At 39.8% G+C, this 72,089-nt stretch overlaps 1 protein-coding gene across 1 annotated transcript; it reads left to right on the top strand.

Moving 5' to 3' along the window:
* The first annotated feature begins 36,900 nt into the window (after positions 1-36,900).
* Positions 36,901-63,925, top strand: LOC121299131 (AN1-type zinc finger protein 5-like). Its single transcript, XM_041226700.1, has 6 exons — positions 36,901-37,079; positions 47,752-47,914; positions 49,128-49,236; positions 49,619-49,722; positions 57,811-57,939; positions 62,266-63,925. Exons 2-6 carry the CDS (start codon positions 47,770-47,772, stop codon positions 62,412-62,414), a joined length of 636 nt encoding a protein of 211 aa, XP_041082634.1. The 5' UTR covers positions 36,901-37,079; positions 47,752-47,769; the 3' UTR covers positions 62,415-63,925.
* Positions 63,926-72,089: the final 8,164 nt, after the last annotated feature.

The raw sequence follows: 72,089 nt of genomic DNA, 5'->3' as shown, positions 1-72,089 counted from the left end.
GTTGATAATGAAAATTGGCAGAAAGCGACAGATTACAGATGTAACCCCGGTTCCCTGAAAGAGAAGATGACTGCCAAATTGAATACTTTTGGGTTATGCCTGGTATTTGCTGAGCATTTTATGTCAAAGCTGCCAATAGGCCCCTCCGCAAAGTGATGTCTTCAGTTCCACTTCATCAAGTTAATAAATGGTCACTGAGCGGAGATCTCAGTCTGTTTTGCATTGAACCTGTGAATGTGAGTGATGCGACCTCACAAGGTGGCGGTCATCTTCTCTTTCAGGGAACTGGGGTTACATCCTTACCCTATCTTTCCCTTTCAATTCGAAGATGACCACAAAAACAATACTTTTGGGAAAGTCTACCAGAGCCATCTTGATGGAGAATGAGCAAACAGCATCTGAGGGACATTTTGCTACAGCCATCTAGTGTTGGTGGTGTGAGAATGCAACCTCAAGGACCCTAGTGCCTATTAAAGGACATTAAGTCGGTAGAACCTGGTAAACGTATGTGTGGTAGTCCAGATAGCCACAATACATATATCAGTCAACGTGGTGAAGAGGGCCCATGACATAAACACACCTCTAGTTGAGTGCGCGGCCACCCTCCCAGGTGGGGGTAGGCCAGCATTAGTATATGCAGTCAAAACCGTCCACAATCCAATGGGACAGTCACTGCTTAGAGAGGGCTTGACCTTGGATCTGTTCACCATGACCATTGAAGAGCTGGTCAGACTGACGCAGCGCTCATTCTATTCACATAGCATCTCAATGCCTGAACTGGGCAGAGAAAATGTAATTTCCTATCAGACTCCACCAAAAAGGGAGGGGCATGGAAATCCTCCAGTTCCACTAATTGATTCAAGTGAAATGCTATAATCACCTTAGGGAGGAAAACAGGGTTAGCGTGCAACGATACCCTGTTTACATTGTCCCAAACGTGCATACAAGAACTGTGCATGGACAGTGTCTGTAGCTCACTGACCTGCTTAGCGGAGGTGATAGCTAATAGAAAGGTTGTTTTCATAGAGAGATATTTCAGCTCTGTGGTATCTATGGGCTTGTGAAGGGGTGCTCATGTCACGTGTGTGGGTAGCCGCTGATTAAGCAATACAGAGACACAATGGAAGTGGAGTTGAAATGCCGATACAGCCGCGCAGGATTTATTCACAGAAACAGAAAGAAAATAAAGGTGGTCATGTGACATTACCAGCCAGAGGACAAATACAGCAAGCTGTAGAAATATACAAAATAAAACACAGTAAAAAAACTAGAAATAAAAGGTGTCACATAGGGCAAGCGCTAGCTTTATAAATGAGGCATCCTGCTCCAGGAACCAGATACACTACATAACCCTTGCTATACACATGGGATCACTATCCCTTAAACTAAACAACTGATGAGCCGGTATTCATACAACAACTCCTGCTGCTTCATACGACCTTGGCTGGGCATTGCCTTCACAAGCACCGCTTGCAGTTTCAGGGTTTCATTGCTGTCATTCCTGCAGAGGGGACCCTCTCCTCCTAAATACAAGCAGCTTGCCTGGCAAGGCGTTGCAATGGTGTCGAGCCATCTCCACTGGATATTTTTATGCCGACAGACACTCGGTCAAGACCCGCCTACCTGCCAATTGAGGACCAGATCAGCCAATCACTTGCTTCCCTTCCCCTCAACCAAGCCTAGCAGACAGCAAGTCTCAATCGAGTGCCCGTCTGTAAACAATAATTCAATCACACAAATCAACTCCAAAATGATACACAATAAATCTCCCTCCCGATCAGAAAGGGCGTTGTGTAAGAACAGTGGTACGCTGCCTCCTAGATGGACCGCCTTGATGGTAGGTGGAAACCAAAAGGTGACCATATTAGGGGGCGCACGTAGTTGCACGTACCTGGAACAACTCCATTGCGATCAGCTGCGGGACGGCCCTCTGTTGGAAAAACCATGGGGACAAGTTGATCACAGGGAGTAGGTCATGGGTACAAAGGGGAAGTAGCTACGTCAGTACGCCGCGTTGCGCTGAACAAGTGAAACCTGATGGCCGGATCCTGTAGTTTTTGTTGGTTTGTTACGTGTTGTTTGTTGTGCGTTGCAGAGGAGGAGTACGGAGCCAGCCCGCATCACCTGAGCACTACCCTCACTACACGACACCAGCACCACCCTGTAGATTAAAGAGCACACTTTCGTGCACAGACTGTTGGATGGTTATTATTTCTTTGTTTTGGTCTGTAAACCAGCCGTGTTCTTCCTGATACCTTTTTGGTTCTTTTTGGTTTTGTTTATTAAAAACACTGACATTTTTGGGAACATAACTGTCTGGACAATCATTTTATTCACCACACCACTTGCACCTTTCACAAATGCTCTTGATGAAGAAGCCCTAGTGTTCTGCAGTGTACTAACTACTGTGTCTGAGAGCCCTAGGGTAGACATACGGTCCCGTCAGGGGCCAGACCCATAGTTGGAGTCTGCCCGGTTCTAGGTGCCAGAGGGTGCCTTTTGCCTGGCTGTGCCATGCACAGCAGGATCTTCCAGGGCTGGCCCTGCAGCAGCTGGCAGAGGTTCGAAAACCAGGTTCTCCTGGGCCATCTGAGGGCCACCAGTAGAACTGTCGCTTCCTCTCTCCTGACCTTCTCAAGGAAGGCAGGGAGCAGCGGTATAGGCGGGAAAGCATGTAGAGGCACTTTGGGCCATTCTTGTGCTAGGGCGTCGATGCCTAGTGGAGCTGTGGAGGGAGAACTACAGGGGGCAATGGGTCGTCCACCGCCCAGTTCACCACTCCCGGGAGATGTATAGCGCGGAGGGACAGTTGGTGCCTCTTTGCCCAGATCAGTAGTCGAACGGCTATGCGTTGTAACCCCAGGGACCGAAGCCCTCTCTGGTGGTTCACGTATGCAACCACTGACACACTGTTCGTGCAGACAAGGACATGTTTGTTTTGGAGCACAGGGAGAAAATGTTGTAGCGCGAGGTGGACTGCTCTCAGCTCTAGTGCATATATGTATAGGGATGTCCAACGGTCCTGTCGGTTCTCACCACTTGACAGTTGTAAATAACTCCCATCCTTACGGCTTCACTCAGGTGAGGGGCTTGAATGGCAGCATGGAGAACTTGAAGATGCTTACCTGATATTTCCTGTGCACTGGACGGATAGGAACATGAAAATATGTGTCCTTCAGGTCCACCATTGTAAACCAGTCACCCAGCCGACCATCTGGAACCTCCTCTCCCTCAAGAACCAGTTGAGGTGTCTCAGATCTAGGATGGACAGAAGGCCGCCGTCCTTCTTTGGCACTAAGAGATACCTGGAGTAGAACTCCTCTCTTAGAGAGGTGTGATCTACAAGACGGGTGACTTGTTTTTGAAGTAGTGTTTCTACCTCTTGTTTGAGGCCCAAGACCTGCAGTGGGTCGTACACGGGTGTGAGTTATCCCTCAAAAGAGAGGATGTCCCGAGTGGAATTGCAGTGCTTAGCCAGTGTATACTGTGGTGAGCACCCAAGAGTCTGAGGTGCAATTGCGCCAGTAGTGCAGATGGTGTTGTGGCTAAGGGTTGGTCTGAGGCCGCAAGCCTCTGGGGCCCCTGCCGGGGCTGCTAAGGCTTGGGCGAATGCTGCCAGGGGAGTTTCCGGCATATCCCATACTTGTTGCTGGCTCCTTGCCACGGTGGCCTGGAGGCGGTGTCTCAGGTCACCCCGTGGTGCCGTAGGGATCAGGATAATCTGGGTTACCGTGGTAACTGCAGGACGTCATTGCCTCTCCTTTCCCCGTGCTGAGGCATGGGAGAGGAGCAGCACTGCCACCTGTCAGGATGCCTATCGCTCTTTGTGAGAGTGTTGCAAGACCTCCTCTACCGCTGGTCCAAAAGTATGGCCAGGGGCAATAGGCGCGCCCAATAAGGCTGACTTGTCCTCATCCAGGACCCTCGCCTGAGACTGCCACAGCTGTCTACATGCCACCACTAAGCCTACCAGGCTTCTGCCAAGGGTTTGCACTTAGAACCCCGATATTTGAAATAAAGTGCCAGAAACTGCACATAGCTCTGAAGCTAGCGGCTCTGGAAGGGTAACAGAGCACAGCATGCTGTCCAGGTAGGCCGTCAAGAGGCCTCCTGATTTTGCAAGGCATGTCACCTGCACTTCAGCCGTGGAAGCTTTTTTCAGATAGGCTTCTGTGATCCTGCATCCGAAAACAGACCTATGCTGCTTGGAACTTGCCTTCCAGGGTACCTGGAGAAAGTTGGCGGCCCTTTCCATCAGTGCCTGAACCGAGTTCAAGAGCGCTGGAATCTCAGGCTCTGGAATACGAGTCCTTTCGGTCCACTGTGATACACCATTTACCCGGCAGGACAGTCTGGTAAGTTTGGCGGCGCCAGCATCTCATTCTCCCCTGTACCAGAGTACAGGAGGAGAGCATTGAGGCTACCTGCCGAGACGCCTTACGTTGTCATTAAGAACACTGCAGCAGTTCCTCAACCGCTGGTCCAAAGGAATGGTCAGGGGAGGTAGGGGCTGCTTCTGAAGGAAGGAGCTACCTTCCAATGAGGCAGTGATCGAAATCTCATCATGGTCCTCCCCAGCAATGCTGACATCAGCTTCTGTAATATCCAGGGTGACCACCAGTGCTGACGGGGTCAGAGGCTCTGTGTACGGCAGAGCCGTGCTAGCAGGGGACGTTGTGCAGGACGTGCAAGCGTGAGGAGAGCAGTACAGGTGAGAGCACAGTGCTGCAATACAGTGCAGAGTGGCAATAACCTGGTTCTGGACCACATGCAGTCACACAACGTGGCAGCGCGTAGCATATACCAGAGTGGAGCACAGCCTCAAGGAGCTGTGGCGTGTTAGGCAGGAAGAAAAATGTAATGTTTTTTTTTTTTTTTTAAACTACATGAGCAGTAATAGCAAAAAATAGAGGCTTACATACACAGCATTTCAGCTATGGGAGAAACACATTCACCATGCCAAGCACGCCAAATAGGCAGGCTGAAATAAACCTGCTGATTCAACCCAGTGGATATCAAACTGCTACTACTTTTTCTTTTTAAACTGGAAGTAAAGAAAAAACACATATACACACACACAACAGCACACAACAATTATTATATATATATATATATATATATATATATATATATATATATATATATATATATATATATATATATATATATATATATATATATATATATATATATATATATATATATATATATATTTTTTTTTTTTTTTTTTTTTAAACCAGGGCACAGAGTTGGTGGGCTGAAACAAGCCAGCAGAAGCCAATCAACAGCGGGGTGCAGCAGAGCTGGATCCAGGTGAAAGAATCACACTTGTATTATTTGTTATTTCTAAACTGCAAGGCAGTAAAGACATGAATACATACACACATATGACAGAGTGGTGTGTGAATAGAGGTGAGTGCTGTGCAAAGCGGTTACAAAACAGACAGACAAATTGATGTCAGGTGCAAGGGTTTATATTGGTTTTGATTTGCAATGTCCAGAGCCTTATGGCGAACAGCTGTATATAATAATGTTGCAGTGATACAGTGGCGTGTAACCAAAAATGTCCAGTTCTTGTACACCCACACTAAACACAAGACACAAACACAGTTTTTTGTGACAGTGAATATGTGCTAATGGTGCAAAACAATCCTCTGTGAACAAAGGGTGAACGTGCCGATGTCCGGATTCGTGCTGGCTTTCACTATAGCTCCGGAATGTGTTAGTGGTAGTCTATAAGAACAGACAAATAATTACTAACACAGATGAACACAAACAAAACACTCAAGGTTGCTGGAAAATTTAACCCTTTGTGGTCCTATGTCAAGCACAGGTCTCCAGTTGTTTTTTTCTATGGAAAAAGCAGAGAAAACCTTTCAATGGCCGAGTGAGACCGATAGGAGCCGAGAAGCCGAAAAAAAGGGGGCGTATCTGAACAATACACATAGCCCCTTCACCACAGAGATACCATGGGCACAAATAAAGAAGATAGCTGCTTCCGCGTCCAGCGCTCAAAGAATATCACGGACATTTGCAGAGCTTTTTGAGATGTTATAGTAATAAAATAATTACTTGGTTCGCATTATTGAGGAGTTTGGTGATAAAACAAGTGATCAGGAGAGGATTTAACAGTATGCACGACTATGAAGAGGTATGTGAAAACTACAGTGAACAAGGGGTGTGGGCTTGGTCTATTTTAACCATTTAAAAAGGAACAGGTTACTTTAATACCCCTATTTATACCCTATTATATTCATTGAGTTCGGGTGCCATAGCTCCACCCTTTTCTAGACGGCCAACTTCCACCTACCCATGGGAGTAAATTGTCATGCCTTTTAGTTCAGGGTACTCTGTTCCCTTTACACAGCGCACTCACAGATCAGGAGGGAGATCTAACACCAAGAATCATATGATCTCTGTCACAACACACCACAGCAAGCTGTGAGGGTAAAAATAACATTTACCACTGCAATGCGGGTAACTGATTTTGTTTTGTTTTTACCAGCCCACCAAGTAGGCAGTCTGAAACAAGCCGGTGTAACTCAACAGCGGGGCACAGCAGAGCTGGGTCCCAGTGGAGGAATCGTGCTTGTATATATATATATTTATATATATATAAATATATATATATATATATATTTTTTTTTTTTTTTTAACTGCAATAGCAGAGGAAAACACAAAACAACGAGCGCTGTCAGGTTAGAAAGCAGACGGCTGTTGAAAAGAAAAATAGTAAACACAGCACAGCTGTGCAGCGGTTATAACTTATGAATTCACAGAAGTGGGGTTTCTGGTTCTAGGGAAGTCCCAGCAATGAACTTACAGAGGAACTCGAGAAAACGAGAGAGAGAGAGAGAGAGAGAGAGAGAGAGAGAGAGAGCGAGAGAGAGATTTCACAGGGGGGTCTAGCCTGGACTATGTGCAGTCACATGACCAAGGCAGCACGTCGCCTACAGCAGAATGAAGCACCTTCTACAGGCTATGTAGCAGTGTACCAAGCAGCGTGTGCACTGCATGCACCAAGACCACTATGTGCACCGTGTACCATGCGGCGCTGTGTACGTGCACTGACGCTGTAGCAGTCACATACCTGGTCAATGCGTAGCATGCACCAGGGGGACACAAAGCCTGAAGCCGCGATGGGCGATTCAGAAATGGACAGAGAAAACCATAGAATAAATAGGGGAGAGCACACTGTTTGTTTACAAGTCCCGACTCACCAAGGTGGACGGGCTTACGCAGTCAGCGAGGTCTACTCGACAGCGGGCATGCGGCAAGGCCTAGCTCAGTGGAGGAACTGTGTACTCTCAAGAAAGAAAAAGACAACCACTCGCTGTTGACTGCACAGACAGTCGCTCACACACGACAGACAGATAACAAAGAGCGGCCTACCACGCAAGCGAAGAGGCCACTAAAAGACAGAAATGCAAAAGGCTTGATCTTTTCAAAGTCATTGATTCTGGGAAAGCAGCAAGCCAGCTTTCAGCATGAATGCAAGGGAAATACAATCTTCTTTTCTTTTCTTTTCTATCAATACGCTCAGTCTAGACATAGAGGTCTTACCTTACCACCTTGAGAGGGAAAAAGAGAAATGGCTTCCTCAGGATGACGGTTTTAATCCCTCGGTGGGCAGGACCAATTGCGTCATCCCAGGAAGGGGCCTTGTATAGGCTGGTATAGAGATCTCAGCAATTACCTACCCAATGGGCAGGCATATCCCATACATAATTCGTTGGTGGACGTATTCGAATTGAAAGGGAACGAAAGTTAGACTGAAAAGTTGTTTATAGTTTGAACAACACCGGTATTGTATTTACTGTAGAAATATTAGCCTAGAGCCTTATAGCGAGGGAGCACTGTAGTCCAATATATTCGAGAGGCTATACTGGACTATATGGCACCCAACTGTAACAGTACTTGCATCAGCTTGTACTTGTACTGCTGTATTCTACTACTGCTCTTAATTCTAACTACTTCTTGTATCTTGTATTTGACTTCACCCTTATAGGTATCCACATTCACTTTTTTGTAATTGCTCTTAAATCATTCTCGTCCATTCACCATACTTACTACTTGCTTATACTGGACTTGTTTAAGCAAATATTGTGCTGGATGTTTTGTTGTTGGACGCTGTGACAGGGTACTCCCCGCCCCTGTGTGTACTTTATGTTTAGTGTTATTTTGGATTTGTAGTATTAATATTTAAAGGTACTGTCTTTGTTTGAATGTTGTTTTGTTGTTAATTATTTTATGACAGCATGGATGGGGTTAAAATTCCCCATATAGCTAAAACATGTGCATAATGTGACCATCTCTAAATTAATGAAACAATTATCAATTTGGAGATGGTCAAGTATATATATATACTGGTATACAAAAAAACACAACACTCAGATCTAATGGATTTAATCAAATATTTTAAACAGAGAAAATGACAGAAAATGTGAACAAAAATACAGATCAAAGGATCATGATAATTTTTCAGTATGAAACGTGACAAACTGTCAAAATGAAAACATTACAAAGTTAGTATCAGGTATGACCTCCCTCAGCATTAACACAAACGCATAGATCTGATCAGCCTTTGGATAGACTGTTCTGCCACTCTTCCTGTGCAGCTGTAGCCAGCTGGTGAAGGGTGGCTGGTCGTTGTCTCCTGTGGATTGCACTGGTGATTTGGTCCCAAGTTGGTCAAGTTGTATTGGACTCAGGCATAGGTTAGTTCTTCCTGGAATTTCTCGTGCTGTAGCCACTGCAGTCTGAAAACGATTACGCAGATGGATCACTCGGATATGACTGCCCTGGGCCAGTGTGGTGACCCTCAATAATGCTGTTATGAACCTCTGAAACTATTTGAATTATATCTAAATAAATGAAATATACCAATCAATTTGTGCTTTACAGCAATTGTATGTGTCTTAATAGGATGGGATTTTCTACTTCCCCTTAATAAGTTTTGTTGCACATGCCTCTTCATTTAAGTTATTTATGCCACCATAGGGACATGAAAATGTATGTAATTTAAGAGGAGAGGGCTTAGGTTGGCCAGGGTGTTCTCGACTTACCGCACATCAGCGAACCCTGTAGTCTTGCCGGGCGCCTGCGGGCTTGCCTGTAAGCTGCCCAGAGCTGCGTTGTGCTCCAAAGCTGTAGCTCTGAGGTGGCTGCACGGTGAGTCTGCTTTGGGGGACAGCGTGTGTTCCTCTTCAGCGCTCCCAAGTCATTGCAAGGGTGGTAGCGGTGAGCCAAGCTTAAATAATAACTGGAAATTTTAAATTGTAAGAAAATAATAAACAAATAATAAACAAATAATTGGCGTCTAGTACACGAAAGCATAATTTCTGCATTCTCTGATTGATACCTTCACTATATCTCCATTACCTGTGATATGTATATACTGCAGGGGATAATATTTTATTTTAGCACAGTGGCGGCGGCAGGATTTAATTCCTGGCTGGGCCCCAAATTTTCATGGACGGGCCGTTTATGACTTAATGATGTAAACGTAATGACGTAATTAGTAATATGCGTACTGAGGACACTCTACTGTCAGAAATAGCACCATATTCTCAGACTGTTAATATTTTGACAGTCGGACATTGGATTTTCCACAAATTCCATAACATTAGCGAGCTACAAGTCACTACCACACATAAAGAAAAAAGCTCTAAAAAGCTCTAAAACGTGTATTTGACTTCCCAAAGTGAGCTTAAATTTAAAAAGCTCTCATACAGTGACTAAAAGAATGTCAATACTTCCCTTTGAGCTTTAGAAAAGTGTCAGATATATAGGAACAAAAACAAAACAGGAATAGAGGCATGAGCTGAGCATAACATACATCTCAGCTGCATCAGTCAACTGAATTCAAATTGATAAAATTAAATGTAGGTACTTACATTACTGGCGCATTTGTTGATCATCGGTTCGTTTTCTTTTTACAAAATGTGTCAGGACATAGCTAATACATAAAACACAAATGTAGCTCCGGTTTACTGCAAAGTTGGCTAAACGTGCTGTATTATTGTATTTCTTAGCAGACACCCTTATACAGGGCAACTTACAATTGTTACAAGATATCACATTATTTTTTACATACAATTACCCATTTATACAATATAAATAACTAAACAGCAGCTGCACAAACTGGTTGCTTGCGTGCCTTGCAATGAAAGAAAAGTTCCTGTATGTTTGCTGCAGACGTGTTTAATTTCAATACTATACTCTCGAAGACGCAAGATCTCATATCCCAGTTGTCCAATCACCAATCTTTTTTTTCATAACCATGACAATGGTACTGGGGTGGGTGGGACAGATATTTTTTTTTAACCACGGGGATGAGTTAGACTCACCGCAATAGATTACAGTCTGTTACGGTTTAGCATGAAATGTTTTAAATTGTCAATCGCTCCATAACTGGGTGGGCCCATGAGCAAAATAGGTGGACCCATGCAACTCAGGCCCAAGCGTGGTGCAGCCCCTGTTTTAGCACTTGTCAATAGACAAACATCAGCCATCCACTTAGTGGGTTACTTACTATAATGATAACCAATAATTATAATACAAAATATTGTGTTATTAGTCACACCAAAAAACCCATGATAAAATAGATTAATCCTCTGTTATAAATTATTAGAGTCTGACAGTTCAAAGGGGTTAAAAAGTATATTTAAAGAGTATTATTTATGCCAGTCCTACATGCAAGGGAAATATACAATATATTTCAAGTCTCTTGTTAGCTCTTGAATATTCATAGTTAAGGGATGTATAACAGCCTACTCTCAGTAGTTTTAAACTGTGCACTATTACAAAAAGATCACTTATACACTTGTATTTATAGTTTAATGATATATCAGCAAGTGGGGTATTGTATATAATTATCATAGTTGAATTACAGACAAGCAGCATGAAACTGAGTCCTTTCTAGAAGCACAAGTCACTGACTGGGTAACAGGCCATTAAACTGTCTTGGGCTATGAGAGCAACTGCATTTTACCAGGCAGTGAACATTAGTAGGCAATACTGGGGCAGGGGGGGATACATTCTGATAGCTTAAAGAAAATATACAATTTCACAAATCCAAGGGGTTGAAGTTCCTTTTATAAAGGATAAATGAAAAAAACGAGCACAGTCAGGGGGTTTTACCCTTCAAGAAATTTTTCTATTTAAAGTACAGTGCCCAGTTAGGTATTTCCACAAGGCTAGTCTGAAACCAAAACTGGCAATACAATGCCCAGTGTTTTACTTGTGAGCCCCTGGGCAAGATCAGCAACTCTGGTATTCAAACCAGCAGGCTCCTCCACTGAAGACCCTAAAGTGCATTTTTCTGTCCACCCACTCTGTCTCAGTGCCTAGGAAGCAAACCACTGTTGCTTTTCATAAGTTTTTATTTTGTAAAAACATATTTTCATAACTGAAGCTCCTGGGGTAAAATATATCAAATGTTTGTCTTGCAGTGAGCAACATTTAGTGCATTATCCACATTTGTCTAGCTTGAGAGGGAATGGAATTAAGGTAAAACCTCACACTTTGGGCCAGATCTATCAAGATATTGACACCAAAATGCAATTTAACCATTTTTGTGAAAACAAAATAAATCTGTTAAAAAACAATGCAGGCAGATTTCCTTAGATTAAACTTAAAAGTTGTTTATTACTTGTTTTGTAAGATAAACATGTTTTTAATTAAGCAAATTGCATTTTTGGTTTAACACTGTAAGGCCTCATACCTGTAATTATATTGTTCAAGAAGAACCACTGGATGTCGCTACTGAAACCAAAAAGAAAACAACCTTCCAGGATCCCAGGTCTGACCTGAAGTGATTTATAATTTATATAAAGGATCAAGACTTTGCAATCTACTACAATTAAATGTTCCCCTTCAGACTTGCAAAAAATTCTAAATAAAAATAAAATGCAATTAAATACTGACTGCTGATGCTTTATATTATATCTATCACACTAACTAGGAAGGGAGATACAGCTGATACATTTCAGCTTATGTAAGAATTATTTCTGCTGATAACACCACATGCAAATACACAGTTCAAAGCATCTAAATATGATATGTTAAATTATACTGTTCTTACTGCAAAGATCTCCAAATGCAATCTGCTTACGTGTGTGTGAACGATGCATCAGCTGTAGAGTCATTTACAACATCTCACTTGAAAGACAGAAGGTTAAATGACTTGGTCAGCGTCACACAATGAGTCAGTGGCTAAGCTGGGATTTGAACTGGAGATCTCCTAGTTACAAGCCTGTTTCTTGAATCACTGGACCACACAGCCTGGCATTACCAGATCCACTCGCATCACCAGAAATAAACATAAGTACAAGGAACTATTTAAATTACTTAAAGCTTAGCCCCTCCCATTGGACTCTCTGCACTTCTGGCTAATGTCCACTTGCATGATTATACCGCTTGTTTGAGTTAGCAATTACATTTTTTACAATGGCTTTGTTTTATACTCATTGCCTTCAAGTCTTAAGGCTGGTTTATACTTCAAACTGCAACCCAATTCTTTTGTCTCACAGTGGTCTCTGAGCGTCGGAATGACATCATCCACACTGCCGCAAGCTGCATCTTTTTCGAAAAGTCGCACAGCCTTTTCTTGTGCGTCTGTGACTGCAAAACACACAGGGTCGGGTGATGTTGAAAAAATCCAACATTGGTCTCATGGTCTCAAGCCAGTGAAGCGTGATAAGGCAAGTTTTTGAGGAACCCAACAGAACAGGATTTTAGATTTGCCTCTAAACTGAATGAAATCAAAGCGTAAATGAACCTTTGCTAAAATTAATATTGGTGCTTACATAGGCTACCATGCGCAGCAACCACGTGCATAATAATAACAATAGTAATGAATACAATGTATTTTTTTATTTGTAGTGTTGTTATTCTTTTTATATATTTGAGTTACTAATAAGTTAACGTCGCTGTTTATATTCTGTATGCAATTACTTTCCCATCAAATCAGTAATGTTACTCAGCTGGTCAGTACGTCTTATCGGAGGCAGTATGGAGAACAGCTGATCAGTTTTACTTATTTGCTGCTCATATATATTGTGACGAGCCAGCCGACTCAGTCACACATTGATTGAAACATTGGCAACCTTAATTGGACTGAGCATTGCGACCAATGACAGCATACTTGTTGTTATTGAATAATTAGAAACAAACTGGATAAAAGCAATGTACAGGATGGATTAAGAGAGCAGGGAAGGATTCGGTTGAAGTGGGATCTTATCAACCAATAGCATTAACGGCTAATATATGTAAAATTATGGAAAGGATGGTGTGTGAGAGAACGAGATATTTTTTGGAAACTAAAAAATTAATGAGTGATTATCAAAATGGCTTTTGTAAGAATAGATGGATGACAGATCATTTGGTAAGATTGTCTACTGAAGTCAAGGAGGCATTAAGTGAGAATAAGGTGGTTTGGGCAGTTTTTATTGACATAGAGAAAGCCTATGATTTGGTCTGGAAAGAAGGCTTAATATATAAAATAGCATCATTTGGGATAAAAGGGAGGACTTTGTGGTGGATCAGAAAGTTTCTGAAGGAAAGAGGATTTAAAGTAAAAATAAGGGGAAGTTCTCTGAAAGATTTGAGATGCAAAATGGAACTCCTCAAGGAAGTGTTATCAGCCCGCTGCTATTTAATATTATGATAAATGATTTAGCTGAGAATATTTTAGCAGGATTGAATGTATCGGTGGGTTTGTTTGCTGATGATGGGGTTATTTATAAAAGAAATAAACATATTGAAATAATTAGGAGGGAATTGCAGGAGGCATTGAATAGTCTGGAAAAATGGTCAAATAAATGGAGCTTTAAAATATCAAACAGAGGTGTTGTTATTTTCACAAAGGAGAAGAGAGCAGGAGAAGTTAAATTTATTATACCAAGATATGATTCTTAAAGAGGGGGAGGAATTTAAATACTTGGGAGTGTGGTTTGATAAACAATTAACATGGGGAAAACAAATAAATACTATAATAGATAAATGTAAAGGAAGGATAAATATTAGTTGGGGAGCAAATAAAACTAGTATGTTGATGTTATACAGAGGGTTAATTAGGAGTGTAATAGACTATAGAAGTTAGATTCTTGTGGGAACATGTAAAAGTAAGATGGAAAAACTGGATACTTTTCAAGCTAAAGCAATAAGGGTATGTATAGATGCTATGCAATCTGCTCCAATAAATGCTATGCAGGTTTTAATAAATGAGATGCCATTGGAATTAAGGAGAAAATGGCTAAGTATAAAATATATAGATGAAGACTAACTTTCTGCATACAGAATTTCTTCATAGGGAAAGTATGGAAGATAGGTGGATAAACCATTATAAAAAGGAGAGGTGAGAAACAGATGGGGGCACGTTGGGGTATTGGATGCAAAAATGGATAAAGGAATTGGGCATTGAAAAGCTGAAGTTGGTAGAGAATGTTAATATAAATGTGTTACCGGACAGTTGGTGGAAAAACCAATAGAATTGAATGAGAAAGTGAAGAAAGGAGGGGAAACAATGGAATTGAAAAGAAAGAGTCAAGCTTTTGTAGAAGAGAAGAGTGTGGAAGCACTATGTATATATACAGATTGATCCAAGGATCCAAAAACAGGAAGAGTGGCAATAGTGTATTATATCCCAGAATTTGATATTTGTATAATAGCAAGGATATCGTACCACGTATCAGTGTATGCTGCAGAAATGGTAGCTATACTATTTGCAATAGTTAAAATAGCTGAAATAAAGCTGTGGCAGGCTGGCGAGCGGATAAAGGCCCAGAGACAGTCTGTAGTTCAAAAAAATAATTTTATTATAAATATACAAAAATAAAAGAGCACAAGGGCCAAAACAAAGCAATTTAAACACAAAAAGAAAGACAAAAAGCAAAAATAACAAAAATAACAATTTCAAGGCTGGGCAATGCCTTCACTGGAATCAAACTTTCAAAAATACAAACAACAAAACACCAACCTGCTTCCTCAACTCCCTCCTCCTAAATGAGAAGCAGAGGCCTCCTTTCATGTCAGGTGGCTGGGTGCTGATTGATCGTTAATTAAGCTAATCAACTAATCAACCCCAGCCACCTGAACATAATAAACCCAGGCAGGTAGGGGAAATTAACCCCATCCCTGCCAATTTAAAAATGTGATCATATTTTCTGATTCATAAGAACATAAGAATGTTTACAAACGAGAGCAGGCCATTCAGCCCATCTTGCTCGTTTGGTTATTAGTAGCTTATTGATCCCAGAATCTCATCAAGCAGCTTCTTGAAGGATCCCAGGGTGTCAGCTTCAACAACATTACTGGGGAGTTGATTCCAGACCCTCATGATTCTCTGTGTAAAAAAGTGCCTCCTATTTTCTGTTCTGAATGCCCCTGTCTAATCTCCATTTGTGTCCCCTGGTCCTTGTTTCTTTTTTCAGATCAAATAAGTCCCTTGGGTTGACACTGTCAATACCTTTTAGATTCTGAATGCTTGAGTTAGGTTGCGGCGTAGTATTCTATGTTCAAGACTGAATAGATTCAATTCTTTTAGCCTGTCTGCATATGACATGCCTTTTAAACCTGGAATAATTCTGATCGCTCTTCTTTGCTCTCTTTCAAGAGCAGCAATATCCTTTTTGTAGCGAGGTGACCAGAACTGAACACAATATTCTAGATGAGGTCTTACTAATGCATTGTACAGTTTTAACATTACTTCCCTTGATTTAAATTCAACACTTTAAAGAACAGAACTATACAGGAAGCAAGTAGTCCGGTATACATTACTCCGGATGTCCACTGACATCAGCATATGCAAAGAGCACATATAATACAATAAGAAGAAACAACTCAACTATTGGCTTACAAATGACCCTATGTTCCTTAAATCCTGACTGGTGAAATTATCCATGGAGGTAAAATATTGAATCGAGCACATGAATCCACTACAGGTTACCAGTTACATAAAACTTATGATTGAAAACAGAAATCAGTACCTAGCCTGCAATAGGCAAGATAAACACATCTTAAATAAATAAGTCCACCCTGTATGCAGGTAGAATCACTACAAAATAATCTTCTGTGCTTTTGTGGTTGCAAAAGTATCAATCACATGTGAGAAGTTCACCTGCTTTGCAACTTCACTTTCAATAGACAACAGGACTAAAGCACTTACTGTCTCCTGAGACATTTTAGAGCGAGTGCTTTATGGTCAAACCTGTTAGTGAAAGTTTTACGACACAGAAAAAAAGAAAATCTAATTCAGGTGTTAACAAGGAAAGCGTGACTGTTTTAAACAAAGCAGCTTGTGCAGATATTTCAGTTTTACCAGCTCTCCTGCCCCAAACCACATTTTATTAAGTTACTTTTATCGGTTTAACATGCAAATATTCCAGCCAGTATTTTATATTTTATGTGACACATGCTACACAAAGGGCAAAATAAATATTTTAAGCTACATAGCCAAAAAATTAAACACCTTTCGCTACTATTAGTAGACTTTTAACTTTCAGATAATAAATGCCTATAATAATTACTGTTGATTGTGGCTTTAAAATCGGGTACATCGGTGTGGTGTTATTTTGTGGTATGCGTTAAAACGTGCTACAAGGAAGCGACCATCTGAAAAGGGTATGATGTACTGCATTTCACCCTTAATTTTAATGTATTTTTATTTTTTTTATTTTTTTTTTACAATTCAGCACATTTATGTGTCTTTAACTAATGAGCAATACATTTGGGTTATCTAAAATTGTAAACATATAGGATTTTGTGGGTAAACTACAGTTTCTCTTGTTCGTAGTGATTGGTGCAGTAAAATCACAGCATTGGAAGGGTACCATATTCTGACGCTAAACAGGTATGTGTACCACATTCTGACGATGTTCCACTTTCTGGCCCTACACCGGCAACAAATTAAAAAATTAAAACAAGGGGCTCTGAGCATTGGTTTAAGAAATTGCAGCATTGAGACTGGCGAAGAGCGATAGCATACCTGTGCCTCAAATATATTTTCAAAGTGAAACAAATACGTGCCTTTATACATCTATCGGCAGCAGGTAGTTAATCCTGCCTAGAGCTCAGCAGATCTTAACAGATATATAGCTGAATCTGAGCAGTTTACCACAATACTTCACACACGATCACAGTAAACATGACAGATAACTTAACATCCATGGTAGCCACTGCCCACTCAGGTTCCGATTAGCTAACTTTGATTTTACAGATGCAGTTTTATACATAACATTGATGAACACGGGGGGGGGGGGGGGTCCGTTTTGCTCCTCTGCTAGCAAGCTGTATTCATGTAAGCTATGTGAGAAGATTGTTAGGATCTCTGAATCGTTCCTTAAAACCAAAACTCTCTTACCATAAACGCAACCTTCATTTTTTCTTTTTCTATACAACTAAGAAACATAACCTTTAGTGGTGAAGGCTTCATTTGTATTTCAAAAACATAAATGTCGCTTACTGATCAATTGTGTGTTATAGTCGCATTGATTTCATCCATCAGTTAATGAGGTTGTGACAGTGACAAAGTGATTCTTGGTGATACATCTCCCTCCTGACCTGTGAGGGCACTGTGTAAAGGGAACAGAATGTCTAGGACTGGATGGCCAGATAATTCATTCCCAGGGTTAAGCGGAAGTTGGCCATCTAGAAAGGGGGTGGAGCTGCGGTACACTAAATCATCGACCCGGAAGGGAAACGATGTGGCAGCTTTGGATTAGAGGCGCTGTTGCACTTGTTAACCAAGGGGTCATGATAGACGGTACAAAAGGGGATGGAACAATGTGATCTGTTCCTTTGTAATGGTTAAAGCAAAACCAAAAAGAGACATGTGTTGTGAACCTTGAGTTTTGTTTTTTGTGTCTAAAGTGTACTTGTTTGTTATTTAGATGGCTATTATGATCTGGTTCTGTTGCCAAAGGCCAACATTAAACCCGGACAATACTTCACCTTGTTTGCACAATAAACTGTATTTGCATGACGAGCACTAGAGCATGCACTGCGTTTGTGTTAAGTGTGGGTGTAAAAGATTGGGACTGTTTATTATTTCGGGACCAAAAAGCACGCCACTGTATTGCTTATTGTTATTGTTTTCTGCTGTTTCGTCATCAGGCAATTGGATTATAAAATAAAACATCATTGCAACTGGATTATTATTGTCTGCCTGTTTATTGATCACCTGCACCTGCACACTGTTAACCACTTTGCCACAGAGGTAAATAAACATTTTTATAGTATGGACTTCAGATCATCAAACCTGTTTCCACTCAGTGTCAGAAGAGTACCTGTGGTAATGTCAAATGGAAACCAAATCTGAAAAATTGCCTTTTCATGTAATACACTTATAGAGGAAAATTCTGACTATTGCTGGTGGTGGTCAAGTGGTTAAAGAAAAGGGCTTGATACCACAAGGTCCCCGGTTCGAATCCCCACTAAGCCACTGACTAACTGTATGTGACCCTGACCAAGTCACTTAACCTCCTTGTGCTCCATCCTTTGGATGAGACATAAAACCAAGGTCCTATTGTAAGTGATTCTGCAGCAGTAGTTGCTGGTCCATAGTTCACTTAAGTTGCTTTGGATAAAAACGTTTGCTAAGTGACTAAATAATAATAATAATTAGAGTTGGCAGCAACTTTATGGCTTCCAGTAACAGTACAAAATACTTTAGCAAATAGTTTAGAGTGCAGTAGCAGTACCAAACACTTTAGCAAATAGTGCAGAATGGCATTTTTACATAGTAACCATGAACGTATGTGCACTTTATGAGGAAAATAAGGAGTTTTATATTTGACCTTTAGGAGAGGTCAAAGGTCCTAGGCAATTACATTTTTGATAGAGTATACATGGGTTACTATATGTGTTCCATAGTAACCATGGCCCTATCTGCACTCTTTAAGGAGTTATTAGCCAGTTATATATGTTGATGATGTTATCCAATGTAGCTGCCATGTTTTTTTTATTGTAGCAACTTCCCTTGAACAACCTTTAAAGACAACCACGCTAGGATCATGTGTGCCAACTTTTGGATGAATTGGACTAGCGATTACAGAGACAAAGGTTTTTGTAGCCAGTTTTGTATGTTGATGGTGTCATCCTACATGACCTGGAAGCATAATAATAATAATAATAATAATAATAATAATAATAATAATAATAATAATAATAATAAAAGGTTCTGATGATATTACAGACCAGGGGTGGCCAAACTTCCTGATTCTATGAACCGCTTGCCAACATTTTCATATGGCTGAGAGCTGAAAGACACATACTGTAAAACAATAAATAATAATAATAAAACATGTCTTTAATTCTCTCAAATATTATGATGGAGTCTTGCACTTGCACTGTGCATTATATCAGCTGTTATGTTATCTCTTGATGGGATCAAAATACACAAGAACAATGGAGAACATTGCAGACAACTGTAATTCAGTTTTGGGAAAAGGATGTTTATTTTTGTAATTCCCAGTCTGGCGTCCAAACAATAGGCTCCGGCTATACACATCAATATGTAAAGCACGGAGAACAAAAAGACAGGGATTTCAATTCAAATTCAATTCAAATCACTTAAAATTCAAGCACAAAATGTTTTGTTTTCAATCACTCTACAAAACCCACAGTGCAGAAATGTTCATTAATGATCAACAAAATAACATAAAGCTGGTATATTCGTATCTCAGAGAAACAAGAGGAACAGAAAATTAAAACAAGGTAAAAGCAATCATCCAAATAAAGCTGAAGCACTAATGGATAACAACATAGAATGTCGTACAGCATTGAAACACTACGTTAAAAAATGGGGAATCTCATCGTCTTTAATAATAGCATCACAAGGGTATCCATGTATTATAAAAAATAACAGATGGGCCTTTTCCGTGAGTTATAGGAAAACAATTATATCTCAGGTTTCTGTGACAGTTTATGAATTACTCGACCTTCAGTCTTGTAATTTATGACGTCACAAAAACCCTGGGTGAAATTATTTTCCTGTAACATATAATATCCAAAGGTGAAAAATAAAGTGTTCCGAAAGCATAACATAGTTGTGTTGTGTGGTATTTACAGAATATTTGATTCTCTCTGTTGTTCTGATGTACAGGCTTAATTTATTTTTTCCATTATGTGCACTGCTCTTCTATCTAGCTTTCTCCTACTCACCACGTCTGTTCAATTTACTTTGCCTATTCTACCTTTCATTCCCACCAGTGAATTGTTTGACATCCTGGAATGACGTAAAAACTGTCATTTGCTTCATTACCATATGAGTTTCTGTTTGCATACCAGGTTCGTTTCTCTGCCACTTTTTTTGTGGACAGTTATTTTTATTAATTTTTCCTTTCTTTTTCCTACCCCTTGGCAAGAGGGAAATGGGGGAGACAATACAGATAAAACAGATAAAAATATCAAGAAACAGCAAGTGGAAATGTGCAAACCTGATAGGTCACTGTCAATCATAAAAAAAGCAAAATGTTTCCACTTCCAATTGTAATCTGGAGCAAAATTAGTCCATTGACACTGACGTTCCATCTGGGCTAAGGGACGTGAATTGTAGATCCCTGAGCACAGATGGATCAACAGCCCCAGTTATATCCTGAAAATGTTGAGCAAAGAAAATAATCGACCTCTTCAGGAATGGAAGACAGATGCTCCTCTCTATGATTAATCTTCAAAACAGCTGGATACACCAAGAAATTCCCACTCCCTGGGAGCGAAGCTTCACTCTCACTTCACCAAAGGCCCTCCTTTTTGTGGTGGTAACAGCAGAGTAATCCATATAAAGAGAGAGTTTTTTTTTTCCCAACAGGATGATCAGAGCAGATTTTTGAGTAGCCTGGAAAAGTCGTTGTCGATCAATATATCGAAGTGTGACAGACAGCATGATTCTTGATGATAAATCTCCCTCCCGACCTGTGAGGACGAGGTGTAAAGGGAACAGAGTGCTCTGGACTGGATGGCCTGACAATTCATTCCCAGGGTTAGGTGGAAGTCGGCCATCTAGAAAGGGGACACAGCTGCGGTACATTAAGTCATCATTCAGAGGGTAAGCGATGTGGCAACCACGGATTGGAGAAACAACAGCTGCACTAGCTAACCAAGGGGGTGTGACTGAAGGTACAAATAGGGGACATGGCTAGATGATCTGTTCCTTTGTTTATGGCTAAGAGAACGCTGAAGGACGAGCGAACTATTACCATGAGTGTTTAGTGTTTGTTTGTTTTCTCGGTTCTAATTGTACTCTTTGTTATTTATTAGATGGCTAACACAATCCGGAGCTGTCATCACAGGCCAACACAAACCCAGACAACACTCCACTATTGTTCAGGGATAAATTGTATTTGCCCCACTAGCACTAATAGCACTTACCCTGGACATGGACTTATATTTGTCCATTGTGTGTGTTTAAATACTGTGGTTATTATTTCAGGACTGAACCGTGTGTTTATATAGGTGAGCAGTATACATTGTTGTGTACTGCCAGTCCTCCATTTATTGTTTGTTATTGTCATCAGACTATTGGATTACAAATTAAAACCACCATTTCACCAGTATTTGGTTGTCTATTGTTACCTTGAACACTGCATCACCTCTACACCTGCACACTGCAATGCACCTTGCCACACAAAGGCATTGAAATATCATGGTGCAGGTTTATTGGAATCCCAAGGGCCACCTGCATATACGTGATGCACGCCATTTAACTACAGAAAAGGGTGCTCATCATAGGAGTTTAGGGTTGGATACCAATGTAGAATTTTCTGCTGAAGAAAATGGATGGGGTCATCTCCTTCAGCCCCTTCAGGAAGTCCCGCTAGTCTGACGGTACAGCAACAATTTCTGTCCTCAAGGACCGCCATCTTATCCTGTATAGCATCAGTATGAGCGCTGCTCTGATTGACTTCATCTTTTTGTTGTCGAAGATAATCTCTGGTGATATTCTGCCTGGCAGTTAGTTGTTTCATACAGGAAGCAATATCAAAAATCTCCTGCTTAAGTGCGCGGAAGATAGTAGCTGTTTTGATTACATTTTGAACCACAGGCCGCAAAACTGCAGCAATTGCTTCCAGAACTGATCAATGGAAAGTGCGTGCAACAAAGACAACTCCATTATTCTTTGAAATGACATCTGAAAAGCATTTTGTTCAGAAAGGTTCGCTCGCCGATGCCGAGTCGCATGAAGAGCTTCATGCTCAGTGCAACGTACTGTAGACCCGCATAACCCAGTGTCTCAAGTGAAAGGCATCACTAAAATGTAACAATACAGAACTATATGTAATATTTAAAATGTATTATATAAAATTGACAATTATACTGTATACATTGTATCATTACCTTGTGATGTTGATACACAATATTAAGAAATTATACATTTTCTAGGTAGACTAGAATGTAGCCTTTAATTTAAATATGCTGCACCTTTTTCTTTTTTACTCGTTTATGTCCCTTATTAAAAAAAGTAGTATTATATGCTATTACTGCTTACTTTTAATATACCAATATTTTCATGAAGGTTGTCACATATTGCCCAGCATTTTATTTATTTATTTTTTTTTAATTTTCACGGTTGGCTGTGACATAGCCTGGATTCGGACCTGTAATCCCCAGGCTATAGGGCGCATCCTGCATGCCATGCAGATCCCAGTATTTATTTATTTATTTATTTTTTTTAAACCATATACAAGTTGAATAACGTGATCTAGAGCGTTTTCGAATGAGGTTTCAAGTCATGTGATCAGGCAAGTCGTATCTGATTCACTTAAAGCGGTTTCAGACCTTAAAAATAGTTTAGTTTGCTTTTGTAAAAAAAATGGTGAACACTTGTGTGGTTACTGACAGTTGCAGTAGGCACGGACGAGGCAATGTTTCATTTTATAGGATGCCGAAGGTCAAACAATTGCAGAGATAAAAAAGAAAAGACATAACGCGAAGAAAATTAGGCAAGTAGCTAGCAAAAGTCAAGGGCAGACCTGAAGGCGTGTAGCTACATGTCATCAATACTGTATTCACAACATTTCATTTTAGGTATGTTACTTTAACCTCATTACTGAATAGTATTTAATAGTAGTTATTTGAAATGTCCTGTTCCAGAAATATAATATAAATAATAATACGAATATGAATTGAGCAACATATATATTTTTAAATGATTAAATACCTCAATATATATGAATACCTCAATATATTAATAACTGTGTTTGATTTTGCAACATGTAGAATGCAGTGTTATCGCAGAAGATTATAAAAGACGATTCCTGTATTTAAAATTTTTGTATTGGTTTCATGTCTTAACAAAAGGTCAAAAGGGAATAGAAAAATTTGTAAACTTGCTATTTATTTTATTTTAGTGTTTGGGTCTTTTTAATTTGTTTGTAAATGTAACATGGTATCACCAATAAAGATAAAAAAAAAAAAAAAAAAAAAAAAAAAAAAAAAAACACTGGTAAAAGTTTTAATGACACAAAGGTTGTTTATGATGAACGTCTTCACCTCTGTAACCCGTCCACAGGCTAACTGGTTATATAATTCCTGTCCTTTGTGTATGGGCTAGGTGTACTAATCATATAATTTCTTATATCTGGAAAACAAACGCTTGGCAATAATTGCATGTCCTGGCTCCATCTTGGCTCAGAAATAGCGTACAGGTCTTGATTACCAATTGTATGTATCTTTTCATTGTATCTTTTCTTAGATCTAATTTCCAAAAATAATGAGAAAATGCTGCCGTTTCCGACGTTGTTCACTGATATGTATCGGTAAAATTCACACATGAGCCCACCAACATGGCCATCGTCTCTGTGAAGAACGGTTGCTAGGTGATTTATAATGTCATCGAAAAGATCTATAAACAATTTAATGTTCATTTGACTGGAAATGATGGACAGTGGTGGTTGGGCTTTTTTTTGGGGCTTCTTTTTCAAGTCCAGTTGTCTTCAGAATACCATTTCAGCGCTGTGGGGTTTTTTTTTTTTTTTTTTTTTTTTTTACGTCTTTGCTCCATTTATGCACCACAGAATCGGGGGCAAGCGTCATTTCCTCTTGCACTTGCATTTACGCTGTTATCAAAATACAGCCAAAGTGTATTCATAAAAGTAATCACCAGCACCATTTAGTGTACATTTATGTAAAGCCTTCATGTTTAGTATGTCACTTATCTCTGTTTGGCTTTGGATCTTACTTCTTTAAAGCTGTGTAGTACCACAACATAGTAATTAATGAAAGATGCAGATCTCTAGGAAGTTAAGATTTCTAGGTTTTATTTTATGGTAATAAATTGAAAAACCTCTACAATGCTTCCAAAAAAGCATTTCTTGTTGTAACATGCAAGTGCGTATAGCTGGCAATTTCCACTTGAGGTTTTTTTTTTTTCATTTCCAGTTTTACACACAGTTGCCTAACCAAATTCGTTCAAAATACTGAGCTGTTAACTAGGATAAGCACAGTGTTCCCCAGCTGGAATTCATGTCATAGCACAGTCAGTATTAATCAATAGGTACAGGTTACTGCAAGTAAGGGCTAGCTATTGCTAGTTTTTCGAAATTTACGATTATGCTGTAAATTTACAGTATAATCGTAAATCTCGAAAAACTGCTCACTTCTAAATCTTTTGTAGTCATTTTTGTATTACTTTAGTATAAATACATGTTAATTTGGATTCATATGTTGTTTTTTTCTGACTTTATGTGAACGAAAAGACACAAAATCGCCCGTTTTCTCATTGGAAATAGTGATATTTTGAAATTTACCTGTCCTGGTCACAAAAGCAAAGTTTGTGGGGAATAATAGCCATTTTCTATACTTTTGAGGCATAAGCAATTAGGAAATAACACTTACTACCCAGGAACAAAAAAAAAAAAAAAAAATTGTTACACGGTGTAATAGAGAAGTGTCTTGTTGGTAACAGAGATTAGCTGGTGGTTATCGCAGAAATAATTGTAGAATTCACTGGGATTCCCCAAGTAAAAAAAAAAAAAAAACATAAGAAAAGTGTAAACAGATAACCTTTTTCTTTAAAGTAACAAATAACACACTTTTGAATTTTAAAAAAATGTAATTAAGAATTAATGTTATGTGGCTTTACCATGAATGGCAGTTATGAAAGAGACTCATTTCAAACTGACAGTAGGCAAGCATTTCAACGTGGTGTCCTGTTCACTGTCTGAATCCAAACACTGAAAAGGAAAAGACAGCATGTTCAGTTTATAAGAACTTTGTTTGAGTTAAACATTAGAATTGCCATATAAAAAGTCTCACAGTCTTCTCCAGAAGGACACAAGGGAACCTTATGTAATTGCTGTAACTGCCCTTCAGTCATACAATCAATAGCTGCTGTAGCCTTTCATTTACCCAACAGTAAGATTAGGGCAGTGATTGAATCCCTTTGCCCCATGCTTGGTACTGTTATCCCCTGATTACTAGAGTTGTAATCCAGTCATCCCATTCTGACATGTGCTACTGCAGGGTTCATCCCATTTGGGTAGTTCTGCACAATCACTGCTTTCTATCTAAGTAATTCTATGCAAGTTTTCCTCTGCAAACACCACAGCTGGGCTGACCATATGGCTCCAGTTGGGACAGTTCAGGAGTTGTAACTCCCATCATCATGCATGCTGGCCCTTGGTTGTACTTCTGCACCTGTTAAAGGAAAAAAAACAGCTAAAAGCTGCACATACAATGTGCACTGTCTGTGTGAAACAATATGAATTAGTGTCCTACTCATGTTTGTGTCCTGCCCAAGGCATAGGGAAATTCATTGCATATGTTAAAAAAACAAACTGCCCGAGTGAATTACTGAAAGAGTTGGGCCTTTTGTTGTCCAAGGACCTTAAAAATCCTTATGCAATCCAGCCATCCGAACAGCATGAAAGAACTGGCTCTATTGAGACACAGGACAATATTATTATTGAATTTAGAAGGTAAATAGTTCACCAAATAAGAAAAAAAATGGGTTGCTTAACCAAACAGAGTTTGTGGCAAACAAACTCCGAATAAAGGGAGAAAGAGAGTTTGAAAAAGAAAAAAAAAAACTCATCATCATTTAGTTGCTTATGCACAGACTGGAGAAGCCACTTTCTCAAGTAATTTGCCCAGCCATGACAATAAGGAAGCCATGATATTCTTCCCCCGCTGCAGCTGTATGTTAAAATTAGAACAATCAACAACTTGAAATCAAAGAGACCTATATCCACTTATGCATGTGTAAAAATGTAATGTCATTTCATGACTTAATGGTAAAAAGTACCTTAATCTTTTTTTTTTTTTTTTATTATTATTATTTTTTTTTTTTTGCCAAACACCTGCCATTGTAGCCATAATATGACTAAATCCCCACTCCTTTCAAATTCTATACACACGTGGGGGGTATTGGGAATGGGAATGTGGCTGGAGCCATGAATTGAATAAGTAAGTAAATAATCCACAGGTGTATAAATAAGGTGATCACAGGTGTTAGCTTGGTTAGTGTTGAGAATTAATGTTGGTGTTGATGGTGTTGATGGTGGTGGTGGTGGTGGTGGTGGTGGTGGTGGTGGTGGTGGTGGTGGTGGTGGTGGGGAAGGGGAAGGTTAGTGTTCCATGTTCCGTGCTGTTTGTTTTGTTTATATTTTTGTGAGTTTTTGTCAAACCTTTTGTTTTGGCCCTTTTGCCTTTTATTTTGACTAGTGTGGTTTTCTTAGTTTTTAACCATGTAGCTTTCTGTGACTGGGTCTCTGTCCCTACATTATCATCTGGGCTGGGAGGCTACCGCGCCACATTGCATAATTAAATGCCCCCCACCCCCGCCACATACAAACACACATGACCTCCAACCCCTCATTTTTATAATGCTAAATACAGAGTATAACAAAATTACTAGAGCTCCTCTGTTATCTGTACTGAAAACGCCTCCACTCTGGGGGTGGTATCAAACTAAAAATATCCCACTGCCTGACAAGATTAAATGAATCGTATTGATCAAGTCAGCATTATCGTGAAACCAAAATAGCTTTCTGTTTATAAATCTCAAGTGCTTTAATTGTAACACATGTTTGACACTATATTCCTGCTTTGAACTGTGCTTGTCATATTTTTAAAACTGCAGATTAGTGTTTGTTCACCTCATTTACATGGAGATTTTTTAGTTTGTGTTTTTTTTTTTTATGTCTCACAAGATTAACACCACAAATTTATACATCACAACCTGTAAAGATTTGTTTAATAGGCTTTAGCTGGCAAACTTTTTGAATCTATTTAATCTCAAGCAGGGACAGGTGGCCTCAAAGGGATATTTTATAAAATCATAGTTTTCTGAATATCTATTGTATTACCAGTTTAATATCCAGTTACATGTTCTGTTTAATTCTGTATTGATGTTTCTGCTTAGATCAAATTGTGTCATGCGCACTAACTATTGTTTAAAAATTGCAAGCATATTAGGTGTCAAAGCAGAAAGATAATGATACAGAAGAGTGATATTAAAAAGATAAGATGTTTTTCATTATTATTACTTTTATTTTTTTGCTTAGTTACAGTAGGCTGTCTCTGATAGAGCTGATCCATGTAGACAGACAGATGTATTGTGCAAAAGGTGGTCTGGTCTGTCTCTGAGAAAACTAAAAAAAACCCTACTGTTTATGTAACGGGTGTTCTGTTACTGTGTGGGTATCCAATGATTGACAAGAGTGACATAGAGGTTGACGTTAAAACACCGCTCTGTCAAAAAGTTTTTTTTTGACAGAATTTACAGGGGGTGCAGTAGTAGGTGGCCGCCACTAGGGTACCAGCAATGGTAGGCATAGTGAAGGAGGACATACACACACGTGGACATCAATGATACAAAAATGCAAACCCCGGTTAAACACACAGTGGTCAGTATCTGGTTCACATACCCTTATATACACAAAGTTGTGTGCTTCAAGCTGCTTGATGATGAAGAACCAAGAACTTTTGAAGGGCATGTGGCCAGGATTTATTGATAATCAATTAGTCCATCAACACCTGACCACTGCACATGAAGTTCAATTAGGCAGTGAGGGAATTCTAACCTCCCAGCCATGCCATATCTAACACACTTTCTTTTTCAAAAATGAAACACATTTTGTTTACAAACCCAACAAAAACATATTATTTACACATGCAGGGCCTTAGCCCTGCCACCGTTTATTTTGATTTGACAGAAATAAACCCAACCATTTTCATTTGGAAACAATCTTCAAGGCAGGTAGTTTGAATTATTTATTTTTCTGATATGACTGCAAGCCAGTGAAATACAATATGTTTAGCAGTGAAGTTAAATCCTTTAGCTAGTTTACTTTTTCCCCCCAAATAAACCCAGTATGATTGGTGTTATATTGTGTATTTGGAGCATGTCTGTTTTGTGTTTTTTTTTTTTTTTTTTTTAACATAACATTAATGTAATATAAATAGAAAATTATCATTTGGACAGATAAGGCATAAACAACAGGAATTGCTTAGTTGTGTTTACTATAATGTTATCTCTGTATCTGGGTAGAATTATAAATGTAAGTATCAGAAAAAGAGTATAAATTATAACTTCTTAATTTGGTTGACACAAGACATTATTATCTAGTTAGGTACCCATCTATTCAAATTTTCATTATACAACCTTACTTCATTCCATCCTCAATGAAAGTGCAAATTTAATGTGAAAGTTCTGTAGGGTTTGTTATTGCAGTTGTTCTAACTCTTTTGTTAGTCAGTAACCATTTGGCCACACTTGCCAGGGTATCAGCCACTTCAAAGGCAAGTGATTTGCATCTGCTGAATGATAATTGTAACACAACATTAACAGTTACACAATACAACAAAACAAATCAAATATTAGTCAATGCAACTAGTACAGCGAAGATCACTGTACCAACAAGCCCAGTATTTAAACAACAGGTCAGTCAAAACACAAACTTTCAACTAGAATAACTAGAACCATGTGTGAAGGCAAATAGGCCATAGGTCACAGCTGCCAAGTTGCATGTGTCGACAGAAGTCAGAAATTCACACTCTCACAAACAATACTCATTTAGTATTGCAGCAGTGCTTACTTTAGCCAGGGAAGGCATTTATGATTGGAATGGTGTCTCTTTTAATTAATCATAGCATACATTGTATAAGAATAGCTACCAGAATGTGTTTTTTGTTTGTACAAAAATATTTTAAATCCTAGGAGGCATCAATGACAACAACATCACAGAACAGTTAACATTTTATTCAGTAGGGAAATATTTGCCCACTCCCAAAGACCTCTCCTAAAAATTTAACTTCAATTCCATCCTCAGTATCCTTCAGTTGGACTGCACAGGTCTATTCGACCACAAGGGTGTTGTCTTCTTGTGGTTTAAATGCTTCAGTATAAGTTTTCGATTAAGGACTAATTTTAACCGGCCTGATATGTTTTATATCAAGGGTTAACTTGCCTTAAACTGGTTTACGAGTATTATAAGGTGTGCCTATGCTTCAGATACATTCATTAAGTCGGCTTTTCTTTTTACTCTGACTAGGATTCCTAGTCAAAAATATCGAAAGAAACTAGTTACCGTATTACTTCAAATTGGCTCTGTGACGTTTATTTTAAATTGATCAAAATGACTGCAGCCCTTAAACGAGGGAGGCGATTATACAAGGGTCGGCCTTTATTAATAATACTTTGCTTTACAAATGCTGCAATATTTTATTACATGATTTAAGGCATTTTAGAAGTGATGCTGTAGGAGGCTCTGATCTGCAGCACTATACTGTGTGTTTTGTGGCTTGTATACAGTATATTTACTGACAGTTAATGACAGCCTATTTGGTGGGAGTTGGGAGGTCAGGGGAGTACTGTACCAGCGAATCAGGAGTGTGTATTCATTGCTATGGGGTGGGACAAGAAGAGGAGAGAGAACGTTAGGTTATTACCATAACCCTCGTTCCCTGAAAAGAGAATGACAACCATTACCGAATGGGAAGAGCCACTCTGACTGTAAATCTCTGAGCATATATACAAAAGCTGCCCTATCAGGGCCCTGCTGTGAGGGGGAAGTAACTCCCACCTCCTGCTGAAGAGGGACGTCCTCACAGTAGCACATCGCCATTTTCTTTCGAAAACAGAAGTCAGCTGGGGACACTGCCTCAAAGGGTAATGGTTGTCATTCTATTTTCAGGGAATCAGGGTTATGTTAATAACCTAACGTTCCTTTTCAATTCAAATGACAACCATTACCGAATGGGAAAGCTGAACCAAAGCTGTCGTGGCTCCAGATTACCGACAGTACAGCCCCAAGACGATAGCATCAAAGCCAACCTGACGCCTAAGGGCATGCCGCCTGTAAAACTCTACAGCCCAGAGAGAGTATCGTTCGGTTTGTAACATCAAGGTGGTAAAAATGCACAAATGTCTGACTACCTGTCCATGTAGCAGCAATGCATAACTCATCTAAGGAGGCGCCATGAAGGAAAACCCATTAAGTTGCCTGGCCCCGTTGCTTCGATAGGGCCTGACCTCTAGAGCAGGGCCCATAGCAGACAAACATCTGGTTGGACTGTCTCCAGGATGCCGGTCCTCCTCTGACTCGGGGGAGGTCTGAAAGTTTCCAAAACCACTGATTTTGGTTAATATTAAATGAGGATACCACCTCTGGCAAAAAGGATGGATTTGTTCTTAATGTTACCTGTGAGTCACATCCAGTGAAAGCCATACATATGTCATCAATGGACATGAAGCTTGCTTACTCGTCTGGCAGACGTAATTGCTATTAAAAATGCCACTTTCAAAGAAAGGGCGCAGTTCTGCTGACTCCATGGGCTCAAATGGGGGACCCACAAGGGCCCGCAGTACCAGTTCTAGATCCCACTTTGGGACTATACTTTTCATGGGAGGACGAAGCCTCCGAGCCCCTTTAAGAAATTGCACTGCCAGGCAATGTGCCCCAGGGGACACCGAGTCAATTTTGTCATGGCACACTGATATTGCTGCCAGGTATACCTTCAAAGTGGACACTGATTTTCTTGCGTCAAACAGGTGTTGTAAGAAAGTTAATATCGTCTCAATCGGGCAAGTCACTGGATCGTGACCTTTGTCAAAGCACCAGTCTTGGAAAACTTTCCATTTATGTGAGTACTGGGCTCTAGTGCTCGGCGCCCTAGCAGACTGTAGTGTTTCTTCTACTGCATCTGGCTGATTAGACAGCTCTGTTCAACGGCCAGACCCATAGTTGGAGCTGGGCTGGGTTCAGGTGCCATAATAGCCCCTCTGCTTAGCTCAGGAGGTCCTTGCACAGCGGGAGCTGCCACGGCTGATCCGACAACATGTGGGAGAGGAGAGCAAACCTGGAGCATCTCGGCCATCTGAGTGCAACCAGCAAAACCTGTGCTCTCTCCACCCTGATCTAGTGTCAGGGGTAGTAATGGTAACAGAGGGAACGCATAAAATAGCCCCTGTGGCCAGGGGGGAGATAGCGTCTCTCTTCATGGGGAACCATAGAGGACAATGAGTGGACTCGGCTGTGGCAAAGAGGTCGACTCATGCTGGTCGAAACCTCTCCCAAATCTGATTCACCACTTGAGGATGCAGCTTCCACTCTGAGCTGTCTGGAGCTCCTCTGGACAGGAGGTCTGCTGCCTTGTTGTCCATGCCGGGGAGGTGAACTGCCCTGATGGAATGCAAGCTTCTGTGCGTCCAGGACAGGAGTCTGTGTGCTGTACCCTTGGTGATTTATGTAGGCTACCACTGTGGTATTGTCTCTCCGGACCAGCACATGTTTGTGCGCTAATTGCTGGCGAAAATGGGATAACGCCAGGCTCACTGCTTGCAGCTCTTGCGCATTTATGTGTGCTTGCTGCCAATGTCCCTTCCACTGACCTCTTATTCCTCTTCCATTCCAGACCACTCCCCAGCCCAGGCTGGAGGTGTCTGTAGTGGTCACTTCCCTTCTGTGAGGGGATCCGAGGGGAGATCCGAGGCGCAGATTGCGGGGACGAAGCCATAACACCAGTGTCTTCCTGCATTGTCTGGACACTCGCACCAGCTAGTACCCATCTTGGACCAGGTGCACCTTGAGCGTATTCAACCAGGCTTGAAGCAGGCGCATTCTTAGCAGCCCTAGTGGAAGGATTCTCAAGGCGGCTGCCATCAGCCCCAACAACCTTTGATATACTTTGACCTGTAGGAGAACGTCCTCTGAATAGGGATAGTGTGGCCTCCAACGTCCGAATCCTGTCTTCCGACAGTGAGGCAAGCATGCTCACAGAGTTTAGTTTGATTCCCAGGAACACTATGGACTGAGACAGTACAAAGTTGCTCTTCTGTTTATCAATTGAGAGCCCTAGCTTCGCCACGTTGCCTTGAAAGGCGAAGCACAGATATTTTCTGTGCTTGGGATGGATTGTGACATGCAAATAGGCGTCTTGCAGGTCGTTCGATCTGAACCAGTCACCCGGTTGGACGGACTGGAAGATACACTGTGCTGTCAACATGTTGAACAACAAGTTGAGGACCCTGAGGTCCATAATTGGTCTGAAACCACCGTCCCTTTTGGGCAGCAGGAAGTACCTGGAGTAAAAACCGCTGAGGGCATCACTTGGACTTACCAAGTGTACAGCGTTCTTCCTTTGAAGATTGGTGAACTCCTGTTGAAGAAGTATCACCCTCGCTAGTTCAACGGTGGTGAGAAGCACACCCTTGAAGGGTGGCAGACCTATGTGGAATTATAGAGCGTATCTGTGTCTCATAGTCGATAGCATCCAGGTGTCCTGGGTGCAGCCTTGCCGTGGGTCGTTGCTGTTTATCAGTCCGGTTGTAGGGGGGTTTGGTGGCAGCCAGAGCCCTTCAGTGGTGGTCTTCCTTGGGCTTGTGATGGGGCAGGTCTTTCTTAGACATGGCCTCGGTCTCCAGCCAGAGAACCTGTTACCCCTGGCCTGCGGTGGTCCCCTGCCACTTGTCCTGCCTCTACCTGCTTGTCTACTCTGGGGTGGAGGGCGGTGTTCAGACCTTTTCACCCCAGCAGTCTGCCCATACCACGTTAAGCTCTAAGGCATAAAAACTTGGAAGCGACCTCAGTGGCCTTGTGGGACCTCTCAAGACTCACATCAATGGTCGCCCCAAAAGTCTGCCCCGATGTAATGGGGGCATCCAGCAGCTCCACCTTCTCAGTCTCTAGGACTTTGGATTGCATTAGCCACAAATGCCCTGACGCCCGACCTAACTCCCCTATTAGGTCAATCATCGCCTTAGCCACCACCTGGAGCTCCCTTGTGCCTGCCTCTGTGGCTCTGTCCTGCAGCCTCTCTGCCAACTGGTTCAGGTAAAGTACCAGTATGGCCATGGCGTTCGCAGTTCGCAAGGACAGCACTGTCGACACATATGCCTTCTTCAGCATCGTGTCTGTTGTCTTGCAAGGCTTTGACAGGCAGGTTGGTTCCTTATCCCCCTTGTGAAGGTGGAACCTTGCACAAACACCGTGACCGTGTCATTGATGGTGGGGAATGCACCTAGGCCTGCTTCTTGGGCTCCTGCAGTCAAAAGCAGAGACTCTACTGTTCTGGAGGCTGAGGGTGCAGACGCTGCGTTGCCCCAGGAGGAGCACTCCAAATCAAGGAAGTCCTGGCATTAGCGCCTGGAACTCCTCCCTCTGTGACACGTGTGGCAAGGGCGGCAGGGTGCTCCCCACTGTGGCCTACCCGTCTGATATGTCCAACCTGGACGCCGTGAAAGACAGCTCGTCTGGGCTAGGGGATCTAGGCAGAGGGGATGACGAGCAAGACTGTGGGGGCTGGGGCTGCCCTGTGGTAGGGGGCAGCCTGCCCTGAGACTTCAGTAGGGTCTCCAGCACGTTCTGCTTGGCCCTTACAGTCTCTGCTGGGGATAGGGCTGCTCTTCATCACTTAGTTCTCCTTGAGAACTTCCGACATGGAGAGCAGTACCACTCATCTGCCAGTGCCTTGGTCGCATGTTCTGGCCCTAGGCACCTGTAGCAGGATCGGTGATTGTCCTGCCTGGGCAATTTTTCTGCACACCGGTCACACTGGTGAAAACCAGCGGAGGATCCAGTCGACTGGACCGATATGCTTTGCAGGTTTTTTTTTTTTTTTTTTTTCTAAACTGCTGCGCTCAGTGAGCAGCTTGCAGATGCTTTTCAGTCGGTGTGGGGATCGGCGTCGAGGACAGCACTGTTGCTGCTGAGGTCGGCGTCGGCGTCGAGACATGCGCGGTCGGTGCCGAGAGGTCGGTACCAAATCGATCGGCGCCGAGGTCGATGCCGGGCTGTAGACGGCCTCGAAGCTTTTCCCTGGTGCTGAATCAATCATTACTGGGATCGGCGTCGAAAAGAGTCGGTCAGTGCCGAATCAGTTGGTGCCGGGATCGATGTCAAGGAGAGCACGATCAGTACCGAGGTCGGCGTCGAGACGTGCATGGTCGATGCCAAGAGGTCAGTACCAAGAGGTTGAGCCAAGTCAATCGGCGCCGAGGTCTATGCCAACGTGTACTGCGGTCGGTGCCAGGCTGTAGACGGCCTCGAAGAGGTTTACCGGTGCCAAATCAATCAGTGCCGAATCAATCTGTGCCGGGAACGGCCAAGAAAAGCGCTGTCTATGCCGAGACAGTCGGTGCCAAGTGGACCTGCTCCAATGTCGGTGCCGATGGTAGGCACCGTCAGGGCTGAGCTGTACGCAGAGCAGAAGATGTTTACACCAGTGCCGAGTCAATCGGGGCTGGGTAGGCATTGTTTTTTCAACCTCACGATTGACATGAAAAAATGTGGTCGATGCCGGGGTATGCAGCCGATTCAATCAGCGTGGTCGCTGAGGGCAAGCGCAGCCACGCTAGGAAAGCCCAAGAATTGAGAGGGGCACTAGGCCTGAGCTGTTTTTTTTTTTTTTTTTTGGTTGCTGTGACTGATTAAATTGTTGTAGAGGACGATGGCGCGAGCCCGCGGAGTCTTCTTACAGCACCACAACAGCTCTCCATACCCGGTATCAACTACACAAGGCCTGTGGTGGTGAAAAGAGCAATGGCAGCTCGCTAATCTCTTCAGAGGGGTTTAAACCAGCTCTAGTCAAAAAATGACATGAGAATAAAGCAAGGGCACTCTTTTAGACACGCTTGAAGCACGATTTTACCATGAATTATTTTGAATTAGTGGATAAATCCAACAAATCAGCCAAATTTGGTAGTAGAAGTGAAAGCTATCCACAACCTGTCTTAGTGTGATGAGAGAGAAAATGGCGATGTGCTACTGTGAGGACATCCCTTTTCAACAGGAGGTGGGAGGGACATCCCCCTCACAGCAGGGCCCTGATAGGGCAGCTTTTTGACGGTCAGAGAGGCTCTACCCATTCCGTAATGGTTGTCATTCAAATTGGAAGTGAACAGTAGTTGTGTATAATGCAGTTGTTTTTCTTAACAAAAAAATATTACCTTTGAATATCGGTTTGATTTCTGTTAAAACTAAAATATATCTTACTCGTTTTTTTTTTACCTGCTTGTTTGTAATTTATCTGTAAGAGAAACCTAAACTAAATCTTCTCATTTATATATATATAGTATCTTTCATTATATAATATATATATATATATATATATATATATATATATATATATATATATATATATATATACACACACACACACACACACACACACACACACACACACACATATATATATATATATATATATATATATATATATATATATATATATATATATATATATATATATATTGTACGAGACTGAGTAAAAGTTCAATTGAATAAAAAACAAAACTAACCCCCCTACAAGAAGATATCTTCGGCCAGCTTTCAGATAGCGCTAGAGTGACCGGTAAAGCTCTAAATTCCTCTAAGTTTTCACCATCCAAGCTGAGGAGGAGGTAAACAGACAGCCATTATTTTATTGTATCCCTTGCTGTGTTGGACTGTGCTGCAAGTAGTTAATCTTGGGTTGTCTGTCGGGACTGTACCTTTAGTTTGTATTACATGGTGGATTGAGGCTACAGTCTCTAAGGGGGCGTCACATGTACATAGCCAGAGTTGCACTTTTCTTTCTTTATTTTTTGAGCAGGGGTAGAAAAAAAAAAGACCTTTACGTTTCTTTATTGAGAGCAGCGTTTATTCTAGGGTGCGTCTATTAAAAAGCTAATATCTGAGTGAGGCGTTAATTCGAGGGCGGCATTAATTTGAAATAATATGGTAATCACACATTGGCGTTTGCTGGTTTTGTGACAATATGATCATGTTGTAGGGGAACAGTGATCTACTCAGCAGGACCAAGACGTTTAGTAAACAGTGTCTGACTGGGGTTAAAAGGGCAATAGACGACCCCTAGCTGTTTATCATTCCTAGAAAATGAATAACATCTTGTGACACCTTTGGTCTTGTGAGATAGTTTGCTCATTAAAATCATTAACATGTAAGTGATAGCGGACGTTGGATAACAGGTAGTGTCCTGCACCCTCCCCCAGCGCCACAAACCAACAGGGGTGTCCCAATAATTTTCAGCACCACTATTCTATGTACTGGTGCCTTATCAGAGATCTGTTGATTCATGGTAAGTGGGTTCTTGTTCATCCACAAAGAAGAAAACAACTTTTATTTTTTTCTCAACCTGTACAAACTAAAAAAAAAAAAAAAAACACTTGACCTTATCTTGGCATACAAAAGAAACAACTGTAGTACACTATGTAATGTATGCTCCCACTCTATTTCCCAATCACCAAGGATTATTGCTTAGTATGTGTGTTTGTGTACACTGTCTTCCTTCTCTGGCAATCTAGAGATGGTGATGATGATGACTGTTTTTCTTGGGTCCCATTTTCATTGCCCTGCCTGTCCGTGCTGACTGCACTCTTTGCGGTACAGGTCGTGTCATCCAATCAGGGGTGTTCTTTGAGTTGCGGTGACGTCAGCGTCACTCCTCTTACTAAAGAAGGAAACAAACAGAAAGAGACCAGACAGACGCTGAATTATAGGATCCAGTAGTACTGGAGACCGTTGTGAGGGGCACCACGAAGCACTGAAAAAGATTGCTTACAAATAAAAGGAAGATAGTCAACCACCACATACCTCCAAAGGGAAACCAGGATACAGGCTACCCTGAAATCACTTGAACAGGTAAGCTGAAGGGTAAATAAATCTACTTTTTGTATCCCGAGTTAACAAAACGTAATCAAGTCACGTTGTCATGGTATCTGAACATGAACAAGCCGAGAAAGGTAAAACAAAAAGTGAAACAGAAAAAAGGTTAAGACCTCAAATAGGCTATCGTTTTGAAAAATCTAACTGCACATGGGTATAGTGTTCTGTTATGTTTAAACAAAGAAGGCAGATGTGTTCCCTTAGCAATAGTCGCTATAATAGCTTGGGAAAATTACACCAGTAAAATAATAGATTTTTTAAAAAACATCTAATGACAATCCGGAATTCTTAGTAACCTGTTTTATGAGTTTTGGGAAACGTGATAAGAGATTCTCTCAAGAAAAAAACTAGATTGCCCAGACCGTGTGTACTGGGTCAAAACAGGAAGAGATAGGAAACAAAGAAAATAGGGACAAAGCACGGAGAGCTGACATGAAATAAAATTGTGATTAAGTAATAACACTTTATAGCAAGTGTTATGGCTACAGTTGCATTTAGAGGGTATATTGGTATTTAAAGATGTGTATTTAATCGAATGATTGTGTTTTTGGCGTAAATTAAACTGTTATCGTTGCTTACCATCCATGACTCAGTGATTTTTTTTTTTGAAGGGCTCTGATACATTGTGCGGCCTGTCAGTTTTCTAACATACAGCTTACAAATCGATAGAAAGTAATATTGTACTTTTTTTTACTCTTCTGTGATGTTACGTTAGCTAGCCATTAATTATTTTAAACGTGTGTCTACATTCGTTTTCTTTGGTAAAGTTACTGACTCTCTTCAGGTTATGCCAGATCAGCAAAAGACATATAAACACGTTTTGGCTTGATGCCAGTTTTTTTTTTTTTTTTTTTTTTTTATTAATTCTAGGGCCGCCTTTTTATTAAAATAATAAATACATATCTCAATAAATCAATTAGTTAGGTTAATTTTTATTACTGTATGCCAAAGACTAGTTTAACAGTTGGATCGTGATGACCGGTTATCTGGGTTTTGAAGGGATAAAGAATTAGGGTCAGACAGCAAAGCAAGTAAGTTCCACGTATGACGCAAGTAGTTTGGATTTAGAGTTGATTGGCGTCAGGCTTAGTTGTATTCAAATTAATGTCTGGTGGTTATTTACAAACACCAGTTGACAATTTATAGCAATGCAGTACTGACTTGTGACGCTGGTCAAGTAAAATTAACTTTGTTCCAGTCCTTGACGCAGATTTAGTAGTTCGTTTTCAATGTCTTTGAAAGGGTAAATGTGGCAAATGATAGCTTTTACAACGAATTTACCTGTTGTGGGAGTTTAAGTCAGGCTCAGTAAATTGCACACTATTCATAAACACCATACAATGTTCCGTGACATTTAAGATGTCCACAGAAACTACTGTATTTAATGGGTTTTCTGTCTGAGAAAATTTGAGATGTGAGCAATACATGTTGAGATTTAGCTTGTGGGGGAATTGCCAGTCGCAATTCTGTTCTGTTCTGCTTTTTTTTTTTTTTTTTTTTTTTTTTGCTTTTCGTTTCTCACCAAAGACGGGGTTCTGTGGTGTTGACATTTCCACGACGGTGTGCACTGCTAAATGATTAATATGTAACTCCCACTACAATGTAAAGAAGCTGCAGTGCAGATTATTCTACCCTTTTCGGTAAACGTCGGGGGTGGAGGCAGAGAGAAATACCGCACTGCACTTCAAGGCTGCGGTTCTGTGTAGGAACTGTCTGCCAGGCATGCAGCCTCTGAGGTAAAAATAGATGATGTTTTCAGAAGCTCCTGTTGATTGGGTTTTATGTATCTGCGCCTCCAGATCAACACGTCACATTGCAGCCTTGTGACAGGCGGAACTAAAGCTCGCGCCCATGTGACTGAGCTGAAGAAAGACATTTCAAACAGCAGGCACACACGTGATGGAGGCTAGGCTTTCCAGGGACACCGGACAATCTTGAGGGGGCTAGCAACAGTGCAGTGTTGACAGATTAGGCGGGTTCACACTCAATTGCGCTTGTAGTTTTTGTTTTGTGCATGAAAAAATGGCCTTGGGCGGGTGCCTAATTTTTGGGCTAGTTTTGGGGCATTACATTTCGATATCTTTTTTTTTTATAGTTTTAAACTATTAACCATATTTTAAACCAAAAATACAAAGCTATATAATACACAACCCCTAGTGTTAACATCACTGTTGCTAAACATGGTAACAGTAACACGCATCAATATCCATTCAGCAATTAAAATAAAAGGCTACAAGTGAGTGCCCCTCCGCGTCACATTATAAGATACACACAGTACTATTGAATAACAGTTAGCTTTTGCAGGAAGTATTTGTTACACTTTCAAACTCGAAGGAAGTTACAAGCTCACCCGAGTGCCATCAATCAATAATATAAACAAACGTATTATTTTACTTTAAACATTACAAATACGCCTGTGTAATAATAATAATAATAATAATAATAATAATAATAATAATAATAAATATAATAATAATTATTATTATTAAATCAGTAACATAGAGCTCGAGTTACAGTGTCACCTACCTATATAATTAACTCACTGACCTGGTCTATATTTAGGGATTTATTATTATTATTATTATTATTATTATTATTATTAATAATAATAATATAATAATAATAATAATAATAATAATAATAATAATAATAATATCGTATTCAGCATCTTTAAGCAGCTTGTTGAGTAGTAAAAACGCACAGGGCTGAAGTAAACTGCAGCTACATTTCAACCTTAACCTCTGTACCTCAGAAGCAGTTTTATTAGACAAGTGTCCTTACTAAATTTAAAGCGTTAAAACTAAATTGCCTGTATTCATGATTATATGATAGGTGTATTGATTATATACGATAGATTTATTTATTTATTATATATGATAGGTGTATTAATTTGGTTATCAAACAACCAAAAAAAAAGCCTTGCGTGTTTTTTGCAAGTGTAAAACAAAAAATTCTCTCAACAGCAGACAATCTGTGGTTTTCCACATTATTTAGAAGAAAATGGATTCCTAGGATACCTGGTAATTAAACACATAAAACACAAACAAAGTTACAATTGCAAATATTGTAGTTACTGTTTTTTACAATGGAGAACAACATCAGAGTGGGCAGGTTTTTGTAAAAATATTTGGCAACCCTGGCAACAGAGTGAGTTGTCTGTCTCTTTGGGACAGTTGCAACGAACTTGCAGAGTTAGTACGGAGTTGTGTACTAGCTAGTACGGTACTATCTCGGGATCATCCCCAGCTGCGTACTAATTAATACCAATTGCAATGAAAAAAGAAGCTGAACAAAGTTGGGGACTAGCTGATCCCCAGCTTTAGTATGGTACTAAGGATCAATCGTTGTTGTTGTTACCAAACAGGAACTGAAGGGGGCTCTGAATCATTCATTCATTATCAGAACCGCTTTATCCTTTGATACGGCGCAAGGTGTGATGGCTCTGAATCAGAACATTTGAAATATTTGTACCAGTAATGTATGTATTTTACGATATTTTAGCTAATAATCATTTTTACAATGTTACAAATAGGCCAACATTTATACATAAATATTAATTTGTCTAACATACAGTACCAGTCAAAAGTTTGACTACACCTGCTTGAAACCAGGTTTAAACTGTATAAACTTGTCTATAAACACTTAATATTTTATTATATGATACGTGTACTTATGTAAGCTTATAATCATAAGTGAATTGCATTCAAAAATGTAATTTTTAAATGGAAATGTAAATCTTTTCAATTTCAATGAAATGGTCACCCAAAGCAAGGGGATTCCGAAGCCCAAGTCAGTTAAAAGTCTGAAATGTGTATAACACCGTGTTAGGACACTGGCCTAGGTATAAAAGTGTCTTTGTTAGATGTTCTCTGAGTTAACTAACATGTTACCCAATTAACCTGTTGTCACCAATTATTTTTAACAGGTGAGGGTCCATGATTACTGTAAAGATAGGTAGCATAGGCACAAGTTTGTCATTCCTGAATGTAAGGGAGCAGAAAATGGCAAAATACGCTCAGTTAAGCAAAGAAAAAAGACAGTTTGTAATTCCTTTAAGAAATGAAGGTCAATCTTTAAGACAAATCGCAAGAACTTTGCAAGTGTCTGTAACTGCTGTGGCCAAGACCATCAAACGATTTGAAGAAACTGGCACTCATGAGGACCGAACAAGGTCAGGCAGGCCAAGGGTGACCTTAGAATCAGAGAACAAGTTCATTCGAGTCACAAGTCTGCGAAACCGGCAATTAACTGCCCCTGAAATACAAGCTCAGCTAAATGCTACAGAAGTACGGATGATTCAACATCAGCTGTTCAGAGGAGATTGCGTAAAGCTGGCCTAACTGGAAGAATTCCTGCAAAGAAACCATTGTTAAGAGTGCAGAATAAGAGGAAGAGACTTGCCTGGGCCAAAAAACACAGAAACTGGACGTTTGAGGTGTGGAAGTCGGTCTTATAGACTGATGAGTCAAAATTTGAAATATATGGGTCCAACCGCCGAGTATTTGTAAGACGCAGAGAGGGTGAGCGCATGAGTTCTGCATGTGTGGTTCCCACTGTCAAGCATGGAGGAGGCAGTGTCATGGTTTGGGTTTTGCTTTGATGGTGACAGAGTTGGTGATCTTTACCAAGTCCATGGCAAGCTCAACCAGCATGGCTATCATAGCATATTTCAGAGGCATGCCATTCCATCAGGATTATGGCTAGTTGGGCAGTCCTTCATTCTTCAGCAAGATAATGACCCGAAACACACCTCAAAGTTGTGCAAGAACTATCTAGCGAAGAAGGAAAGAGAAGGACAACTTAATCTAATGACCTGGCCTGCCCAGTCTCCAGACCTAAATCCCATAGAATTTGTATCGGACGAACTGGACAGAAGAGTCAAAGCAAAGCTACCCACAAGTGCCCTACATCTCTGGGAATTGCTGCAGAAGAGCTGGGAAGACATGTCGGGTGATTTCCTGCTGAAACTTGTTAACCGAATGCCTCGTGTTTGTGAGGCTGTTATTAAGGCAAAGGATGGCTATTTTGAGGAATCCAAGATTTAGAGACAATTTTCAATTTTCTTGAACATTGCTTTGATACTCCTTATGTTTTGTTTTGTATATTGTAACATGTGTTTTCATTTTCAAGTATTTACAGAAACGTATACAACGTAAAACTTTGTCAATTATGAAAAAAAGTGTGCACGTAATAATTTTTTTTTTTAAGATATTTATGCATGGTAAAATACTCCATATCAGGGCACACGGACTGCCTCTAAAATATTCAGCCAAGTGCAATGCTGTGAAATAAACTAGCAAAGTTGGTTTAATTTTGAATTCTGTTTTCGATTACAACATTAGCTTTATACATGATACAGACAGTTGCAGCTTGTACAATGGGGCCCAGGCTGTTTAGTAGGAGTTCATAATAATCTCTCCCTTTTTAAAACGTTTTGGACAGTCGGGTGCCTAATAAAATAGTGAAGAACTGATTAAGCCTTGTAAATTGTAAGATTAGTTGATCTGACTTCACCTACGTTTCCAAACTGTGCTTTGTAGTCAACGCTAATTATAAATACTGAGAAACACGTCTTTTGATAATTGGAGAATTTGCCGGTGCTTGCTTATTTGCTTTCTGTTTGCATTAGGCAGTTTATTCAAGTGTTTGAGTTAATAATGTAATCCATGAAGAAAGCAATGTCACCGCGGGTGACATTTAGGAAATCCCTTTAAAACAGCCTGGGCACTACCGCGCAAGCTGTCAGCGGATACAGACAAATGGAGCTGCGGTATAACAGGAGTCATAAAAAAGCAGGAACCCACAAAGAAAGGGCCTTTGGAATCTTAAAACAATGTTTTTATTGTCTCATTTGGTCTGTGTACCAGTGCAGTAAGAGCCAGCAGCATTATTGTGGCCTGTGCATTTCTCCTCAACTTTGCTATCGACTGGAATGAACCACCTGTTGGTATTTAACTTGCGTACTAGTTTAGTACGGAGCTGCGTGCTAACCACAGGATCATCCCCAGTTAGTGTGCTGCTTTCAGTTCGTTGCAATTGACCCTATATGAGCAGCTACCTGAAATCAACAGGGGATAATAGAGAGTTTTCGAATGACGTTTCAAGTCACGTGATCCTTATTGCGTGTTTCGACCTGGTGGGCAGGCAAGCTGTATCTCTGATTCATTTAAAGTGGTTTCAGATCTTATAAGATAGTTTAGTTTGCTATTATGAAAACATTTGTGTAGTTATTGGCTGTTGCACAAGGCAAGGACAAGATAGTGTTTCGTTTTATAGGTTGCTGAGGGTTATACAATTGCTGGGAGAAAAAAAATAATAACGCATCGAAGATTAGGCAAGTGGCTAGCAAATATCAAGGGCAGAGTTGGAGTGTAGCCACTTGTCATCAAGAGTGTGTTCACGACATTTCATTTTAGGTATTGTACTTTTACATTACTGAATAGTATTTAATAGTAGTTATTTGAAATGTCCTGTTCCAAAAATATAATATAAGTTACAGTAATATTAGAATATAAATTGATATATTTATGTATTTTTTAAACCTATGATTAAATACATCAATATAGTAATATATGTATTTCATTAATACTTCAATATATTAATAATTATGTTTGATTTTGTAACACGCAGAATGCAGTGTTATCGCAAAGGATTAGAAAAGAGAATTCTTATATTTAAAATAAAAAAGGTCAAAAGGGAAAATAAACATTTGTAAACTTGATACTTGTTTTATTATAGTGTTTGGGTCTTTAATTTGTTTGTAAAAGTAACATGGTATCGCCAATAAGATAATCAAAAAAATAAATAAATAACTGGTAAAAGGTTTGATGACACAAAGGTTGTTTATGATCGTCTTCACCCCTCTAACCCATCCACAGATGAACTGGTTATATAATTCCAGTTCTTTGTAGCATCTCAAATCTTCGAGGGTGTATGGGCTAGGTGTACTAATCATATAATTTATTATGTCTGGAAAACAAACGCTTGGCAATAATTGCATGTCCTGGTTCCATCTTTGCTCAGAAATAGCGTACAGGTTTTGATTACCAATTGTATGTATCATTTTATTATGTCTTTTCTTGGATGATCCAGCAAATTTCCTAAAATAGTGAGACAATGCTGCCGTTTCCGACGTTGTTCACTGATGTGTATCGGTGAAATTCACACAAGCCCACCAACAGGGCCACCGTCTCTGTTAAGAACGGTTGCTAGGTGATTTCTGACATCATCGAAAACGGTCTATTCAGAGTTATGTACAGCGATGTGTTTGGTTGAACAACTGTCTGTACCACTACCCATTTATTATGGCATTATGTTAATTGAAAAGGGAAATGTAGTATCCAGTCATTTGTTACCAGAAACAATATTACAGTATTCGTTAGAATTCAGTTACAAACATCTTTCAATGTCCTGAAATAAAATGGGCGGAACAGGACAGTGTGTGCCTATTGTGAATACAACCATTTTGAAATCGATGTAAACTTATCCAACATCTATATCTATCTGTCTCTATCTATCTATAAAAATATACTTTTTTGTTCACTACACACCTGTCTTGAAATATTTCAGTACGTTTGGGAGGTTTTATGTTTACAGAGCTCTAGCCACTACAAATCGCAACAGATCTTAATCATTTCTCAAAATATAATAGCAATCTCATAAGATATTTTAATTGTAAAGTTCACCTAGATTACATTCGGCACAAGGTTTTCGGTGCTTTTTTGTACATTTAGCCACAGTTCTGTTTTAAATCCTCTAACTGTATTAGAGCTTTAAATCCTGCTAACAAGCCTTCATTCCTGATTTGTAATCTTGTTTTAAATCTGGCAGGCGAAATCTCCAATAGGAATGTGGTCACTCAGCAGTTGGGGCGGGTTTAAAGTACTCGGAACGAATCAATGATAGATAGAAGTCACGAAAGCGGAACATTGCCCAGCAGCACTGGGAAATGTATTTTATTATTTTTGTACTAGGTTTTATTTTTTAATGGGGGGGAAAAGGGTAAAGTCAACGTGAATTTAAAACCATTTCCACATTTTTTTTTTTTCCGGTGTTGACTGTCCACTGATTTTCATTTTTTTTGTATCGGGTGTTTTATCGGTTAAAACCGAAAATTGGAAGCCCTACTTATATTACACCTACAATTTAATTTTTTAAAATACATTTAATAGCCTTTAACAGGGCTAGAAATTAACTTAAGGCAGTTGCAGGGTTCTCCCCAGGAATTCTGTAAGGCGGGTAGCAGAACACTATAGCGCAACCAGATATAGTCAACAAAAGACAGCACATTATTCAAATGCTTTGTCATGTTTATATATTTAAGGTAAGGCAAATTTATTTTTCCGTTAAGTGCACCCGGCTATAATGTTTTATTGTGGCTTTAACAAAATGTATTTAAAAATAAGTAAATAATGCAGCACCGATATTTTTTATTTTCTGAAGTCCTATACATCCTCTTACTTCAGTAATACTCCAAGTTTTGATCTGTATCTAACAAATCGCAAGCCTTCAAAAATGATTCATGCACAGCTTTGCTGTGACAGATCAGCTGTGCCGGTGCCACGTCGTTGCCACGCTGTGCCCACAGTGAGGTGTGCGCTTTAGATTCTGGCTTAGACAAAAACGCCAATCCTCCAATTTAAAGTGGTAGTTTAGCTTAGAGTAACATTATTTCTTATAATATGTTGTTCATTTATAAAATATATAGGCAATTTAAATTACGAAAGCTCAAAGTTTTTACTGGTGGGGGGAGATCTGCCAGATAAATAAAGAAGCAACATTTGGTGCATAAAGTGTTTTTTTTACATGTTTTAAAAATGTGTTTATATTTATTTCGGATATGTTTGTTATATGAAACCTGATTACAAAAAATGATTTGATCTTATGTGGTCTTCTAGATATAGCTAGGATAGAGAGAGGTATGATTTCTGTAATGAAGTGCATTTTTGCAAACTTCACATGGTTACATGTTCTATCAGAAATCTGCATCCATGTGCTTTCTGCAGAGGCTGCAGAGTACAATCTTTACTCCATCCTACAAAGATTTTAGTTTCAAAGAATTTATATGGGTATGGGGAGCAGACCTACACTGCTTTGATTGACAAAGAAGGCGATGGTAAGGTTTTGATTTAGAGTAAACAAAACCTCGGTAAGGTTGTTGCTTCCATTTCCCTCAATGCAATTTCATGAATGTTCCAGATGCTTTAAGTGATCCTGATGATGTTATTGTGAATTATGCACAGATACATTGTAATAGAAAATTGAACCAACAACACAGATGTTTGTTTTATTGTTGTTTTTTACAACATTACCATCATTTTAAATGCATTGAAGTTGAAACTGGGGCATATAGTACTAGTACCTGTTCTGTCTGTTTTTTTGTTTATTTTATTTTATTTTCTAGAAGTAAAAACAAACTGTCCATTAATGTTACAAAACAAGTACGAAACAATGCAGGTGTCTATAAACATCCTTGGATTCTGTGTTATTTATTTACAGTTCAGTTTATATATATATATATATATATATATATATATATATATATATATATATATATATATATATATATATATATACACACATAATTTAAATAAGACTGGTGTAAACTTGAAACTGGTGGAATAGCAGTTTCTGTTATACTCTTAACAACCTGGGATTTATACTGTTGCAGGACTGGTCTACGGACCCTTTTGTTTGTTTGTTTGTTTGTTTGTTTGTTGTGTGTGTTAGCAGGGAAGTGGTAAGCTTGCCTCAGCCAGGATTGGTGGGTGACGTCCGGGGAGGCGGGGACATGAAAGCAAGTAGAGAATGCGATGTGTGAATGTGCTGCTGTGAGAGTGCAAGGCTCTTTATTTTGGTGTGGCCCAGGTTATAATCATCCCAATAAACCTGCAAATTGTGTGTGTCTCCTTCCTTCATTTTCCACGGTATGCTACAATATTGATTTGGTTTGTGGACGTTGTAAATCATTTCGGGAACAGAAACCAATAGTGGTTAAAGGCGAAACACAAATAACGCAGCCTCCTAATTATGGACCCCCGAGAACCGCATTATAACACAGTAGGACTGTATTTGATTTTTAAATTGACGGAATAAGCAAACACTATTCTCATTGCTGGTGCTTTTGAAAACTTGAGAATCATTTACTACTTACATTAACACACACACACACACACACGATTGCTTGCATTGTCATACACAGACACATGCAAAAATAAAAGTAAGCGTTACAGGAAATTGTAGGGATTATTTTGACTGTCCAAAATAAACATCAAGGACAGAAAATAGCAGATGATGCAGCGTTTTGCTAGATCACATTTCAATATTTAATGACGAAAGATGTTTTGTTTCAAAGACTTTTTTTTGTGTGTGTGTGTTTTTGTTTTTTTCAGTGCAATATATCTGTTTTTACTTCTGAGTTATTTTTACACAAAGGACACAAAGAAACAATATATTGGTCCACTTTCCTAGTAAGAATTTAATATTGTCAGATAGGCCTAGTCATTTTCATAGTGTGCAAAGTTACTTGCAGCGTTGGCTTTAAAACATTTTCTAAATCACTAAATTAAACTATTGACTCTGTTTTGCAAAGTCATTTGATTCAGGGTATGCTCTAGCTTCTAACGGTCTTTTCTGTTTGTTTTCATAGCATCTACAGCATACAGATATGGCCCAGGAGACGAACCAGAGCCCAGTGTTGTGCGCTATGGGCTGTGGCTTTTATGGGAATCCTAGGACGAGTGGGATGTGCTCGGTATGCTACAAGGAGCATCTGCAGAGGCAGCAAAGCAGTGGCAGAATGAGTCCAATGGGTAAGATTAACTACAGCATCCACACATTTCTGTACTGTTGCTATTGCAAGTAGGTTTCGCTTCACTACAGTAGGTGAAGATGTATTGCACTAAATTACAATTATTTTCATTTGTTCTTAGATTTATACTTTTTTTTTTCATACTGTTGAAGTATTTATTTGTGGGACGTTGTTGGCTATAATGTCAACACTTTTTGCACAAACAAAAAATGAAAATCAGTAGACCCACGATCAAGCTAGTTGTGTCTCTCATAATGCCATCTACTGTACTGCTACAGGGTGAAAAAAGTAAGACTGCCCTTTCTGTGAAGTGTTTCAGTACAAAACCCCTTTTAATAATTCTGCCTTTCACCGAACACACCCCTTTCTAATGGGTACAGTATCATTACACTAATTCAGCTTTATGTCTAGCATCAAGTGACCCCAAACTGTTTTAAGTGAGGTTTACCATGTTGTTCTGCAGAAAGATTACTTTGTACATTTGCTCAATTATAGCACAGTTTCAAAATACTTTTAAATACTGATCTGCCTGTGCAATTTTGCTTGTCCTGCACGTTTTGTAACAGAAGATATGATGAAGGGGGCCCACTAATAAACCAGCAGGGTTGTATGGTTTAAACTAGAATGTTGGCTTTTTGGGTAATAACTACAGTTGATGTGTTACATCTATGTTTGCTTTGACAAGTAAGTGGTTGAAGTCTTACTACAGCTTAAATAGCCATTCTGTTTTTGTGTGGTTTGGCTTGGGAGGAGGAGGCTTGTTATAACCTAAAATAAAATATATTATTATGTAAATGTTTTCTCAATGTGTAACAAGTTTTTTTTTTTTTTTTTTTTTTTATTACAGCTAATGGTGTTGGTTGTTTTTTTTTTTTTTTTTTTTTTTTTTTTTTTTTTTTTTTTTTTTTTTTTTTGTGTAGTCCCCCCCATATGTTGTTATAGTAAAGTGAGTTTATGGGGTTATACCAGTTCACCTGTTCTACTACAGGACAGTGAAACTTCTGGTTTAATTAAAGTATTTCAGGAAAATGTGTTGATAAGGTTGAAATTAGACATTAAAAATAAGCTGAATATCAGAACTAAAACAGGACTCGACAGATGTTTTAAACCTTGCCATGACATTAAAGCAATTGCAGTACGATTGCTTATAGAATAATGTTCAACACAAGTTTTATTTGTATTTTTCTATTAAAGGTAAATTTTCTTTGCTGCAGGTTCTAGCAGTGTTTCCAATAGTCCTACCTCAGAAGCTTCCGCTATACAGAGAATAGAAGCTAGTTTAAGTAACTCGGAAGCCGCTTCCAGCATGGCTGATACAGCAAGGTGAGTCCAGAAGATTATCTTAACATTTTCATCAGGAGAGTTTATATCCAAAGGTGGCGGGATGTAAAGACAACATTTCACCAAGACTAGTGTCAGTACTCAAAGATCATTTTTAATAAATGCTCAATAATTGCTCTGCTACAAAATAAAGATTTCTTAAAGTACATCTGTCGACTTAATTGTTTACGCCTAAGAATTTTGTAAAGAACAGTTTCCTACAGGTAATGTGTGTGTACGTGTTTATGAAAGCATTTTTTAACTTTGACTAGGGATACAACAATTTGAATAACCTCTGGTGTTTACTAGTGGGTGTAAATATAGAGAAATGTCATCTGAAAGATGCTGCATTGAAGTAACTGCTGAACTGTTCTGTACTTGACAGAGGTATGCCAGCATCTTCCTTGCCTGTAACGCAGCAAATGACAGAAATGAGCATTTCCAGGGAGGAAAAAGTCACTACACCAAAAGCTGAGGCAGCCGAACCAGGTATGGTTTGTTTGAATTTAAAATCACTGTCATATAAGGTTTTAAAGCCATTTGACATTGTTTCTGGCTCTACCAGATACAATATGAACAGAGAGCATTTTTATGAACCTTTAATAAGCAGTAAGGAGCAAATGCATGTGTTTTAAACAGTATTTCGTAATTCTTTGAAGATCCTGGGACATCTTTGCATGTGCTTTAACATTACTCAATTACCTTTTTATTTAGACTTTTTTTTTTTTTGATAAATAAAGCGCCCTGACTGTTTTTTGTTTTATAATATTTTCTGGGGGAAACTTATAAGAAATGAAAGTAGGCAAATGTTTAGTCTGTGGTTATCTCAGTGTTACCCCTAATAATAGATGGTTAATTAAAGGGAACTTCAGCACTACATGAAAACTAAAACAAACTATCCCACCTTGCTGTTCCAAATGTATTTGGTCATTGCATAATAATCTGTATGCGCCCAAATATCTGTTCTCGAGCATCTTTTCTGAGCCAAAAAACATGACTTCCGCATGTACCCTCACATGCGCTGAAATGTACGGCGCGTGCTCAGTGAAGCGTAGTATAAGCTATATTACCTCCGTGTGTAAACACACTAGAATTTATTTTCCCTTAACACTGTCTGATAAGAGCAGTGGACTCAAAATGAAACCTAAACTGTGAACTCTGTCACATGATGAGGGGCTTAACTTCAGACAATCGTAGTTCCGCCTAGGAAAACTGCATACACACACTGAATACATCATTGGAAAGCCCTAGTCTGTACTTTCAAACAAGACATATAGATGCCTAAGGAATGTGTGTGTACCCACCGGGCTAAGTGTAAAGATTTCAATTAAATATTTGCATAAGTACAATATAACAGGTCGTTTTTGTAAAAATAAGTTATCTGGCCAGAGTCAGGAACACAACCCCAAACTATGGTTAAAATATGCTTCGACTTACTACGCTTCGACTTAAAACGCAACTTTCATGAACCAATTGTGTCGTAAGTGTGAGGACAGCCTGTAGTTAAAATGTTTAGTAAAGTTTTGAGTCTTTTTTTTGTTTCTTCCTTTCGTATCGGTGTTCTTTCTTTCCATCTCTGCAGTGACTCGGATATATACGGGGAGTCTTAACATTAATGGTTGTACAAATATTAAGAAAACTGCACTATTAGAATATATTAAGCAAAAAAGTGACTTTTATTTTTTATTTTTTTACAAGAAATGCATTTTTGACTCTGCAAATCAGTTTGATTGGGTTAAAGATCGGAGGGGGAATATATCTTTTAGTAATGGAACAAATCTAAGTGGGGTGGCTATTCTGTTTTTGAAAATTTCAATCCCAGCTCAGTTATTATTGATGAAACAGTGAAAGGGCGGCTGTTGAAAGTTCTGGCTTGTATTGAGGGCACGTTTTATAAATGTTTATGCACCAACTAATGGTAGGGAGCGAGTCTTGTTTCTCCAGCATTTAGAAAGTATTTTAGCAAACTGTGGACCAGAAGAAGTTCTTATTTTAGGTGGTGATTTTAATTGTACAGTACATAATGGTTTAAACAGAAATCACATTGAGCCTCATCCACAATCTGCTAGAGGAGTTTTTGAGAATTTTAAAACATTCAGAACTGATAGATGTATGGAGAAATTCTAATGGTCAAAACATGAGGTAATGATGTTTCCCTGGCCCGATTTGGGCAGTTTTTATACTTTTAAACATAACTTAAATCTTTATAAATCTTGTTATTATTTCTACTGGCTTATCAAGTCATCATTTAGTTTCATGCTGTGTAATGCTTCCAAATTTGAAAATTCATAGTGCATACAGGCATTTTAATAATCGTTTAGCCAATGATGGACATCTTAAAAAATGTTTTATTTTGTTTTGGGAGAGATGGAGGGTGAAGAAGATTTTTCTTCTTTGAGGTTATGGTGGGAGGTTGTGAAAGTACAGATCTGTTCTTTTTGTCAATAGCTTAATAAAAATGTCACTAAGAATTTAAACAAGGCAATGGGGGATTTGTAGGCAGATATTCTAGAGCTTCAGTAAGCTCTGGATTCCTGACCAGATGACAGTTGACGGATCTGTTGGGAACAAAAGTGCAAGGGTCATTAATTAGGTCCCGCAATAAGAATCTGGTGGAAATAGATGCATCAACCACATTTTTGGGTGGGCTAGAAAAGAAGTGCCCAGAGTAAAATGATTAATTACCTGAAGACAGAGGATGGGCAAGAGTTGAGGGAGCCTGTGGAGATTAGGAGGTGGCTGTGGATTTTTGTAAAGAATTGTTTTCAGTGGATATTGTGGAGGAAACTGGGGCACAGTGCTTCCTGCGGACTGAGTAATGGTAAGGTACCTGGACTCTATGGTCTCCCCATGGAACTGTATAAATCTTTCTGGCCTCTGCTGCAAGAGGATTTGTGGGAGGTTTTTAGAGATAGTGTGTACAAGGAGTGTTACCTTGGAGTTGCTGAAGTGCTGTTCTTACTCTTCTTCCTAAGAAAGGTAATCTGTATCAATTCTTGGTGTGCATTATAAAATCTTTTCTAAAGCCCTGGCAAATTGTTTAAGGACTGTAATAGGGAAGGTGGTGCATTCAGATGAAACTTATTGTGTATCTAACAGATCTGTTTTTTTATTTTTGTATTATTTATTCGAAACATTCTAACAGCCTCCAAATTATTTGGTTTTAGGGCAGGTTTAGGGTCGTTTGATCAAGAAAAAGCTTTCGATAGGGTTGACCATGGTTACCTCCGGAGAGCTTTGGAAGTGTTTGATTTTGGGTCCGGTTTTATAGAAAAGATTAAATTACTCCTATTGTTTTTAGTCTGTTGAAAAATAATGATGATTTGTATACCCCTTTCCCTGAAAAGACAGGCATAAGGCTAGGGTGCCAATTATCTGGAATGGTCTTGACTGGTCTGTCCATCCCTCAGGTTTCCAGTGAGCTTCCAGATTTATCCAGGAAGCAGTGTGGTCCAGTGGTTAAAGTCCAGGATTTGTAACCAGAAAGTCACTGGTTCAAATCCTACCTCTGTCACTGACTGACTCACTGTGACCCTGAGCAAGCCACTTAACTTCCTTGTTATCCATCCTGCAGATGAGATGTTAAATCGATGGCCTGCCTCTTCTCCAGCATTCTCTCTTCTCTTTTTTTTTTTTTTTTTTTTTATATTGCTGTCTTTTTTTTTTTTTTTTTTTTTTTATATATATATGTGAACGGATTTAGATAAGGGTCTATTCTAAAGGTGGAAACATATATATATTATATATATATATATATATATATATATATATATATATATATATATATATATATATATATATATATATATATATATATACATACATACATACATACATACACATATACATACATACAGACAAGAGAGAATGCTGGAGAAGGGGAAGGCCAGCCCCCTGAGATGGAGGTGCCTCATCCTGAAACTCTCCTGTAGAGGAAGAATGTTGATAATCAATAACTTGGTGACCTCTAGTTTATGGCATTGTTTTAATGGTTTAGACCCCCTGGAAAGCTGGTTAGGCAAATTCAGTCAGCACTTTTTTGGATTCCTTTTGGAATGGAGTGCACTGGGTGAGAGAGTGTGGTGTATTTGCCAAGGGGGACATGGCCTTATAGACATTTCTAGCAGAATTGCTGCATTCTAGCTTGAAACCCTGCAGAGGTTGCTGTATTTCCCTGAGAGACATTCTTGGATGCAGTTTGCTTCTTTGTTCCTTCGCCAGGTGGGTGGGATGGGGTTAGATAAAACTTAGTTCTTTCTGTCAGTTAATAAATTGGATCTGAAACAGCTGGCAGAATATTATGGCAGTTTATTTAAAGCGTGGAAGCTACTGACAGTAAAAAAGGATCCTGGGAATGTAACCTTATGCTGGCTGTTAGAAAAGCCTCTTGTAGCAAATCCTGGTTTTAACCGTTTGCGGTCCATTTATTCAGCACCTGTCTGGCGAGTCAGGTCCAATATATTTTCACACACACTGTTTATTTTACACTCTGTTTTAAAACGAATTTTGTTAAAAGTAAAACAGGTTTAAAAGGCACTGCATTTCAACAGGACAGTACTGCATCTCCAGCCCCACCCCACTCCTTGTTTGCTGTATTTATCACATAGGCGTCTTCATAGTCGTGCGTACTGATAAATCATCTCCTGATCACTCGTTTTATCACCAAACTCCTCCATACTGTGATCCAAGTCATTATTTTATTACTATAACATCTCAAAAAGCTTGGCAAATGTCTGATTTTTTTTGGAGAGCTGAAGTAGCTATCTCCTTTGTTTGTGTCTGTGGAGAAGGGACTGTGTATTGCTTAGACCCGCACTTTTTTTTTCTGCTTCTTTTGGCTCCTATCTGTCTCACTCGGCCATTGAAAGGTTTTCTTAGCTTTTTCTGGAGAAAAAACGACTGGAGACCTGTGCTTGATGTCTTTTTGATGATATTGGACTGGAAAGGGAAAATTGTAATGTCAGTCCTGGTCTGACATAGGACCGCAAAGGGTTAAAAACAAAATTGGGGGAATCCAACAGTTTTATAGAGCTTTTAGTGAGGGTAGGAATAGTAAAACTGAGACAGCTGCTGGATTATCACAGCTTCACATGGAAGAGGTTGGAGTCCTTGTTTTGAGAGCTAGGGATCTGCTGGGTTCGCTTGGCTGAACGTTTCATTAATGAAGTGTGCAATGTAATGCCTGTGGAAAATATAAAGCTATTTGGAGGAAATAAGACTGTGCCTCAGCCTGACCCTGATTTTCCCGATTTAGATATTTCCCCTGAACTCAGTCTGGACTGAGTGCCAGGGAAGCTGTTGACTGTTTAAAGATCTGAAAGCTCTTTCCCTGGCTACAGTAGATGGTAAGAAGCTCTATAGAATCGGTGTAAAAACACAACATCAGAAACAGTTTGAGTCATTACTTGATACTCCGTGGAGAGTGAGGTTAGGAGTGGAAGGAGATATACAGCCTGCCTGGGGTTCCTTGTACAAGCCACCAGTACCAAAAAGATCAGGTGATCTGTTGTGGAGAAGTTTACACACTATTCCTGCTGTTTATTCTTTTGTGTTTATTATTAACCCTGAAGTTAAAGATAGTTGCCCTTTTTGCTCTCAAAGAGACTGTTTTTCATTGTTTTCTTTTTTGTAAAAGATTAAAACCCATGTTCAATGTGCTGAGAAATATTATTGTTGGATTGGGTTTCCAGTTCAGTGACGTCAACTTTTATTTTTGGTTAATTATTTTGCAAAAATTACAATTTTAAAATTAAACTTGTTAATTGTATTTTTGGACAAGTCAAATGGGCTATTTTTAAAAAAGTAAAAAAGCAGAATTAAGCAGAATGAAGCTGGATTTTAGTTATTATAAAACTACAAATACAGTTGTCCCGTGTTATACTGCCTCCCTTTATAACACCACCCTTGCATACCGCCAGCTATTCTCTCTGAACAAATGTCACCAATATACTGCTAATTTTATCTGTTAAGTATTGTAGCTTACCTCATTGTCGTGCCAGCAAAGTAAACCTGGCCAATTAAAAAAAGCTATGCCGTTAACCTTTGACTCGCTTTCCTAATTTGTTGTTAAGTGAACATTCATACCAATGTCATCAATGGCGAGTCGACCCTGTATTTAAAGCCAGAGTAAAAGAATGTGTATGTATGTATCTGAAAATAAGAAAGCAAGTCAACAAGACATCGCAAATGTTTTCTCACCTAAGTGAGGCATATACTGTTAATCGACGGACAATTGGAGACATTGTAATGGATAAAAACAAATGGCTTACCTTGATGGAACGGGCCAATGTGTTTAACCTGAAAAAGGCTTGACGCATTCTAAAATAAGTGACTTTTCTAAACCACAGTAACTTTTAAGAGTATGGTAAGATGTTTGTTTGTTTGTTTACGTGCAAGTGTTGCACAAATGAAGGCTTACTTAAACTGAAGCAGCTGTTTTGTAAACAGCTGAATAGTTCTTTTTTTACTTTAAAGTGTTTGCCTGTACATATTCAATTTCTTTTTTCTTTTTTTTTTAATGTTTAAAAAAGAATGCTGAGCTTAAATTGCTTTGTGAAATAAATGGATGGCATCGTTCAATGGGGGATAGTATTCAGCAGGCTTGCAGTGCCACAAACACTAAAGTTCAAATGACCAGTACAGTAAAAAAAAAAAAAAACACACACACTTTTTGTTTTTATGGAATTGTTGTTTGGGTGATTTGACACTAAATGAGTGTCTTATTTTTTATTATTATTTTTTTTTAAACTATGAACTGTTCCTCAAAAGTAACTAATTGTATAACTAAAAAAATAAAACATTTGAATTTATTGCAAACATAGAAGGTTGTGTGTAGTGTTTTTTTTTTTTTTTTTTGTTTTGGACCCTCAATGTAACACCACCCTTTCTTTTTGCCCATGGTCCTTACCTAGCAGTATAAAGAGGGCTGACCTGAAATTTAGAGAGCTTTCAGCAGATTTGGTGTATAGATGACGTGTTGTGTGACAATTGACGATGAAGTTTTGATATTCTAATGTCTGAATTCATATAATTGGCTACATTCACTACATTCACTACATGTCATTTTCAGCAAGTTGGGCAATGTTTAAGCGAGCATTTCGGAATGTCGTATTTCCTTTTTTCAGTCCCATGAGGTTCTGACTCGCTCTAAAGCAGTACAACGCATTTTTGATACAGAAGGCTTTCTATAGAGATCACTATGTGAGCCTCTATTTAAAACATAGTTAAAGAGCTGCTGTGTTGATCCTGTGTTGTATGTGTGGTGTTGTGTTTTCTTCTTCTTTTTATTAATATATTATCTCACATTACATGGTGCTGTTTTTTTGACACGCAACTTCTGGTGCAGTGGTAAATAAGTGCGAGGTATTATTGCTATTTCTAGCGAATGCGAACATCTGATTTTTGTATCCGATGAAAAACATTAGAATAAGAACTATTCATTCGGCTATTTCACACAGTGTGTGTGTGTATGAACATACTGCCCTACCGGGCATTTCATTTGTGTATTATCTAAAAATTCTAAGTGATTTCTCTCTTAACCGTTATAGAAAAATAACTAAACAAAACCAAGCTGTGTTGGTTTTTATAGGTTCATTTATACATCATACAACAAATTTTACTGTAATTGGACTTCAGTAACATGTTGATTTTACCATCTGTGCAATTGATACCTGTTTTCATGTTTTAAAGAGGATGTGTGATTTGATAGCGCAAATAGATACACAGTTTTGTGGCAGCTCCAGATTATTTTTTTTTGTTTTTACTGGAACAGTATATAAAAGGCGTATATTTATATTCTAATTCTATACCTGTAGTCCAATGCTGGCAGCCTTCTGAATTAATATTTACTCGCCAAGCTGGATGTAATGTTACGGTTTTATTTATCAGTTCAGGATTCTAATTTATGGCAGACTGGACAGCTTGAAAGGGAATTCCATTTGCAGCGTCATTCCGTTTAAAGGCAGTCGTTCTAGATGGCATGGGGTGCCCAGTTTCAATAAGTGGGCTGTTATAGCTTTTATATGGAGCTGCACGCAATCTGAATTAGAAATTTTGAAAGATTCTGTTACTTACAACAAATGGTGTCTGATTTCCTAACATATGATGAATTTGTACGAGTGATTTGGAACAGGATGAGATTGTAATGAAAACATGGATAGAAGTGTGAACCTGCCTTTTAACCTTTGGATTTGTTCTTGGTTACCTTGCTGTTTATGTCTCCTGTCTAAGTTTAGCAGAGGTGTTAATCATCGTTTGATCAGCGCTGTTGCATCAAGCATCTGAAAACTAAATGCAGAAGTCTGCAGACAGTAATATGATGGATGAGAATATTCTATTCTATATTCTTTGCTAAAAGTACACAATGGATTAAGTTAAATACGTGTTTATGATGAGGATATTGTTATAAGGAGATAATAAAGCTACCAGTCAAGCCCCATCAAGTTCACATCTGAATACAGTATAGTAAGGATTTGCAAAGATTGTTTTGTAATTTGTGGGGGACCTACAAAATTGAGCCGCTGTAAAGATTATAACCTTGTTCAACCTTGTTCATTCATATAACCCTTTCATTCACAGTTTTAACTCAGCCTACAGCATCAGCTTCCCACCCCAGTGCTCCAGGAAGTGATGAAACAAAAGCCCCAGAACTGCCCAAAACAAGGAAGAACAGGTGTTTCATGTGTCGAAAGAAGGTTGGCCTAACAGGTGAGATGGGAGATTATATATATATCCATCCATCCATGGATGAAGGCTGTATTTGCATCCTGAGCCATTTGGGGGGGGAGAAAAGTGATAATACCACAGTAGTGACATCAAAAAGTGATAATTCCTCTAGAGGAAAATATACTTGAGCTTTTTGACCCATTCGACTCAGAGACCATCATTTTCAATTCAAACACAAAATGTCTAGTTTTCAATCACTCCGTGTCCACAGTACAGAAATGTTCATTAATGATCAACAAAACACACATATACATAAACATAAAAAACTGTATTAAATAAACTTTACACAGTAAAGTTCTGTGTAAACGGGTGTAGAACGCTTTATGCACATATAAAATTATAAAACATAAATAATTAGTTATAAAAATAGCATAAAACCAAAATATAACTTATGCATGTGAAAGTGCTTTGAGTGAAACAGAGTTCAAAGGCTCCCTCTGTCTGTTCAGAGTTCTATTACAGCTTTCTAAGTACAATCTATGCAGAAAACACACTTTTCAACTGTACCAGTGCATTTGCCACAGACTTGCCTTTTCACAGAGTGCAGACATCAAAAGTTATGTTGTTGTTGTTGAGGTTGTTTCATGTCAGAAAACTTTAGTCCCTGACAAAGCAATTTGTGAAGTGTGTGAGGGGCTACGGGACGATTTCTTGACGAATGCTGCCAGCAGCCAATAGGACAAGCTAGCAACAATAGCGACAAAGAGAAAGGTTGTGCCCCTCTGACATAAGTGACATTTCCTATCATGATTGCTTACTGAAGGTACTTGGTAAGTAAATAATTGTTATAACTTGTTAACGCCAAAGCAGATACTGTGTGTGGTAGCGTGTGCTCTCTTGGCAATCAATTTCTACAGTCACTCGTATTCGATATCCCTTTCAAACCCCTACTGTATGCTTGTATTGGTAATTTATTCAAAATACAAGGAGGGGTGTGCGTCTGTGTGAGAAATAGAGAGAATGTAGGTTACGTTGTTGCATATTTAAACCTATAACAAACTTATAGTAGCCTACTATTAAAGTTGTATTCTCGTCTCTTCAAAAGCACAACACTCGCTCGTAGTACAAAATATTTATTAGTTTAAAAGTCTTCAAATTATTCATTAGAATTTGGTATTCTGATGAAGATCGCTTGACGGCCAGTCTCCCACGCCAATCTTATAATCTAATAAATATTTTGTACTACGAGCGAGTGTTGCGCTTTTTGAACAGGTTAGATTTTACTACTTTGGATGCACCTTGACTCGAGTTGCATCAGTCCGTACTGGTCACGTCTATTAAGCCAATTCTCCACATTTTCTTTTTTTTCTGTGCAAAACAATGCACAGATAACAGCGATCTCCTCCTTGCTTGAGTCCACGATTCTCCCAAATGATGTCTACGATTCTGTAACACAAATAGGCGCAGTCCACGACAAGATATCTCGTGTAGTGTGTTTGTAGCTTACAATCCCCGATCTAGAGTGAGAAATTGTAGTTCAATCGGTAAGTGTGCATGGCGCTGCGTCTCCCGATTTTGCAAAAATCATGCAGTGTAAGCCTGGTTTAAGCGCTATCCGAAAGCTGGCCAAAGTTTTCTTCATATAAAGAGTTTAGTTGTTTTGTTTTTTATTCAATTGGAATTTTACTCAGTCCTACATTTAAATTATATATATAAATATATATATATATATATAGCAAGCATATATTTAATTGCAATGTTTACGACACATTAAACACACACAAACCACACACACACACACAGTACTATGCAAAAGTTTTAGGCAGGTGTGAAAAAATGCTGTAAAGTAAGAATGCTTTCAAAAATAGACATGTTAATAGATTATATTTATCAATTAACTAAATGCAAAGGTAGTGAACAGAAGAAAAATCTACATCAAATCCATATTTGGTGTGACCACCCCTTGCCTTCAAAACAGCATCATTTCTTCTAGGTACACTTGCACAAAGTCAGGGATTTTGTAGACATATAGTCAGGTGTATGATTAAACAATTATACCAAACAGGTGCTAATGATCATCAATTCAATATGTAGGTTGAAACACAATCATTAACTGAATCAGAAACAGCTGTGTAGGAGGAATAAAACTGGGTGAGGAATAACCAAACTCAGCTAACAAGGTGAGGTTGCTGAAGACAGTTTACTGTCAAAAGTCATACACCATGGCAAGACTGATCACAGCATCAAGACACAAGGTAGTTATACTGCATCAGCAAGGTCTCTCCCAGGCAGAAATTTCAAGGCAGACGGGTTTCCGGATGTGCTGTCCAAGCTCTTTTGAAGAAGCACAAAGAAACTGGCAACGTTGAGGACCGTAGACGCAGTGGTCGGCCAAGGAAGCTTACTGCCTAAAACTTTTTCACAGTAGTATGTGTATAATATACATAAATACATACATACATACATACATACATTGAGGGTACAAAACATTAGGAACACCTGCTCTTTCCATGAAATAGACTGACAATGTGAATCTAGGTGAAAGCTATGATCCCTTATTGATGTAACCTATTAAATCCACTTCAATCAGTGTAGATGAAGGGGAGACAGGTTAAGGAAGGATTTTTAAGCCTTGACAGTTGAGACATGGATTGTGTATGTGTGCCTTTCAGAGGGTAAATAGGCAAGACAAAAGATTTAAGTGCCTCTGAACGGGGTATGGTAGTAGGTGCCAGGCACACCAGTTTGAGTGTGTCAAGAACTGCAATGCTGCTGGTTGTTCATGCTCAGCAGTTTCCCTTGTATAAAAACATTGCAAGGTCTGATGAATCCCAATTCCTGCTGTGTCACGCTGATGGGAGGGCTAGGGTATGGGAGAAAACAAGTTTCAGAAGGAAATCGCCCAACATGTCTTTGAAGTGTGTTTCGGGTCATTATCTTTCTGAAGATTGTACTGCCCAACTAACTGTTATCCTGATGGAATGGCATGCCTCTGAAGTATGCTATGATAGCCATGCTGGCTGAGCTTGCCCTGGACTTTTGGTAAAGATCACCAACTCTGTCACCAGCAAAGCAACCCCAGACCATGACACTGCCTCCACCATGCTTGACAGTGGGAACCACACATGCAGAACTCATGCGCTCACCCTCTATGCGTCTTACAAATACTCGGCGTTTGGACCCAAATATTTCAAATTTTGACTCATCTGTTCATAAGACCGACTTCCACTCCTCAAACGTCCAGTTTCTGTGTTTTTTGGCCCAGGCAAGTCTCTTCCTCTTATTCTGCACTCTTAGCAATGGTTTCTTTGCAGGAATTCTTCCAGTTAGGCCAGCTTCACGCAATGTCCTCTGAACAGTTGATGTTGAAACATCTGTACTTCTAGTAGCATTTAGCTGAGCTTGTATTTCAGGGGCAGTTAATCGCCGGTTTCGCAGACTTGTGACTCGAATGAACTCGTTATCTGATTCTGAGGTTACCATTGGCCTGCCTGACCATGTTCGGGCCCGAGTGCCAGTTTCTTCAAATCGTTCTGATGGTGTTTTCCACAGCAGTTACAGACACTTGCAAAGTTCTTGCGATTTGTCTTAAAGATTGACCTTCATTTCTTAAAGGAATTACAAACTGTCTTTTTTCTTTGCTTAACTGAGCGTATTTTGCCATTTTCTGCTCCCTTACATTCAGGAATGACAAACTTGTGCCTTTACTACCTATATTTATAGTAATCATGGACCCTCACTTGTTAACAATAATTGGTGACAAAAGGTTTAATTAAGTAATGTGCTAGTTAACTCAGAGAACATCCAACAAAGACACTTTTATACTTAGGCCAGTGTTCTAACACTGTGTTATACACATTTCAGACTTTTAACTGACTTGGGCTTCAGACTGAAATCCCCTTGCTTTGGGTGACCATTTCATTGAAATTGACCACATTTTCATTTAAAAATAAAGTTTTTGAATGCAATTCACTTATGATTATCAGCTTATATAAGTATACGTATCATATAATGAAATATTAAGTGTTTATAGACAAGTTTATATAGTTAAAAGCATAGATAATCATGAAAAACCTGGTTTCAAGCAGGTGTACTCAAATTTTTGACTGGTACTGTATATATGTGTGTGTGTGTGTGTGTGTGTGTAATATATAAATTATGTACAGATTTTTTTAATGTTTGTGTTTGAAGTACCCCTAGAAGCAATATGAGATTATGCAAATTTATAAAAATTTGCCCTCAGGAACAGGCTGTATAAAATATCTTTGCAAGAATACAGCAAATATATAAATAAATGAATAAAAAAAACAAAACCTGAAAAGACATTTACAAAGCGTTCACTCCCTTTTTTCCTTTCTTTTGTGTTAGGTTTCGGTTGTCGCTGTGGAAATTTGTTCTGTGGACTTCACCGCTACTCTGACCAGCACAACTGTCCATATGATTACAAAGCAGAAGCTGCTGAAAAGATCAGGAAAGAAAATCCGGTTGTTGTAGCTGACAAGATCCAGAGAATATAAGGCATAAAACCTTATTAGGCTGAACAGTGGATAAAGGACTTTTTTATTATTATTATTATTATTATGATCTTAAAAATCAAATAGAGAGCAGATGCATGAACAATCTTTTTTTTTTTGACTTTGGTGTATGCTTTTGTTTTTCCTTCTGGTTTGAAAAAACAAAACAAAAACAACTGCAGGACCTGATATTTCAGGAGAGCTGAAGTACTGTTCTACAATTTGTTTTCCTCAAACTCTTGGGAGATCTCCTTTTGAAACCCGCATTCATCTTTGTGCCAAAAATGGAATGGGATATTCATCATATTCATGTTCATATTCATTGTTTTGCTTCTTTTTGCAAAGCAAAGCTATGAAAATGATGTTTTTGTTTGTTTGAATAGATGTCTACATGCAAACTTTATTACTGCTAGAGTTAGAGGCAGACCGGAGATGTACAATACCTATTCTGTTCATTGTTTTACAGTCGTAGACAAAGGCAAGGCAAATCTAAACACAGATGATCCATCTTTGATGTATTTGGCCTTTTCTTTATTAACATAACATATTCAACCAAGCAACATCTTTATATCACTCTGCTGCTTTCTTAATTGTCTGACTGCAGCTGAACAAGTAGTTAAACATACCTTGATTTATGTTGTGTCATGTTTTGTCACTGGTCAATTTGTAGCGATACCTGAAATAATGCTTATTGATATTTCAAAAACATGCCTGTAATTACTAAGGTTGTTAATTTTGTGATGCATATTTGATGCCTGGAACAATGCCCTTTTACTAGGGTATAGAAGTTGGGTATTATTGGGTGTAGCTATGCAACCCATACTATATAACAATGCACAATATCTGACATTAAGAAATGGCAATATACTTCAATAATGGGTGTTCAATATTTTCACTTCTCTTCAAAATTATTTTAGTTTTTAAATTTTGTATGATGTGTAGAGGTCGTGCTGATACCTATTATACACGCATAAATGTTATATATGTATGTGAGACATCTGTCTCTCACGCATACACACCTGTTTATTTGTATACAGGGGGTACAATGACAGTAGCTAAAGAACATTTTCTTTTGATTTCACAACCATCTCCCTTACTCTGGGGTGTCCATTGGGATTAATAACCAAGGTTTTTAAAACAAAATGTGTTCTCGCCTCATTAGCGTAACTTTAATTGGATTCATATTGTTGTGAGCTTGGTTCTTTAACCAGGATGAAGTTCATTAGGCTCAACACGAAAAGGTTATTTTCCTGTATTCCCAGTAATATGAACTCCCTATTCCCATATATTTTTCCATGTGCTGCACATAAGGGGTGTCTGAGGTTTTGGTAGGATCCTATTGCTTGTAACAAAGCAAAGGAACCTTTTAGTGTTTTGACAGGGTTGATGAGCATTGAGGCAGGAAGAAATAAAGTAACGGGTGAAAATATAGTCTTGAAAAAAATTGAATTGAAAACGCATGATGATGATGTTATGTTAATGACAGGATAATGTTTATCTTTTTTTTTTTTTTTTTTAAAAGCCTTGGTTAATTGCACTTTTTGAAAAATGTAAAGATATTTTACAAATGTTTCGCAGTCGTTGTAATCCTCTAGAAAAAAATTTTTTGTCTTTTTGGGTTTAGATAATATATATATATATATATATATATATATATATCTATATATATATATATATATATATATATAATATTATATAGATATATATATATTATATTAGTTTTATATTTAATAATAAATCACAAAAAAAATCAAAAAGTGTCAGGTGAAAACTACAACCTACCCCGAACATGTTTTGGATTGACCAACGTTATACTTTTAGAACCTAAACTGGGGACATATGTACATATGGATATATCAAATTTAATCGTCACACCATTGTGTATAAGAACATTTATCTAAGGATACGATATAATATATATATGATATATAATAGATAAAAAAAGAAATGTTTCATGTCTTATTTGGCTGCCTGGCATTCATTTGTTTCTCCTATAGGGATGTGAGGTTTTGCATTAAAATTGTAGGTATTCCGTTTTTATTTTCTTTAGTTATTAAAATTTGTAAAAAGTGTGTTCCTATTTATGTATTGCATATAATCTTGTTACCCAGCATTAATGCAAAACTGTGTTATGTAAATAAAATTATGTACAGAGACAATATGTTTGACAGTTGTGTACACCTGTTTTGTAATAGGAAATCTGCATGTATTCATTCCTCCCATCTTTATGCAACATTTTCTAGTGTGGTGAAAATGTGATACTTAACCCTTTGTGTCCAACCCAGTTCCGACATTACAATTTTCCCTTTCCAGTCCAATGTCGGACCCTGTCCGACATCATCAAAAAGGCGTAAAGCACAGGTCTCTAGTAGTTTTTTTTTTTTCTCCGGGAAAAAGCCATGAAAACCTTTTTCAATGGCCAAGTGAGATAGATAGGAGCCGAATGAAACCAAAAAAAAGGGCGTTTCTCATATCCCCATGCATTAGAGATAACACGGACATAACAAAAGAGGTAACTGCTTCTGAACCCAGCGCTCAAAGAATATCAGACATTTTTGAAGATCTTTTTGAGATGTTATAGTAATAAAATAATGACTTGGGTCGCATTATTGAGGAGTTTGGTGATAAAACGAGTGGTCAGGAGAGGATTTGCAGGTCTATAAAGAGGTATGTGAAAAATACAGCGAACAAGTGGTGGGGCTTGGCTGTAGATAGAGTAATGAGTATTTTTTTGCGATTCAATGCCTGACGAGCACTGAATAAATGGATCGCTAAGGGTTAAAAGGTGCAGTGGGGGAGTTTCCATGTGGTTATTCACATGTGAAGTGGAGATGTGTGTGCATGTCTGGGAGAGCAGCTTGACAGAATCAGGTTTGTGGCCTGAAAATAACAGCCGCAGAGAAGGACAGTAAATCTGTGAGCGTGATGTAAAACATGGGAAATCTATGCCCATTTTCGCATGGAAACCTGCATTTCACGTGAAAACGTCCACTGCTCCCAATCCAGACAGCCTTGGGAGCATATGTGGAAGATGTCTGTGGCACAGATCTCTATAATTCTATGTCTCTGCTGGTTTTCAGCCATGGTGATCTGCAATAGCTGGGTTTCATTATATACCTCCAGGTTAATTATTTTCTTTGTCATGTGATAAATTAGTTGAAATATTATTCACTACTAACAATATGCCACCCCATCAATGGACGTTTGAAAAACAATTTGGACAAGAGCATTAAAACATTATTAAACAACCAGGCATGAGCCATTCATTTTATTTATTTATTGCATTTATATAGCTTTTATACAAAAGTATCGCAAAGCACTGTACAGTACATGGCAGAAAAAAAAAAAACACAATACATTTGTCTTTCCAAATCACAGCTTTGTTACATGAGCTTAACACTGCTTTAGAGTTTCACCTAACAACTATGGATTTCTAGGTGAAATTCTCTGGTGTACCTGTTCCCTGTGCATGGAAACCACATTTTCCCAACCTGTCTGAGAAAATAACTCTAATGCTATGCTTGGCTAATTTGCATATCGACCTCCTTTCCCTTTCATTTGCATGATATCTGGTGAAAAGAGGGTTTTTGAGTAAATTAACTGAGCCAATGGAAACTCTAAATGTACAGGGTCATTTACATTTGGCTCGAGCACAATGTCTTGAGAAAAATTTGCACACACATAGAAATTCCCCCATTGTTACTAAGATTCACATTGCAGGACAATGTACTGCAGAGTAAAGTCTGTAAACCTAAGAGAAGGAGCGAACATCTTCCTGACTATACTGTCCTTTTATGTCCACGGGCTTAGCAAGACAAAGTTTTTAAAGCTAGGAGCATATAATGTGAAAAAACTCCCAAAAGTGTCTGCCAAGACAAAACTAGTCAGAAGTGTTTTACATCACTCTTACTACCAAAAAGAGATTCGTAGTGAGATCAGGTTGTAAAGGTAACACCATTTAATCTGAAAAGGTAGTACATTTTGGTTCAGTGATATTTTGAAGAGTGACAGGTTTGTTGAACAAGCATAAACTCATAATTTCTGTGTCAGTTTGAGAGGTATAGGTACCTGGGTTGTTAGATGTACTGTAGCTGTATGAACTGTGATGGGTGTCAAAAACTGCATTTCAATGCGAGTCATTAAGTTTTGATACCTTAAGAATTCCTATACATTTTTTTAAAATTCCCTCCAGTGAAGTCATTTCAAATATTAGGCATTTGCGAGATTCGGGGACTGTGAGCCGGGGCTCTTAATTGCCGTCTATCATTACCAATTTCCTATTTAAACCCTAATCCCACACACCTTCCCTGTCTAGTGTTTTTCGTTTTTAAACGTTCAGACAGCGTCCGAATAGTGACTTAGCTATTTAACTTGCTTCAGCCTAACTTTTTGCTTTAAACAGAATAACCACTCACCTATTTGAATTTGCTCCAGCAGTGTCAAAACATTATCATCTTGCTTCCTCCTCTGATTAGGATGATTTCGAGCAACTCATTTTTGATCATTCCTGTGGTGAAGTTAGTTCTCGGCCGTCAGTTTCCTTATCGCTGGCTTTGACAACATCTTTGCCAGCCAATCCGGCAACTATGCCACGCTGTTCAAAGTGCCGGTCTCATACTCAATCCCCACTGCAACTGCACTACAAAGATTGGCCCATCTCCAAACTTCTAAAAGCTCTGTGTGATAAAGGCATCAACATTCCCGACCGCAATGATCAACTGACCATTTTCAACTTACTGCAAAGTAAGTATTGTCAAGGAAATTCATGGTAAAATTAATTTTAATATAAGCATTTTCCAGATTTTTAATTCAGTGGTGACTGGGTTGTTAACACCGATACCAGAACATTCTTAACCAGATCTATTTCAAAGCGTGTTGATTAGACCTTGGCACAGGCCACAAGCTTTGAAGCTCGCCTTCCAAAATGTCTGGTCTCCTAAGGTGTCATAAAACTTACCAAGCAAGCTATAGTGACTATGCAGTTGTACCATTATTGTGTTAAAAGTTAGTTAAAATGCTTTAACAATCATTTTTAATTACATAACTTGTAGACACAAGTTTAATAGTTATTTTAAGTAAGTTTCCCAATAAACCTAAAAGGTTGAAATGAATATTATTATAAATATTATTATAAACTAATAACTATTTTTGAATATTATCCTTTGATTGTATTATGATATGTTTTATATGCTTGTAATTGTAATTTTGTATAGAGAATGAAACTGAAATGTATATGTTTCTCTAATGAATGTAACTAAAGCTATATTGAATGGGAGGTTTAAATGATAAATGTACAATCCTTTGATAATGAAATAGGTGAACACATTCCATTTCTAACACACCCTTTTTGTGCGACAAGCAACTGTTTATCAAATACTGTGAAGCAATGGAAGGACTGACAAGGACTTGTTTACAGTACAAGGGAACGCCTATACATCATGTTATTTAAAATTAAAACAAGGATTTTCTTTCTCTCGCTCGCTGGATTCACGCTCTCATCGCTCTCAGCTCATCAAACTCATCAAACTCATCAAACTCATTAAACACAGTCATCTCCATCTGACATCGCCACAGCCCACCAAAAAATAGCTAGCATGCCCAGAGTAGGGGTTACCTGTTCGCTGGGGCACCCCTATTTATAAAAGGGTTGTTCCCTTTCAATTCGAATGACAACCATTACCGAACAGGAAGAGCCTCTCTGACCGTCAATCACTGAGCATATATAAAAAAGCTGCCCTGTCAGGGCCCTGCTGTGAGGGGGACGTCTCACAGTAGCACATCGCCATTTTCTCTCTCACTCCACTGAGACAGGTCAGATTGCGTTTGCTTTCTTGAACCGAAATTGGCTGGTTTGTTGGGTTTTACCCACAAATTTATAAAAATTCCAAGGTAAAATTGTGCTTTCGAGCGTTACTAAAGAGTGCTCTCCTTGGCACAGTTTCTGGCACCCACTGATTCGGCACGGGTGAATCTCTTCGGAGCTGTCAACAGCCCGGCACCGACCACGCTACCCATCGGCACTAGCCCTGGCATTGATTGACTCGGCACTGACCTCTTGGCAGCGACCGCGCTCTTTTCGACGCCGATCCCAATACCGATTGATTCGGAACCAGTGAATAACTTTGAGGCCATCTACAGCCCAGCCGCGCTATTTTCAACACCTTTCTCGGCATCGACTGATTCAGCACCAGTGAATAGCTTCGGGGCCATCAGCCCGGCACCGAACGCACTACACATCGGCACCAAGCTCAGGAGCTTCACCTGCAAAGCCATGTTGGTCCAGTCGACTGGGTCCTTCGCTGGGTTCCACCAGTGTGACCAGTGCGTGGCAAAGCTGCCAAGGCAGGATGAGCACTGATCCTGCTCCAGTTGCTTATGACCAGAACACACAACCAAAGCACTGGCAGGTGAGCTGGACTGCTCTTCCTGTAGGAAGTTCTTGAGGAGAAATAAGCAACGGAGAACAGACCTATCCCCAGCAGAGTCTCTCTCCTCCAGCCATGGCAGAATGAGATCAGTGGTCCAAGAGCCTCCACAGAGGTCATCCAGGACCCCCCCTGCTACAGTGACCAGGGAGCTCTTACGCTCATCTGAGTCACCTTCCCCTTCCCCATCACCGGTACAGAGGTGCAGACACCTCTCAGGGGAGGCGAGATGGTCACCGCTGAGGCAGTACTGCTCGAGGAGACACTCACCAGGGGACAGATGGTCGCCGCTCAGGTGCAGACTATCTCCATCACAGTCACCTCAAAGGCGCCTAAGCTCGGCCGAGCGGCGCTTTGTGGAACTAACAGAGACTGTGAGGGATCAGCAGACCATGCTGGAGACCCTATTAAAGTCATAGGGCAGGCTGCCCCCTACCACCAGGCAGCCCCAGTCCCCACAGTCTCATTCCCCATCCCCTCTGCCTAGACCCCCTATCTCAGACGAGCTGTCCTTCATGTCGTCCAGATTAGACATCTCGGACCCAGCCACCTCCATCGGCCAGGACTTCCTGGAATTTGTGTGCTCCTCCTCCCAGTGTCTGCACCCTCAGCTTCTAGAACAGCAGAGTCTCTGACTGCAGGAGCTCAAGAAGCCTAGGCACATTCTCCACTATTGGGGACATGGTCACTGTATTGGTGCAAGGTTCAACCTTCGCCAAGGGGGATAAGGACCCAACCTGCCCGTCCAAGCCTTGCAGGACAACAGATGCAATGCTTAAAAAAGCTTATGTATCGGCAGCACTGTCAGTCCGAGCAGCAAATACCATGGTCTTACTGGTGCTCTACCAGAACCAGTTGGAAAGAGCTAAAGAAGCAGACATGGGGGAGCTCCAGGTGGTAGCTAAGGCGATGACTGACCTAATGGGGGAGTTAGGTCAGGCGTCAGGGAGGTCACCGGCAGAGATGGTGGCCGCACACCAGCATTTGTGGCTGACACAAGACAAGGTCGTGGAGACCGAGAAGGTGGCGCTACTGGATGCCCCCATTACACTGGGGCAGACTTTTGGAGCAACCGTTGATGTGAGCATTGAGAGGTTCCACAAGGCCACTGAAGGCTGAGTTTTCGTGCCTTCTGGCTTACTGTCAGCCCCCAAGGTGGCATTCGCAGCCTGCTGGGGTGAAAGGGTCTGAACACCACCCTCCACCCCAGATTAGACAAGCAGACTGAGGAAGAGGCAGAGCCAGTGGCAGGGGACCACCGCAGGCCAGGGGTAACCAGTTCTCCAGCTGGAGACCAAGGCCGGAGCCTAAGAAAGACCCGCCCCCTCCCAAGCCCAAGGGAGACCGCCCTTGAGGGTCCCCGGCTACCACCAACCCCCCCCCCCCCACAACTGGACTGACCAAAGGCAAGAGATTGCCAATATTCGAAGGAAGAATTCTGTATGCTTGTTAAGCCCAGGCAATGCCCTCAGCGGCTTTTACTCCGGGTACTTCCTGGTGCCCAAAAGAGACGGCAGTTTCAGACCAATTATGGACCTCAGGGTCCTCAACTTGTTCCTCAAACAGAGGAAGTTCAACATGTTGACAGCACAGTGTATCATCAAGTCCGTCCAACCGGGTGACAGGTTCACATCGATTGACCTGCAAGACGCCTACTTTCACATCTCGATCCGTACCGCGCACAGAAAATATCTGCGCTTTGCCTTTCAAGGCAACGCGTACGAATTCTGTGTGCTGCCATTTGGCCTCTCGCTGGTACCCCGCACTTTTTCAAAGTGCATGGATGCAGCACTGGCTCCACTCAGCCTGGGTAAATACGTTCAAGGTGCACCAGGTCTGAGATCGGTACAGGCTGGTGCGAGTGTCCAGGCAATGCCAAAAGACACTGGAGTGGTGGCTCCATCTAGGCAATCTGCACCTCAGGTCTCCCCTCGGATCCCCTCACAGAAGGGAATTGATCACTACAGATGTCTCCAGCCTGGGCTGGGGAGCAGTCTGGAACAGGAGAGGAATAAGAGGTCAGTGGAAGGGACATTGGCAGCAAGCGCATATACATGCCCAAGAGCTGCAAGCAGTGAGCCTGGCGTTATCTCATTTTCTCCAGCAGTTAGTGCACAAACATGTGCTGGTCTGGACGGACAATACTACAGTGGTAGCCTACATAAACCACCAAGGCGGCCTGCGTTCGCCCCGCCTTCACCACGCAGCGCACAAACTCCTGTCCTGGACGCACAGAAACTTGCGTCCCATCGTGGCAGTTCACCTCCCCGGTGTGCACAACAAGGCAGCAGTCCAAAGAGCTCCAGACAGCTTGGAGTGGAGGCTGCAATCTCAAGTGGTGAAACAGATTTGGGAGAGGTTTCAACTGGCACGAGTCGACCTCTTTGCCACAGCCAAGTCCACTCATTGCCCCCTGTAGTTCTTCATGGAGAGAGACGGGTGCCCCCTGGGGGTAGACACGCTATCTCAGCCCTGGCCACAGGGGCTATTGTATGCATTCCCTCTGCTACCATTATTATCCCTGACACTAGAGAGGATCAGGATGAAGAGAGCACAGGTTTTGCTGGTTGCACCCAGATGGCCGAGACACCCCTGGTTTGCTTTCCTCTCCGACATGTTGTTGGATCAGCCACGGCAGCTCCCGCTGCGCAAGGACCTCCTGAGTCAAGCGGACGGGCTATTATGGCACCGGAACCCAGCCCAGCTCCAACTCTGGGTCTGACCATTGAACGGAGCCGTCTATTTAGACAAGGTTAGCCAAATTCAGTAGTAGAGTCACTACAGTCTGCTAGGGCGCTTAACTTAAATGGAAAGTTTTCCAAGACTGGTGCCTTGCCGAAGGTCACGATCCTGCGACTTGCCCAATTGAGACGACATTAACCTTCTTACAACACCTGTTTGACGCAGGAAAATCAGTATCCTGGCAGTAATATCAGTGTGCCATGACAAAATTCTCTCGGTGTCTTCTGGGGCACATTTCCTGGCAGTGCAGTTTCGTAAAGGGGCTCGGAGGCTTTGTCCTCCCATGAAAAGTATGGTCCCCAAGTTGGATCTAGAACTGGTACTGTGGGCCCCAATTTGAGCTCATAGCGTCAGCAGAACTGCAACCTGTTTCATTGAAAGTGGCATTTTTAATAGCCATTACGTCTGCCAGATGAGCTTCATGCGCTGTCCATCGATGACACGTGTATAGCTTTCACTGAAAGTGACTCGCAGGTAACATTAAGATCAAATCCATCCTTTTTGCCAAAGG

Source organism: Polyodon spathula, chromosome 2, assembly GCF_017654505.1.
Source record: "Polyodon spathula isolate WHYD16114869_AA chromosome 2, ASM1765450v1, whole genome shotgun sequence".
Lineage (NCBI taxonomy): Eukaryota > Metazoa > Chordata > Actinopteri > Acipenseriformes > Polyodontidae > Polyodon > Polyodon spathula.
The sequence above is the reverse complement of the archived record's forward strand: the minus strand, read 5'-3'. Positions and strand labels throughout refer to the sequence as shown.

Excerpts from the sequence above, each read along its gene's own strand:
- LOC121299131 (XM_041226700.1), top strand. The coding sequence starts at position 47,770 with ATGGCCCAGGAGACGAACCAGAGCCCAGTGTTGTGCGCTATGGGCTGT. Across the intron at positions 49,237-49,618 it reads AGCATGGCTGATACAGCAAG|AGGTATGCCAGCATCTTCCT; the intron begins GTGAGTCCAGAA and ends TGTACTTGACAG. Across the intron at positions 49,723-57,810 it reads AGCTGAGGCAGCCGAACCAG|TTTTAACTCAGCCTACAGCA; the intron begins GTATGGTTTGTT and ends TTTCATTCACAG.